At 38.8% G+C, this 68,304-nt stretch overlaps 1 protein-coding gene across 1 annotated transcript; it reads right to left on the reverse strand.

Annotated features, from left to right (window-relative positions):
• Nucleotides 1–45,651: 45,651 nt before the first annotated feature.
• LOC146323422 (uncharacterized) lies at nucleotides 45,652–48,254 on the reverse strand. Its single transcript, XM_084722105.1, has 2 exons — nucleotides 48,139–48,254; nucleotides 45,652–46,361 (listed from the first exon to the last, which is right to left on the reverse strand). The coding sequence occupies exons 1-2, from the start codon at nucleotides 48,209–48,211 to the stop codon at nucleotides 45,844–45,846; spliced, it is 591 nt and encodes a 196-aa protein (XP_084578231.1). The 5' UTR covers nucleotides 48,212–48,254; the 3' UTR covers nucleotides 45,652–45,843.
• Between the last annotated feature and the right edge of the window lie 20,050 nt (nucleotides 48,255–68,304).

A 68,304-nucleotide genomic window follows, 5' to 3' on the forward strand; every position in this document is an offset into this window, starting at 1 on the left:
TTTTGCCTTTATGTCATGTCTGTTATTTGGCAGGATGTGGGTTAAAGATTAGAATTGATATTACTGTATTAGTGGATATAAAAGTTAAAAATACTGCACTATTTCTGATTTCTGAGGGAAAAGAAAAATTATATTATATATTATATATATATTATATTATTGTTTCACCTGTTGCCCACCCAGTTAGTTCATTTTTTTACCCATTACACAACATTTCTGCAGGTTACCTGCCGAGTACCTGACCTGGTGCAGGACTCTAATGTCTAGAAACAAACAAAACTCTTATTTTGTCTTATAAATATGTAGTTCCTCCATTAACTGGTGCAACTGTGTAATTACATGCTAAGTAAGGTCATAATAAACCCCAATGGGGTATTGCAGGACCTATTTCATAATGATGGTCCATTTACTGTAAATTATCACACTTATTAAATGGTTACAAAATAAAACAATGCACTGACACAAAATATTGATTTAAATTGATTTAAAAATGATTTTATTGCTCCTCCAGAGTCTATGATTGGAACTGTGTCCATAGCAACAGTCTGCTATAAAGAAATGACAGACCTTGGAATAATGCAGCTGACCAATCAGAATCGAGTATTTAACAAAGGCATGTAATAGTGTATATTAGCATGAAGTATTTATTGACTTTATGTGCTGGACAGAAGCTGTCATGGTGGCTGAAAAGGTTTGTTTATTTTAATTTGCCGCCTCCCAAACCGCCCACAGTGTTTGTTCAAGTGGACACACAGGCAGAGCTGTGCACTCGGGGGGGGCGGAGGTGGGAATATGCATGCAGGCCATGAATCCTCCACCACAACAACCCCCTTCACTCTGTGCATTAGTCTGTGTGCCCACAGTGACTCCAGCCAGCAGATATGACAGCTGTCACTCATCACACACATCACTGAGTGTGTGTGTGTGTGTTCCTTTGTCTCTGTTTCCACAACACCCATCAAGCTCACCTCTCCATCACTTATTCATCTTCAAATTCCTCTCTTCTGTCCGTCCCCTCCCTTCTTTTACACTGCAGCCTTCTGAAATGAAAGAGAGGAGGTGCTGAAGCCAAAGCAGGCAGGTAATTACATCCCTGATGGATGGAGAAAGAGAGGGAAAGAGGGCAAATACTGTAGAGGAATGGAGAGAAGGCAGCGAGGAGTTAAATCTACAGAGAGGTGGGGGGGTGTTACAGGTAGAGGGACTGGAAGTGAGAAAGAATAAGAGAGAGAAATGGGGGATTTATTTTGGCTCACAAATAGCCAATTCATAACCTGGTAGCTCCTGTCCACACTGCATTACTCTGTGCTGGTTTACAGCCTGTAGTGAAGAGCTCGGTGCTGTTCAGGCCTCATTTACACTGCAAGCAAAGCTTACATGTACTATACAGCAAAGCGTAGGAATATACTCACTGGGTATTAAAGCCCAGAAATTAAATTGTATTTTCTTTTTGGTCTGCTACAGTTTACATCCTTTGGGGGGAAAAAATACTCACTAAAGCATCAAATGTGGATAAATCTCTGGCTGTGGTTTTAACAATTTCACTATTTATTCTTATTTGAGTAACATTTTATCAAACCTACTGTGCCCTGCAGCTGGTTTACGAAAAGAAACTGGACTTGGAAAGAAAGTATATATTTGTGATCCACATTTAAAGATTCATATTTTTCAGTAGGAAGCAATAGGCTTGGAGCTGAGAGACACAGACAGGGGAGAGAAGTGAGAATGCACTGAGAAACAGATTAACGCATTAGTCTTTTCATGGGATTTTTTCACAACAAGACAACTATAAAATAATGCTAGCTTACTGTTACATTATTGAAATATTACTCAATTATCAGTAAAAGTAACAGTGTAAGAAAAATACTGAAGTAAAAATACAAAGTCTCAAACAGTACTTAGAGTATTAGTTACTTTTTAACTGATGATGTATTATCTATAGCAGCATTCAATTAAAGGGGTTTTTGTTTCTTCACATCTTTGGTCTGAATCTCTCCCAACTCCTCTGTTCTGTTCAGTGCTCACCGTCACCTCTCCAAATGTTGTGCATTTTATAGTTCACAATCAATTAATCTTTAATAATGTATAATTTTTCTTTAATATTTATATAGTTTTTCTCATTTTCAAATTTTTCTGTTTTTCGGGTAATTTTTTTTGTCATCAAACCATAATATAATGGAAATTTTTATGTAGAAATTAAAAACTCTATTCAGAAAAGTATAAGTCCCCCCCCCCCCCCAAAAAAAAAAGAAAAGAAAAAAACTTAATTACAGTAACTGTAACAGTAACAGTATTTGTAATTAGTTACTTCCTACCCTGCGGTCACGTAAATACCATATTCCAGTTAGATATTCTGAATCAGACCTCATTCTTAATGGAGCTTGTTTTGATTTAGACGTGGGATATGCTGGTGTTATTCTTTGGACAAGTAAACAGATTCAAATTGAAAATATGCGTCTCAGTTGGGTTTTTACTGCAGTTTGTGACACAAATTCTCACCCATTCATGATCAGCTCTCAGCTGTAAACAAACCAACTAGCCAACAATTTGCAAGGCTGGAGATGCTGCACAAAAGAAAAGCCCACATTTGACTGACAGAGAAAAAACGGAAAAGTTGAGAAATCTCAAAATTTCCAGGCACCTTACTTCAATAGATTTTTGAGTTTTGAGCCCAACTCAAACCAGTATGATTTGAAAATGTCTTACTAACTTATAATATTTTGATGAGGAAATGTACTTTTATTCTTTGGATGAACTTGAATCTTTTAGAAACCCCCTAAAATTTCTAGGGGTACACCGGTTATACTGATATTGTCCTCATGTACTCATACTTGTAGTGATAAAATACTTCAATACAACACCCTACCATGTCATGAAATCGGCTCGACACAAGCAAACATCTAAAGAACCAACACGACGCAGAGTTCATCGCACTTGCTGATGCTTACCCTCTTTTCTCGGTCGCGTCGTCATTATCAGTGAGAGACTCACTGTCCTCAACATCATCCACTAATGACCGCAGAGACTTTGGAAACTGTCTGTATAATGCCATGTAAGTCCATGTAAAACTGAAATAAATTCACAGAGTGCACCTGTAGACCGCAGCCAGCCGCTGTCCAATAAGTCCCGGCGGGCGTAAACTAGTTGATGCTTTGACTAATTAATCCAAAGACAAAGGGGAAAAAAAACCCAGCTGCAACCAGTCTGAAACCATCTTTTCTTGGTAATAAGCTGCTACAACTGCTCTTCACTAAAATGACCTGATAGCACAGTACAACTTATGGCACTATTAATGGCATAATGGCATTATTAAGAACACATATTAGTACTCGGTATTGGTAAGTACCCAAATGTAAGTACTTGTACTCGGTGTGGGAAAAAAGTACTATCAGTGCATCCCTAAAAATTTGTATTTCAAAAACTCTGGCTAATGTGAGATTTTCTGTTTAATTTTTTAGAAACTAGATGATGAGAAATCAGGTTCATCAGGTATTTTTGAAACACAAAGTTTTAGGTGTTTCTAAATTTAAAAGATTCAGCAAGAAAGTAAATTATCTCAGCAAACGATTATAGGTCAGGAAAACTTTAAGTTTAAATTTAATTTGAATTTGATTGAAAATTCAAAAATCTAGTTGCTTTGAAATGATGTTTCTGTCAACTCTTTTTTACACTGCACTTATAAACATGATCAAAGATGCCGATATCAGCAGGTTTTTGTAGATGAACAAATGTCACAACATTAACGTTTTCAAGATGATTGAATGAATGAAAGAGGGAAGCTGTGTTTGAATAAAATTCTATTTTGACACAAAGAGGTGCATAATCTGAACAGCTGCATGTAAACTGGAATATTTGAGGAATATTCATTTTTATTAGCCATATAAAGCACAGGAATATTTTTCCAGAAAAAGGGCAAAAAAACAAAATATTGTGTTCATATAAACAGAGTCAGTGTCTCATTAATGTATTTCTGTCTTCAAAATGATGTTAGGGCAGGACTTTACAGAAGGATTAGAGTTAATGATTTGATTTAAAGGTGCAGTAAGTGATTCTAGAGAAAGTTGAGTCTCATCCTCAGGTTATCAAATACTGACACTTTGAGCTGAGAGCCACCAACTTTTTTACCGACCTGTGACTGGACAAAGTCTGCTGTCACTCGGTAGAGTCTAGTTTTCTCTCAGGCCACAGAGAGAATTACATTATATTTTGAGGTTATTATGGAACGTCTTCCAAAGGTGCTGAAAAACAAATTGCCAACCCAAGAAAGAAACAGAAAGGTTGTTATATTGAAATAAGTAACTTCACTTCACTCGCTTTATAATTATATTTACAACAAAGCAGCTTTCTCTGTGAACAAAAGAGAGCTGACAATGTGCGTTAAAAAAAATAGACTAATTGGTCTGGTCGTATTTGAAATTAGCTCTGACAAGATGCACTAATAATCACACGTACAAACATGGAATCAATCACATAAGCCCCTACCTGCTGTATTTGGAGGTGATAAAAAAAACTAAATTTCCCATCCCTGGTTTGGGGAATCGATGGGTCTCTAGAACCCCAAATTCTCTCAGCTGACTGTTAATGTTTGGAAACTTAACAGATGATGTGAAGCTGTGGTGAAAATCTGTGTGTGATGTGTGTTTGTGTTCAGGTGGGCTGTCACTCAGTGGAGAATCCACATCCACATCCACAAGAAAGCCTGGTGGAAACAGTACAGGCAGAAGGTAATTAAAGGGCCTTGATCTGCATCGGCTTATTTAAAAAAAAAATCATTTGCTATCTTGTGTTTTATACCAACAAATAACTTGTATTCAGTTGGATGTGTAAAAAAAACTATCAACAAACATTAGAAATATATAAATTCCAGTTTGCAGAGAAGTAGAGCTGCTTTTTCACAATTCTTAATCTGTCTGTATAAAAAGGACACAATACTTGCCTTTACTCTAAATAAATGTATTTTATAAAATTCTAAACATGCAAATTTAACATTAATAATAACAAAATTCCACAAAAACAATCTCAGCCTGTGGGAAAAGGCTGAAAATGAATTCAAAAATAAAACCAAAACAAGTTGGTAACATTGCTATTTTTGGATACAAAAAAAATTCCAAGTCACTGAACATCCCCTGAAGTTCAGTTAAATCCATCATTAAGAAACGGGAGGAATATGACGCATGTGTAAATGTGCCTGGAGCAGGACGTCCTCACAGACTGAGTGACTGTGCAAGAAGAAGACTAGTGAGGGAGACACCTGTGACAACTCTGAAGGAGTTCAAAGCTTCAGCAGCTGAGATGGGAGAGATTCTGCAAACAACAACTGTTGCTCGGGTTCTGCACCAGTCAAAGCTTTATGGGAGAGTGACAGAGAAAGACACTGCTGAAGAAAGCTCATTACATCTCATTAAAAAAGGCATGCAGGAGACGCCACGGTCAAGGGTCTTTGGTGTGATGAGACTAAAATGGAACTTTTTGTCCATCAGACTAGACCAGGGGTCTGCAACCAGTGGCTCCCTGTGATTTTGGAATAAAATTATATTGAAATGAATAATGGTTATTTTTAATTGCTATTTATAATTGCTGGCCTATGAAATAGTTGATATGACTCAAAATTTCAAGGCAACATACTGCAATACACTTTTGAGTCAACTCATACTCTCAAGTTTTGAAAAAGTTTTACCAACTACTTATCTTTAGTTGAGATAATTAATTTTTCTTCTTTAGATAAACTTAAATCTTTGAGTTTTAGAAACCCACTCAAAAGGTTCACAGCTCACTGTGACCATAATTTTTGAGTTTGTAAAACTCAAAGATTCAAGTGTATAAGGAAGAAAAGTAAATTATCTCAACTAAAGATTATAGGTTAGCGAAACTTTTTAAAGTTTGTTTCAAAGGATAAGAGTTTGAGTTGGCCTCAAAACTCAAAAATCTAAACACCAGCCTAAACACCAGATTTTTAAAAAGTATTAATATTTTGACAACTAAAATGTGCATCTATAGTTCAATGCCTTTTCCTCTAACTTCTGTTTGGTGGACACCAACCACTGTTAATCACCACAAACCATCACCATCACCATCCTCATTTTGAAGCATGGAGGGGGCAGCATCATGCTGTGGGGGGGGGCAGCAGACCCTGGAAGACTTGTACAGGTAGAGGGTAAAATGAATGCAGCAAAATATATGGAAATCCTGGAGGACAATCTGATTCAGTCTGCAAGAGAACTACGACTTGGGAGAGGATTTATTTTCCAGCAAGACAATGACCCAAAGCACACAGCGACAATTACACAGAAATGGTTTTAAAGACAACAAGGTGAATGTTCTGGAGCGGCTGAGTCAAAGCCCAGACCACAATCCAATAGAGAATTTGTGGCTGGACTTGAAGAGGGTTGTTCACACCTGATCCCTGTGCAACCTGACAGAGCTTGAGCAGTTTTGCAAAGAAGAACAGAATAAAGTTGCAGTGTCCAGATGTGCAAGCCTGACTGAGACCAGTCCACACAGACTCAGTGCTGCGATTGTGGCCAAAGGTGCATTTACTAAATACTGACTTGAAAGGGGTGAATATTTATGCAATCACTTATTTTACATGATATACATGATTTTTATTTAATTTATAGACAACTTTGTAGAAATCTGTTTTCAATTTAACATTAAAGATTTTTTTTGTCATTTCTTTTTGTCAAAAAAGCCAAATTATATTGACGATGATTCCATTAACAAAAAGCAATAAAATGGGGAAACATCCACAGTGGTGAATACTTTTTATAGACACTGTATCTGCTACCAAGCAGAATACATCCACTGCACCAAACTAAGCACACGAGGAAGCGAGTCAACAGAAATTTCAAGCTCAAGAAACCTTTGTAGTTGTGTTTGGAGCAGTTTGGGGGTGGATGGCTGCATGCATCACAAGTCCACGAGATTTAAAGACACCATTGAATATTTATAGTTTCCCCGCATGCATTTGATGCATATTTATGATCATGTTGCATGTTTTGCTTTGACGATTGACATGACAGAGAAACTGAGCATAGCCTATATCGACCTGTACGCTCACCCGCTTATAAATATTTATATGTCAGCAGACCAAGGAGACTTGTTGTATTATTGTTCAGACTAATCTGGGTCACATCTGCACATACCAAGTTGGATATTTTGGCCCTATAGCTAATAATTATGGCAACTTCATTATGTGTGAAAAGGTTGTTGATGGCTACGCTGAGTGATCACAGTCACGTTCTTGTCCTCGGTCAGGGTCATTCTTATACTGGCTTCATGTATAATGAACAGTGTTGAGCAGTGCAGAGCTGTATGCATATATTAGAGTCATGGCAGGCTCAGTGTAAAACATGGCTTTGTCAGGGACCAGCAGAGGTTTGTCTGGTCTACAGGTGGCTAGTTTACATGAATCACTGGCACATAGTCAGGGGAGAAAGTAGGCTGCAGTGTTTGCCGGTACCACGACTCAAATCTTCATCGCTTCATGAATTCAGTTTTTTACTGGCTGTACTGTGTGAAAAGAATATCATGAAGAGCAAATGAATTACTTAAATGGTGTGAGTGCGACATTCGTGAATAGTAATTTGAAAATCCTTCAAAATCACAACAATATGTTTTGGTTTAATTTAGAACAGTGTTATGACCCAGGTTGTGATGAGTGTTATTGTATGGCAATATGTTATGTCAGTGTTGTTTTCCCCCTCCTTGCCGGAGGGTGGTGTTGTGTTTTTATTTGTGCTCTTTCCTCAGCATGGGTGTCAGCTGATGATTGGCTCTGAGGCTGCCTACGATAAAATGCCACCTGCCGGCATCAGAGCTCCTCCTCTGTTTCCTGACTCCCAACCAGACCGTGCCACGCCGTCCGTTTGTGCCGTGCAGCCTTGAGAAGGCTGGCGTTGTGATTAATGTGTTGCCTTTTTCAAATGTAAATACTTAACAGAGAGCAGTCCTGGTAGCGGTAGGGGTGAGAAGCCCATTTATTTTATAACCCCTTTTTCTCCTGTTTATGTTAGGGAGTCAGGTAAAATACCTGTATTTCTGTTACTTTATTTTATGGGTAGGTAAGTTACTTAATTTAACTCCAGATCTTTTTGTTTGTTATTTTGGGCCATGCTCACCCTGACTTTTTCTTATGTGAGTGATGAATAAATCATTCTTTGTTGGACTGCACCTGCCGTGGCACTGGTCATCCTTGGGAGTGGGGAAAGAGGGGAGTCGCTTTTGTGTTGTGCTCAGGTTTCCCCCCAACCCGGGCATAACAACAGGCATGTCCAAACTATTCCATGAAGGGCTGTGTGTGTTTCTACCAAGCCAGAGCAGAGGCTCGACTCATTTAATCAGCTGATTTCAGTCTTCAAACAGCTGATTAGTCAAATCAAGTGTGCTGTTGATTGGTTGGAATGAAAACTTGCAGCCTCTCAGCCCTTTGTGAAATGGTTCAGACATGCCTGATTTAGAACAAAAGTCTAACAGTTCATGAGAATTTTCAGAACATTGGCAGATCATTGAAGGAAGAGCTGATGATGAGGAAAATATCTCAAAATGTCTCTTATGTGCACAATAAAATGACGGAGCTTCAGACTCCGCTGACAAATACACAAATGACTTAATGGGAGTAGCTGGTTTCTGCTGCCTCCATCAGTTTGTATGTGACTTTGGTGTTTGGATCTGAACTACCTCTCAGTCCAAGTCAGTCCCCACTGATAAGTCCAGGGGCCTCATTTATAAACATGGCGTACGCACAAAAGAAAGCATACACCACTTTTTAAGCAAAATTTGGGATTTATAAAGAAACTTGGCGTGAGAACGTGCAGAACAAGTGAAACTCTGATGGCAGAAGGATTAAATGCAAGAAAGCATATTAAATTACTACACTGTGTCAAAATATTGTCTCACACATATCATACATGAAGAAATCGTTTACAAAAACTGATTACCATCATTCTTACAATGAAACAAACAGCTGCTACCTGCTTGATTGATTTTCTCTGGAGGGAACCCATGCATGATTTAGGATAATAAATACAAACTGGTATCTGTTGTAGGAAAATTAAAAAAAAAAAAACTCAAATATGTTCTGTAATTCTTAAACAATACTTTACTTTTTTGGAATATATTCTCATAAATAATAAGGTTAAGAAAAAGAGCTCAAATGACATTTACACTGATATGGCTCTCAGTTGGTTTTACCTGTGAGTTGATTGTTTCTGTTAGGACACGGCTGCTGCTGCAGGGCTGAGAAGCACAGCTGAGGGGCAGAGGTGCAGGGGACGCACAGCTGTAACCTCTGACCCGCTGGAACACACAGAAACTGTTTTAATGAATGAAGCCCTGGTTGTTTTTGTGCATGAATTAGTTTGTGCTTTTAGTGTTCTCTCATCTCAAACAAGGGAATACAGATGACTCAGGCTACCTGAATCATCTGGCACACTCTGTCACACTCCGTCTCCAACACTCCTCTCAGGAGGGATTCCCTGATAATCAGTCAGTTTCTCATCAAAAGAGCGAAGTGTCCTCTTTCCCTGCCCATGGCACAAACAGTCTTTGTGCTTTTTGCCTTCTATTTTTCTGTCGGATCACTTGTTTTTTTTATTTTGGTGAGGGACCGACCTTGTGAGGCGGCAGAATTCACAGTGTGCGCCACACGTACCACTCTGATGCCTTTTTGGCGTCTGTAATGTCCACCAAACATCTTTTTTCTTGTCTCAACCACAACAAAAACATCGATTCCACACTGTGTGAAATGTCTTTATTAGCTTTTCTGTCAGCATTTGCAAGAATCCTCTTCATGCATTCAGTATGATTGAATAATACATTTGCATATTTCACTGACCATTTATAGGATGTTACTTGACGTCTGCAAAAGGTGCACTGCATTTCAAGATGATTGTGCTTTATAAAGGGAAGCCAGTGTCAGCCCTGTTATATATATCAGAATATTTTTGTGCATAGGAATTTTCTGTGTTCATCTATACATTATCTTTTAAGGTGAATCCTACACACAGTTTTATAAATGAGGCTGCAGGGCTGAATTTCTCTCTGTCCTCCCTACTTTGTAATAAGGTCTGCGCCCTTGCAAATGACACTGCTTTACTATCTAATCTTTGTCTAATTCTGGCATAATTTTAGAAGAATATAGCTATTTAATAATTCTCTCTTAAATGAGAATTTTCCTGCTCAACCCAAACAAACAGCTCTCAAAACCAGAAAGAATTTGACAATCACAAGTTGTTTTCATTTGGAGAAACACAATTTTATCTGTGATTTGATACCAAATATGCATGATTTGTAGCTTTTAAAACCAAGTTAGATTCAACGTATTTGTATAAAACACCAGACAGAAGTAGCACTGAAACTACTGTAAATAGCTGTGATGGAATGAATCTCAGTCTGAATAAAAGAAGAGAAAGTAACTTCAGGTCAATTTTATAACAAAAATGATCCACAACATTTCTCTCTGTTTGCTTCCTGAGTCAACATTCAGAGCCTGACAACAACAGATCATTATTGGATAACACTGGGCTTTCAAAATAAAACACAAATGTCCCACACTTTACCCACACAGCCCTGTTTTAAGACAAACAGTCAACAGACAAACAGTATTGTGGTATTAGGTTGTGTTTTTCGCAAATTATATGAGAAAATTGCTGAATTTATGTATTAAAAAGTTGTGACCCAGACAGTCCTTCATACAGACAGCTCCCCCAGGAAAACAGCCTGCATCTCCGGCAGTGAGAGCCGAGTAGGTCCCTCTGTTTACTGATGGTGATTATGCAATGTGATTCAGAGCAAAAACTCACAATGTCTTTTCCATGATGGTGTTGAAGGTCGTGTTTTTGGCAAATCACTGACTTTATATGTGGAAAAGTGTCTACCTGGTCAGTTGTCTGTACTGATTCTCTGTCACACTTCCCCCGAAATAACAGTGTCAGCCTAATGCAGTGAGGAAAAAGCAGGGAAAAAAATCACAGATCTCAATGATATGATGCATTTGTACAGTTATTATGACAACTTAAAGTTTCTACATCACAAATCTCAGGACTTTTTTGTCACATTTCAATGCACTGGTAATGATTTTAACAGGACAGACATTCCCAGGCGCTACAGTGAAATATAGAATGGGCGTTCAGGGGCATGATGGGATCTATAGGAGAACTCGAGGCCATATTGTGATGTGATCACACCAGCCACAACATCCGTCAACATATTGACAATCAGAGCCATGAGTATTTAGTACTCAATAGTACATTATTACAGAACACAATCATCTTTAAAGTCAGCCTTCATTTTGATCTCAGCTCAAAGTTTCCTGACTTCATGTTGAAGAGTTCTGTCCACAGACAGACATAAACACCTGGCCGAGTACTCAAAACTGCTTCTGTTGAAGTAGTAGATGAGATGAACACATCTTTAGAGGTTGTTAAACTCTTGTATCAGCATATTTCTTCAACCAATGGGTTTGGGTCCTGTCAGCCTTATTTCTCACATATTTCATTATTATTCGTTTTTTTTTTTTTTTTCATTTTTCAAATTCCAATTCCAGTTCCCCACATGTATTGTCCCTGTCACTGCCAGCTCCGACTGTTTGGTCTCATTATTATTATTTTGTATGGTGTGCGTTCACTGTAAGCTCTGACGTCTCAGTCAGGTCTGTTGCAGACTTACAGGGCACTATAGTCTATTTAGCCTTTAGTATTTAGACTAGGTGTATTTTATTTGATTGTGACAGTGAGAGTGAGAGTGTGTAACTGTTCTGTCCTCAGACAGAACATTAAAAATGTCAGAATAACTTATGTTCTTGCCCAATAACCCAACCTATCTATATGATTTCATAAGAGGATCTCATGATCATCAGGTCTGGGCTGAATTATTCTAATGAGAGTTAGGTTCAGGTCGGTTTCAGTCATAATTTTGTTGGGCTCAACCTCTCAGGCCTGATTAAAGCCCTAGCTTGTAGCAGCCACTGCTGCAGTTTAAGTCTTGACTAAAACCTGGATGCGGTTTAGGGCTCCAAAATGCTAAAAGTCTGAATTTGAGACGTGGAGAAAACAGCACGAGCTGGAAATGTTTGAACCTGCTTCCTAGAATGTCTAAATGACCTTTTAAAGAGCATTGTAGCATTCTTATGAAATTCTCTCAAGTAGACTTGAGACTTCCAAAGAAGACCAGCAGTAAGAGACAGGGTACCAAAAATCAACAATCTACACTCTCAAACTTTGAGAAAGAAGAAACAACTTTGTCCTTGAGTTCATCTTCATTTCATTCCTCTCTGCTACAACTACACTAAAGGAATACACTCCTACCATTCTGCATGTTTCCCTCTCTTCTTCTTTCTGTCCTGAGCAGCATTACTCTTATGTGGCACACACAAATGAACATGCCACCGCCGCGCTCCTCTCTCTTTGATTTAAGCCCTCCATCTTCTCCTTTTCTCCCTTTCTCTTTCATTTCCTCCTCATCGCTCTCTTACCACTCTGTTATTTGTTTCCTAGTCTGTCAGGTCTTTCTCCATACTGCCACGCCTTGATGAAAAGACTTGGCGATATGGAGCAGCCTCAGTGATTGAGTCATGGTGTGTATGTATGTTCAGTGTATGTATAATGACTTGTTTATTCTCTCTCATTCAGATGTAGTGGCACTTCCAGTCATACACATACATACACACCAGTTTTTTTCTATTATGGAGTTTCTAACGTGATCATCATAGTAATGAAGGCATCATATTGTATATGCTTGGTGTTGGGCTTTGCATATTGTGCAATCAAACAGCTCAGATGGCTGTGTGTGGGTGGTGTCTCATCGAAGAATCTCCTTGGGGTTCAAGGACTCCTCGAGAGGTTTCCAGGAGCAAAATGAGGGATAATTGAAAATGGCTTTAATTGAAAAGATGAGAAAATATATAACAAGTGGAGAATGTATGACTGTATTCTTACTACCCATGCAATTACTTGCCCACGTTAACCAGCCTTAGGGCCCTATTTTACACTGATCTAAATCACAAGTGGAAAGTGCGAGGCGCAATGGATTTAATTTATTTAAGGTGTGTCCAAATCCACCTTTGCCATCTTGTGTCAGGGGCGGGAGTGATATTTTGCCCTGCCCCGCCCTTTGCGCCACCAGCGCAAAGCAGGATACACCTATCAGACGTGCCCATGTGCCCTCATTAATTCATATGTGAGTTTAGGCCGAACATGCAATAAACCAATCAGAAAGTCAGCTCTCATCACCTTTAAGAGGCAGGTGAGCCAGCAGCACAAGCAGAGGCAGCATGACGGTGGATTTACCAGGAAGAAACAAAGAGAAAAGATTTTCAAAGTGAGGAGACAGATCTCCTGTTTCGAGGAGTGAAAACGCAATATATGGAGACAGCAGGACGTCTCCAAAACAACTTCATGTGTAAACTGTTTATTTTACATTAATGCCTGCAAAAAACAATACAGTAAATGAACCGCAAATGTCATGCAGATATGTAACTGCTTATATTTTAACCTGAAGCACCTTGAAATTGTGTTGTATTTCATAATTAATTATTACAATGATCATCATTATTATGAGCCAGGTGGAGGAGAAGATACACGGCTGTCTGTGATCCTTCTTCTTCTCCTCTCCCACCTAATCCTCATCTCTCTCCTCCCATCCTCGCTCCTCTGACCCGCTGCGAAACAATCAGAGACAGTTTCTGAAGTTTGAAGTGCACAAAATTACACACAGATATATCCAAGCATCTCTGACAGAAGCACACAGAACTTTTTCTCTCCAGGTTGGGCCGTCTTGTCTTGTATATTTTATACATACATTGTTGCATTAACATTGTTTTTCTGGATCATAACAAACACACAGACATAAACACTACAGCTGCTCCAGCTGTGATCGCAGCCCGTGTGCACATTGCAGGTCTATTTAGGCTTTTTAATTAAAAAATAATTTCTTCTTCCTTATTAGTGAGTTTATCTTTAAAGACACACACGCACATGACTGTTTAACATTAATGAAAAGTGATCTGTGATTGTGGAGATGCGTGTGCGCCGAGCGAGACACACACGAACGCTTTTAACTTCAATATTTACACTTTATTGCTGATAGAAAACATGTTCAAATAACACTTTACTAATCCACACTCCCGTGTGAGGAAGAGAATGACCAAGCCCGCCATGTGCTATCTTGTCCTGAAAGACCACAGACTTTGCACTTCAACCAGGTTTTAGCTGGTCTAAAGCACAAGCTGTTTTCACTCCAGTACACTGAGCACAAGATAGCAAACACGCCAACCACGCCTTCGTTTTGCCTTCATGTTCAGACCTCCCGCCCACAGCGGCACAGACCCAGCGCAAGTGCATTTGTTATCTTACAGACATGGCAAAAATGGCACTTGCACTGGTGTAAGACAGCAAAACCACTTGCGCTGGCGGCGCAACAGCTTTACACTGGGCGTAAGATAGGGCCCTTAGACTCCAACCTCTACCACTGCATGACGTTTGGTTAATCTGTTTAAGTACATGAAGGGAGCAGTTTGAATGCACTAAAGACTGGCTCCAAAAATGAGTCAGTTTCCATAGACTCTCATTTTAAAATGCCCAGCTTAACAGCAGAAATAAACTTGATCTTTATAGCTAATTTCTTAGCTGGTGAAGCAGCTGGATTTGCAAGATCACTTGAGAATCCATCTTGGAAGCAACTCGTCTCAAACAAATAATGGCAGCTCCTGAAGAGGTTAGCATAAATACCGTGATAGCATCAGTTATATCAGAACTAGAGAGTATGTCCTCATTGAAAGAAGACCAAAGAGAAGTCTTTTCATGACTTTGACTCCTAATTTTATACACTTTGTGATTTTTTTAATGACTCAAATTCGGCTGAGTGGTTAGTAACACATGTTCCTGTGGTGTGACAAACTCAGAACTAGTGCTGGTGCCTCTATATATGCAAACCAGGCAACTGCAATAATTTGCTGAGGAATGTGTCAATCACCTGCACCTGCAACCGCCTCCCTCCCCACACTCCTACCCCCAGCTGGTTGTCTAGCTCACTGACCACATGACAAAAAACATACAATGTGAGGAAAAATAAATAATGCAGCATTTCTAAAAGACAGAAATGATCTGACTGCGAATACAAAAAGCAGAGGCAATTGAAGGAGCAAGCACTCAAAAAGATAGAGGGATTCATTGTTAAAATCTATTGATCCCAGGAGCGTTAGCAAGGACGATGCCCCTTCAAGACCACCATGGACAGAGAGACTGCAGGGTTTTGCCTTGTGTGTGTGGTATATTGCAGTTTGTGTGCTGTTGCTGGTATGGTACATTTTTAGGGGAGGGGCACCATAATTGTTTTTAATCTAGAGTGGCAGAAGTGCATGTGCCAGTCCTGCTCAGAACACACATTTATTACTGCTTCACAAGATCTTTAAGTGTACTAATATGTTAAATGTATTTATTTTCTTTAACAAGAACAAACAATACAAAAAGAAGTTTGCAGGCATTTTACTAAGACGTGAGGCTGCTGTTAATGAGGAGAACAACTTGTAGGTCTCTCTCCCTCCCCCTTTTTGTATTTCTTTTTTCTTTTATTTTTATTATTCTTTTTTCTTTTTTATTTAATTGACTTTTATTTATTTATTTTTTCCCTTCTTCTATTTTTTCTCCATTCCTTTTTCCCCACCTTTTTCTATTTTGTTGATGTATGACTTCCATGGTGACCAATAGGCTTGCACCTTGACAAAGAACTATCTTCCCACTCGACTGTAACACAACACCTGTAACCTGACCTGTACTGATCAGTTTTAACTCTTTTTGCCATGTAAAGTAAAGGCATTTAAATTTTGTACAAACCTTACAGTTGTTTTTGAATGAGACTTGCATTTTTGATTTTTTTTTACTGTGACTGTTTACTGTGACCCATTCAAAGAGCCCTTCACCTGACGAATACGCACAAAAAAGTATCCAGTGAGCGCCTGTATGTGACCAACAGACAGACCCAGCAGTGCTGCCACTCTGTTATGTTCACACATAGGCGTGCAGTATATGATGTCAGGAATGTGCAGTACTTCTTTGAACACACTGTTGTAATAATGGATCTCTCTCTGTAGTCTAACATAGTGTTGAGTCTGACGTCAGCGTTGGTGGGAATCAGTCCTGTCAGTCTGAGCTGAGGGCTGAGATGTATCAGTGTTTCTTTGAGCTCTGATCTTCAGATCTTTTGCTCTGACAGTCACTCTTTTTCTGACTGATAAACCCTGAAAAACTCACAAACTGGAAAGCATGTTGCGTTACTATGACAACCAGTCATAACTGCATATTAAACAGTTTTTAAAATGGTGAAATGGACATTTAGTTTTCATACATTTGTATCATAAAACATAGTTAATATAAATGTTGCTTATTTCTTTAATGTGATGAAATGTTAATAAAAATGAACTAACAATGATATAATCATGCTTGGGGGGGTAGCAGATTAGATGTAATGGGGTTATGTAATCTGGATATAAAAAGTAGATAACTGCATTTCATTACAGTTAGAGATGACAGTTTTATAAAATAATATTTTTCTTGAATGAACATTGTCTGGTTTCTTTCCTCCTCTCTGACAGTAAACTGAATATCTTTGAGTTGTGGACAAAACAAGACATTTGAGGCCGTCATCTTGAGCTTTGATCAACATTTTTCAACATTTCCTGACATGTTATGGACCAAAAACCTAATTGATTAATTGAGAAAATAATTGCTCATTGCAGTCCTAAAAACTCCATATTAAGCTTAACAAGTTCACCATATTTAATTTAAGGTAATCCAAAAGTAACAAAGTATTCAAATTCTATTACTTTAATATTGTAATACTTGAATTATGTTACTGACTACATTTTTAAACATGTAATTACTAACTGCATCTGAATATATTTTTAAAGAAACTCCCAACTGTGGATATAATAAATCTTGCTGAACCCTTGGCCATCCTCAAGGCACCACAGGGTGCTGCAGCACCCACTTTGAGTTTGGTTTAAACCATATTCCAACCCCTGTACTGACTGGAGACCAGGCATAGTTTCAGTATCACCTCACTCTCTCTTTACTCTTCTGTATGTTGACATTTGCAGAGCAGAGGACCTGGTACCCCCTACATGCTGAATAAATCTGCAAATCAATGAATATGCAGAGTGAATCCTTTTATTGGATCTCACTGTAGCATCTGAACACTGTTCATCAATACTGAACACAGTGAAGCTGTTCTCCTCTGTGAGATGGAGGACAGAGAGAGTGTCTAAGGTTTTGGATTGCACCACGAGACTCCAGCAACACGCGTTTCCCACGGACCAAAACCCTCAGGGGACGCAAGACACACATCAAACAAACACCCCGTACCCTTCTTCTTTTTCCTGACTCAGCTCAAAGTGACTGCTGAGCATCCGACAGCCACGCTGTCCGTGTTCATGCATGTGTGTGTGTTTGGAGGGATCAATGCGTGTCCAGGGTGGGAGTGTGTGTGAATAAACAGTGGGAGGAATCCTTTGCATGTGCACACAGGTCATCACTCACTACAGCAGAATCATCAACCCAGTGGACAATCATTGGATACTCAGCAAGCGGGGTTCCCCGGGGACAGCCAATCACACTGACTGCGTGGAGACACAGCCTGCTGCTGCAGTCTCCTATTAATTGTATTAGTAACAGTGTGGTTGTTTTTTATGTCTAAAACATTTATCCTCTCAATAAAATATAAAAAAATCTGTTCTTTTATGCCATTTGGCAACCTCTCATTTGATATCCTGAGATGTCACTGAGCAGAGCGTAACTTACGTCTTTGTTGCTGCCAAGTAGGATCCTTTGGGTGGTGGATATGAGCGGGTTGATATTTTTAATTTTGTTTTTCTTCTTACTTTACTTTTAGTTCTTTTCCTTCTCTGTCTTTCTTTCTTTCTTTCTTTCTTTTTTCCCACAGCCCCTCGTGCCAGTCTTTAAAGTAAATTATATCTATATAAGTTTTGTATATTTTTTTTATTGATTATCTTTAGATTACATTTGTATTTGTATATCAATAATCCCTGTCTTTAATCTATTCATAAATGGGGCATACTGGATTCTATTCTCAATAATAATGATGTTTGAAATACATAAAATGGGCAATAAAATGTAATCATATGATCAATACAACAACAACAATGACAAATTTTAGTTAACTGATATTAAAGTAAAAATAATCTGTTAATCCCCAGCCTGTTGACGATGAACAGGACAATATTCTGTGTGGAAGCTCCTGCGCTCCAGAGGAAATATATATAGTGTGAACAGAAAGAGGACTGAGCCAAACAGAACTGAACAGAGTCAAATGAACTCTTTTTTTGATGGTCCATTTTTTGGTCCGCTGAAAGGTTTAGTTTTTTAGTCCACAAAACACTGCTGGAGTTTCACAGGAAAACTGTGTTGCAGAATCTCCCAAACAATTGAACTGAATGATGACCAGTATTCAAATGGAAAAAACTACAGACTAAAAACATAAAACGTCTCCATTCTGCTCGCCTGGTGTAATCCAAGCCTCCTAAAGCCCCAACATGCTGTTTGCACACTGTCACAACACACACATGAATGTGGCTCCAAGCTAAAGATCTACAGTGAAGATTCAGTATAAAAACATGGTGTAAATAACATTTTTTGGAGACTCGGATTACACCAGACGAGCAGTATGGAAACGTCTTTATATGTTTTTATAGTGTTGTTCACCATTCACTTCCGCTGTTTTTGAGACTCTAGAACACTGTTTTCTGTGAACTATCCCTTTAAAGAGGACTGAGTTTGGCTGGTTTATAAAGGACTACATGAAAACACCCTGAATCCCTGTGAGCTGTGCCCTCTGTTGGTTCTCTTCTCTCCAGTGTTCAGTCTTGGGCCCCTCGTGCCAGATCCTCAGTTTGAAGCACATTTCTTGTCAGAAACCAAATCAGTTCACTACAAAGTGTCGCAGAATGACCACAAAGAAATGCAAAACAATCTTTGCATCAATCGCTCATCTCGCTCTTACGTACGAGGGCCTTTTACATGTTTGTGCCCAGGAGCCCATTGTTTCATAATCTGCCCGTGCTCCCTGCTGTCTTCAGCTCTGTCCCTCTCCCTCCACACGGTCTCTACTCCTCTCTCTCCTCCTCTCTTCCTCCTGTGGGATGGCAGACGTACACTATGTGGGGATCAGCAATCTGGGCATGCATTAATTTCACCGCTGAATAAATTAGTGGCATTTTATTGAGCGGCGAGACATAGTGAGGAGACTGTGTTGGCATTGTTACTGTATTGGCATCTTAAAAAGATTAATTGTGCCCAAGGTGGTTTCCAATTGGTAAACAATTATTATAATTCTGCAAGCTTCATGTATAATTAATGAGCGGATTAAAGAGCTGATGCAAGGCCTCTGGTTCTGTCGCTGGGTGAGGCAGCGATATATGAACCTGGTGCAGGTTACAGCAGGTAAACTGCTCCACGTCCAATTCATCTCAGCAGTAGTTTGAATGTCAAGTGGCACAACACAGTTTACACAAACTGTACACTCTGGAAGCAATAAGAGCAGGGGTGAGGGTTAAGAAAAATAAATAATGCAGTAAACTGTACGACTGTATACGAAGACAGCTTTTAAAGGACCAGTGTGTAGAAATAAGTGGAATGTAGTGAAGAATCTGGTGGTTAGCTTGCAAAATACATCCGTCACTCTCCCCTTACAAACATGTAGGACAGGGGTCTGCAACCTTTACGATCAAAACAGACATTTTTTGCCAAAAAAAAAAAAGTCTGGAGCTGCAACTATTAAAGGAGAAGTGTGTGATTTCCAGTGGCATCTAGCGTTCAAACCTTAGACTGCAACGAAGAGGATTTACCCTGACACCGCCCCTCTCTCACCAAGAGTACGGTGGCCGTCAGCGGACAAAATGGCGAGCGAAAGTTATCTCACAACAAACTACAGTTATGTGTGTAGGATGAATTACCTGTCCAGCAGAAAACAGGCAACCTCGGCGTCACTGTGAAAACGTTTGTCCTCCATCAGCGATTTCCATCGTGTAAACGCTATGCTGATGTTGATTCGTGTTTTTGCCATTTCCTGTCATGCTTGCGTTTACTTTCTTCGCGTCTCTGCCTCTTGGATGACGGGGATTCACTGTCCGCTGCTTTTTGTTCTGGTACAGTGTATGTATGATCCTCCATTTGTCAAAACTGTGCCAGTCAAGGTTCACAACGCTAAATGGTCTGCCAGCAATCACCCGCGTCTATCTATATGTTTACGCTGCGGCGTCTACGTAAGGTCGCCATGGGCTTCCCAAGAGTCACTGTTAGTGCAGTTTGTCCACTCTGCGCTGCCGTAGACGGCGCAGGATGATGATCTCCGTAAGTCGACCCAACAGTATGTAACTATAAATGGCTATTTCTAAAGTAACATACATATAGATTATGAGTTTACATTGATTGATAATAATAAATAACATACTTATATATAATATATAATATATCTCATTTATGTACATAAATTCCTGTAATTATTACACACTGGTCCTTTAAATGATATCTTTTCCCTGAAGACTTTCTTTTTACATTTTACATCCATAACTAGCTTATGGAAACTCAAGACAATAAGCCACCATCGAAATTTAGAGGAAATGGAACTGAGCCATAGACGAAGGTTATGACACATTAAAATGACAAAATATATATATTTTTAAATTAATTTGGTGCATAGCGTACATACTTTTACAGCTGGCAAATGTAAGAATCACTTTACAGTGTAATATGCAATAGATTTGAGTTTCAAAATAAACTTTTAAAAGTTTTGCTGACCTTACATTCAGATCTCTCAGTTTTAGAAACTGGATTTAAACATCATTCACTTTCACTTGAATCACTTGTATTTTTTAAATACAATTTATCAGGGGTTCTAAAACTAAAAGATTTAATTTAACCTAGAGAAGAACAGTGAATTATCAACAAAATCAACAAAAGTTTAGTAGTGGGTAAAACTTTTTCAAAACTCAAAAGTTTGAGGTGGGCTCAAAATTCAATCTATTGCAGTATGATGCCTTCAAACTTAGGTGTCTCAACTTTTTCACAGACAATGATAAATGAAAATTAAAATGTAAAAAATAACTGTTGTGTCAGTTCCATATAATCTTTTGCCAAAGTCACAGGGAGACATTGGAGAGGTTAAAGAGCTACATGTGGCTGTGGAGCTGCAGGGTGCAGACCCATGATCTGGACTTTTAACTCTCTTAGATTTTCAGCTTGTTAATTTTTATACAAGGCCTTGTTTTTATGATAATTTAAACTAGTTTTACTGCATTTTACTATCTTAATTATTTGTAATAAAATATGTAACTTTCTTTAATGAGTCTGTCTCCTCTGTGGGTGAAATCCACTGCTCAACAAATTTAGTCCTATGCTCCCTCCTAGGTGGTGTTGACACAACAAAACATTATAATGAACCTTATCTGGTCAAAAATACAGTACCCACTAATCTGTAATGAAGACAGCTATAAAAAGTAACACTCCCAACACTGTACACTAATCCAAGGTCTCCCAGTCTTTTTCACCCTGAGACCCAAAATAGAACTTCTGTCTCCCCAGGACACAAAGTTACAAAAATACATCATGAATTGTCATTACATTTACATTTATAAACTGATAGAACAATATAAACCATGAATTTAAATTCGCATGATTTTTGTTTTACTGGAAAAGTATTCCACAACAATAATAAAAGTTTGCTGAGTCTGTATTAACAGAAGCTTCATATCTGGGAGTTGAACCCACAGCCAGTGCAGAGAACTCACAGTTTCAGTACATGGAGCGACACTCTCTGAACGACCAGGCCAACAACAGCAGGAACTAAAACAGAGCAAACACGAATGGATCAAAACAAAGCTTCCTACTAAAATATTGTAGTGGCGGCCCACATTTCCCATCATGCCTGGACTCAGTAGTCTGACATGTTTGCTGTTTTGTGTTCCAAAATGCAAATATTGCTTTTTGTTAGTGTTTACACCATGTTCTGTTCAGAAGATGATAGTTTATGTTGTCATGTCTGTTCCCTGATGAATGTTTCTAAAGGTTTGACATTGCTAAAAGTTGCTACTGTCTCTCATTCCACTTTGCTTGTCACAATTTGAGGAAGTAGGTATGCAGTTTACTTTGGCAAATGGTGACCTGCTTTGAATCCCAACCCTAAGTTTGAGAAACGCTGAAACGTTGAAATAATAATCTCTTGTAATGTGTCCCAAATTACTCTTTCATAAAGTCTAACAAGGGCCTAACAGTGGGAAATAATACTCTTTAGTTAACAGTTCAGTTCTGTTGTAAAGTGTTACTAACCACCCTCTAGTGAAGTCTAATAAGGGTCCAAATATTTTGACATAATACACTTCAGTTTAATGTGTCCCTTATTACTCTCTAATGAAGTTGAAAAGGGGTCTAATAACAGGTCTTACACCGTCTATTAAAAACATTATCTCTAGTTTCAAATAAAGTGCAACCACGTTTTTATGAATGTTATATTCCATTTCTGCAATATTCTGCTAATAGTTATATCCCTGAAAATCTTACAGACTGGACCTTTAAAAGAGAACAAAGTGAGGATGCTGCTGTCACTGAAAACCAAACAAATGTATACAATATCATACTATATAGCACAAAATGTATTAAAGGAGCTGTGTTTTATGGTTTTAGCTCTTTGTCACACATTAAACACACATCCTGATCCAGGATCTGTGGTGTCACATTGTTTTAAGTGAATTTAATGGAGGAGACTGGTGAAATAGATCACGTTACTTTACAGCTGCCTTGCATTTTTTTTTGAGTGTTTTTTGAAGTCACTAAGAATTCCTACTTTTTGATGGGTTTGTACTTTGAGAGTGTTTTAAATGTTCAAATGAAGAGACTTTATAGTCCACTGGTGGAAAGAGAACAGAAAATGACGGGCTGTTTGAGAATATATCTGGGTGTTTGATGAAAAGCCAAAACGTAGGTGGTGAACAGTGGTGCTTTTTAAATGACAACAGCTGCCTGCTCAGGCCGGGCGCCAGCATGAAGTGACTGAGGGGGCTGCTCACAATTGCGAGGGGGGCAAAAACCATGCAATAGTTTCAGAGAGGCTGCATAACAACATCATCATCACCGAGGCAGACCACTGTTTCTAAATCAAAGAATACATTCATTAATGAGAGCACTCACATAAGAACACAACACTGGCAGGGTGCTAAAAAAAAAACTGTTTTATTCTCTTTCAAACTCAGCTCTTCACTGCCTGTAGCTCTCGTTCTCTCTCACTGACTGTCCCGTCTATGGAAGACCACAAAAAAAAATATCCACATGGGAAATCAGAATTATGAGATAAAAAGTTATTATTAACTTTATTCTTAATTATGATGATATAAAAGAGTCAAAATTATTATTATATAAATTATGACTTTTCTCACAATTTCCACTTTTAATCTCATGATTTTGACTTTTATCTCATAATTGTGACTTTTTTCCTAAGAATTTAAATTTTTTATTCCAATTTTGACTTTTGTCCAATAATTTCAACTTTAAATTTCAGAATTATGACTTTTTATTATGAGATAAAAAATCATAATTATGAAATGAAAAGTTGAAATTATCTCATACCTAAGAGCTTTTATGTCATAATTATGACTTTTTATCTCATACTTTAGAGTTTTTATCCCATAATCATCACTTGATATCTCATATTTGTGGCTTTTTTAATCTCATAATGTTGACTTGATATTGTAGTTTTTGACTTTTTTGTCATACTTTCAAGTTTTAGCTCATAATTATGACTTATTTCCTAAGAGTTTCCACTTTTATCACATAATCACTGCTTTTTATCTCATATTTTAGAATTTTTATCTCATAATGATATAACTTTTTATCGTAGTTTTTGATTTTTTGTCATACTTTCGAGTTTTATCTTATAATTATCTCATAATTTCAACTTTTTTTTAAATCTTGTAATTATGTCTTTTACAAGTAAATCAGAAAATATTCACATTTAAGGTGCTTTGGAACTTTTTTTCATTACCATAGTTTGTCCAGCTGTTGCTTCCTTTTCTGGTCACAATTGATTGATTGATTGATTGATTGATTGATTGATTCATTCATTCATTCATTCATTCATTCATTCATTCATTCATTCATTCATTTTAAGACAAAAATGATTAAATTTACACCCAGTGAAACATTTTTCCACTAGAGGCTAGAGGCCATGATAATAGCTCATTATTTTAAAACTATAATCCCATGAATAATAATCCACATTTTTACAAAATTTTGTCTGTAACTGTAATGGAATACAGTTATATTTTTTGTATCCAGATTATATTACATGTAATCCATTATTCTCCAATCTGATTTAGATCTGAGGGGGAGTTTCCATTTGAGCAGCATTGCCCTTTAACAGAAACCAGTGTTGACAGTTGGACAGTTACATCTCAGATACAGTGACCTCTAGTGACACTGAGGTGATTACTGCAGGACACAGAAACTGGACGTGGACTAAACCTCAGATTGAGTCTGAACTGCAGCTTTTGGGGACACAGCAATGAGGTTTCTAGAGTTCATTTGATTTAGTTAGACACAACACAGATGTAAGCTGTTGATCAATCCCAACAATTCAATAAAACATGGCATTTCTGGCTCTGAAAACTCAATTTCCAAACCCTTTTTCACTTACATAAATCTCCCCATCCTTTGAAAGGTTCAACAAACCCACTTACTGCTGGTTAACTTACATAACCCACCTAAAGAGCAAACAAGTGTTATTCCCTGGCTCTCTCCAGATGAATCTGTCCAATTCTCGTACATGTTTCATTCTTTCAGTCACATCAGCCTGTGATTGTCTGTGCTAATTACCAGTGAAAGCTGTCTGACTCTGAAAGGCCAACGATGACAGGAAAATTGGCCCCGTCTACACCTTGAATCAGCGCTGTCCTAAATTAAAACACTGGCTTTGTGGGAGATATGAATGGGAGATATTTGTAGGGGAAGAGAGAACAATTGAGGGCAGGAATGAAAGTCACAGAGAGAAAGAGGAACCTCTTGACTTTTTCAAAAAACAATGTCATTCTGATCTGTGAGCAGAAATTGTATACTGTCATTTCAAGGGCTGGATGACAAGAAAATGAGAGAGGAAGAGCAGACTGTCAATGAGAGGATACAAAATGTGTCAGTCTTATGATGGAATATTTATAGACTTCATAAAGACGTGCACAGATGACAGTTACCTCAGAAACATGAACTTTGACTTGGGTTACACTGGTTGTAACTTCAGGTTAGTCTACTCTTATATTGTGAGGCAGCTGGATTTGTGAATCCCATGAGAATTCATCTTGACAGGCTTCAAGGTATCCATTTTTGTCTGCACCAACCAATCGGCATCCAAGGAGGGATTACTGGCAGCTGTGGGCGTGGCTTTAGGTGTGACAAGAGTGAGCAGCGTCCATGGAAGCATTGATCTGATTGGTTGAAGTTAGCTCGTGTTAGACATAATAGACAGATGGTTCATCCAATCACATGTAAACTGTTTTATTGAAAGTGCCTGCCCTTTTCCAAATAGTATCTAAGAACGACTTCCCAGATGGTTCTGTGTGGCGTGTCAGATCAAGTCTTACTTGAGGTCTAGGCTCTGACACAAAGACGCACAAAGCTCAGCACAGCAGGGAGTGGGGTGTAACGGTACTAACTACCCCCCTGGAGGAACAGCCTGCAGTGTGGATGTTAGTGTGGGGGTGGGAATTATGATTATACAAATGAAAAACACAGGACACAGGAAAAACACAGGACTTTCACCCAGGAGGCTAGGGCTTGTGTCAAGTGAATAATCACAAGTCAATGTTTTTTTTTAAAGTTTGAAGTGATGTAATGTTACAGTATCATGTCACTTACTTCACTTTAGTCACATCACATGACTTACATAAAGTAATATTGTTATTTTAACCCAAACCTTGCTCTTTTCCTAAACCTAAACAAGTAGTTTTGGGGCCTAAACCTGACTAAACATTTTGAAACACTTAACGTGTTTATGACAATGACGACTGCTGACCTCGTCCATGCTTAATAACAGCCCTCTATAGTAGTTTGAAAACGCAGTTTTGTAGACTGCCTACCCTGGTCCAGCTCACCAGATCTAGCCTGTGAGTATAACCCTGCCATTGGATGCCTGTCATTTCCACTGTCTGTTTTCAAAGTTCCCCTTTGCTAAGGTAAACAACAAAATGGCAAATTAGCACCTAGGTTGCTCATGGTGCAAGCTAGTAGCTGTCTCCTTTTCCTTTGCAGTGATATACATATTTTAATGCCAGGGCTCCTCACTGTGTCCTGGGCGCCGCCCAAGACGATTGGGATTGGTTCGAAGAAATACAAACAAGCCGGAGTGTTTCCCCTCCTGAAAAAGTCAGACCTTTCTCCAGCACTGAGAGCAGTGGAGAGAGATTTAGCTATGCTAGTCACCAACTTGATGACTTTAGACTGAGCAGAATTAAAAAGATATGCAGCTCAACTTGGATTTTAACACCAATCATTCATCACTTGAGTCAGACTTGAGCTTTTTGACTTGATACCTTCCCCAAAGCTCAAAGATTTAAAAAGTCTGTTATTTCAAAAATGTGAATCTGCCAATCAATTTATTTCCATTAATTCTTTGAATCAACTAACATTAATATTATTCATTCTCAGCAAGTCACCACTTAATTCCCCAGATCGAAATTGTCTGAAACAATCTGACAGTATACAATCAAGTGGCAGGAGAGAACAATGAAGAACTGATATTACATTACTGAGCTCTAGCTGGAAAAAATGAGACAATATATTTTGTTGAAACACAAAAACTATGAAGTGGTCAACAAAAAAAAAAAAAAAAAAAAATGAACTGCATTATGCACAACTTGCTGGTTGAAAATGACAAAAGGAGATGCAACAACTTCCAGCTTCAGTCGGTATTTGAAGTTGCACAAAGAATGGTAAGTGTACACTGTGTTGTTAAAATGGCATTACATTTGTGAAAAGCTCATTATGAGTTGTTTAGAAGTCAAAACTCAAAGTGTAGAACTTGGGATTTGTCCGTAATGACTTAGGACCATACTTGCCAGCCTTCCCAGTTTTCCTGTTTTGTGTTGCCCTCTCCCAGTTTCTTACTGGAATCACATTTCTCCTGCATTTCTCAAGATTTTCACCCCCTTTTTTTCCGTACTGAAAGTTGTAAGGGGAAGGGGCACATTTTCAGTTTAAAATTAAGATACCCTCAGAAAAACATTTGTAAAATATTCTTTTTCTGTCTAATGTAATCAAATTTTAAATTGGACTCTTAGGCTCAGTGCTGTGGACCCATTGTGTATTCTGCAGACAATATGTATGTTACTTATTATTATGTTATTTTAATTCTTTTTAAAAAAATCTCCCCTGCTTTGGTTTTAAAATCCTGCATATTTTTGAGGTCTCAAGGTTTGTAAGTATGTTTGGGACTTTTGGAGACACTTTTCTTTGTGAACAATGACTTGGTCCCACCTCTGGTATTCTCAGCTGTGTTTGTTTCCGTTTTATTTCTACTGCACTCACTTTCAGTTTTACCTCTAAAAATTAGCAATTTAAAAATGGATGAAAATCCTGTCTCTGCTGACCTTCAGTGGTTTAACTTCTTGGAGCCAACCAACCAAACACAGTCAGCTGTGATGCTGGCTGTACCCAGAGGTGAAACACACAGCTGGAGAGGATGGTGACACACTGCTTAACTGCTTGAAAACTTCAGTTGCATGCAGATTTACAACACTAACAGCAGCAGTGAGGCAAAGAGGAGAACAGGACTTTGTTGAAAAAAGAGAGTTTCTATTTACCCCCAAAAAATGCCAAACAATATAAACCAAGAACTTAATAACTAGGCCTATAAAAGAGGTCAACAGTATATAACTATACTCAAAAAATGACAGCAAAAAAACTGTGTTAACTGAACAAACTGACCTAACAAAATGAAACATGAGGGAACATATATACTGGCTTGGCCAAACCAACTAACACAAAAGGGGAAAAACAAAATGGGTATCTACTAAAACTAATACACAGAAAAAACTAACTAAACCCAAAACCCCCCTCTGAGATGGCTGGAGATGGTATGGCCTGATGAGCTGGCCACAGGATTTAACAGGTTGCACCCCTTGGCCACACCTTCTGCCTGTCCAGGAGGAAACCACCCCCACCAGCCTGGTAACTCAAAAGAAGACAAAGAAAAATGATTAATACAACAGAAAATTACTAAATCTAACCTTACAGTGTGAAAATGTGTGCACTCCATTTAAACAGTGTAAAGCTAAAGGAAAATAAAGAAATTATAACTCAAATAAACTGTAGTGTGGACCTGAATTGTTTGGGGTGTGGTTGACTGCAAATTAAACTAATCTGTGCATTGAACAAAGAAGTGAGGTGAGTGTGTGCATGGTTTTACCCTCAACTGTCCATTTGTGTGACCTTGGCCATCACACACACCCACACACAAAACCTATGCAAATTACAAATTAGGCAAGGCAAGGCAATTTTATTTATATAGCACCATTCATACACAAGGCAATTCAAGGTGCTTTACAGAACTTGAAAATGCATTAAATTAGAAACAATAAAAGAGCATTAAAATTGCATTTGAGATAATTAAAAACAAAGCTAAAAGCAGGACAATAAATAGTTTAAAACATTACAGAAATGCATATAAAGAGAGAAGCAAACATAAAACAAAAGCGGCAGCAGACAAATATAAAAACAATAGCTACAGATTATCCTAAATATGTAACGTATCCACTTCACTGGTAGGCTGCAGTAAACAGTAATGTTTTAAGACCTGATTTAAATAAACTGACAGTTTCAGCTGACCTCAGGTGTTCTGGAAGTTTGTTCCACAGGTGGGGAGCACAGAAACTAAAGGCTGCTTCACCTTGTTTGGTTCTGATCCTGGGAACACTGAGTAAACCTGTTCCAGATGATCTGAGGGGTCTGGGTGCTTCATAACGTATAAGCAAATCAGAGATATATTTAGGCCCGAGACCATTTAGTGCTTTGTAAACTAGTAACAAGATTTTAAAGTCTATCCTTTGACACACGGGAAGCCAGTGCAGTGATTTAAGCACTGGTGTAATGTGCTCCACTCTCTTGGTGTTGGTGAGGATTCTGGCAGCAGCGTTCTGGACGAGCTGCAGTTGTCTGATTGATTTTTTACTCAGACCTGTGAAGACACCGTTACAATAGTCCAGCCTGCTGAAAATGAAAGCATGAACAAGTTTTTCTGTATCTTCCCCAGACAGAAATCCTTTAATTCTTGCTATGTTTTTAAGGTGGTAGTAGGCTGATTTAGTAATTGTCTTTATGTGACTGGTGAAATTTAAGTCTGAGTCCAGAATGACACCAAGATTTCTGGCTTGATTTTTAGGTTTTAGTGTCATGGATTCAAGGTGAGCACTCACTTTTGATCTTTGTTCTTTATTAGTACCTCAAATGACCAGTTTGGCACTCATCTGTTTCCTCAGTTTAGTCATTTGTACTATCAAATTACTGATGTATAAATGTGAGCCCTACAGTGCGTCTCCAGCATGTGATAGAGATGGTTTATTTTCTTTGTCTGAGTTTTTGTTGATGACTTTCTTCAGCACGCCTCTCATGCCAAACCATCAGCTACAATCAGATGTCAGATCTTTGCTTGCAGTCTCCGAGCATCATGTCTTTCTGTCTGACTCAGTCTTCTCTTTCTGTCGCTCTCTGCAGACAGGTTCAGACGATGGGCGGTAGAGGCTATCTTTCAGTGTGATCCACCTGCTGGCAGCTACAGTAAATCACCAGGGATTACTGCTGGCACTGAGACACACCTTTGAATCTGCCTGGAGGACACATGCACACATAGTTTATTTCAGCTTTCCCAGTTGAGATTTAATGTAAAAACAGAAGATGCTTTTCCGTGGGCCACGGATCATAAAGGTGTGTCAGTTTTGAGAAAAGAGAACACACGTGGGTCTTTATAGGTCTGCTTCTTCTGAACATTACCTCTCTGCAGAGAACATCATTTTGACTCGCCTACAGCAGCCCCCACCTTCATTTATTTCTGCATCTTAACAGAAAGCAGAACTACAGTAAAATACAAACTGGCATATTAAGTGAAGCTATGATATAATTCAAGTTCAGCATCAGACAATGCCAGCTTCTACTAATGCTCAGGGGTCAGCATAAATTGAAGTTCTTGCTGGTATTATAACCCCAGCCTTCTTCTTCTTCACACTGTTCTCCTTCCGTGCCCAGCTTCATAAATCCCTGAACACACACATTTAATTCTTTAACGCCCGTGTGGTGTGGAATGAACATCATGTATAGCAAATTTTTTATTAAGTGCCACGCGGCAATTAGTCAACAATTAGTCAATGATCATAACACTTTCAAAATCTGTAATTTTTTTAAATTAGAAGAGAATTACAAAGCAAATTGTCCACAGTTGTACAGTCTTTGAATTTTCACATTTTTTGGGCAAATAAATGAAAGAAAATCTGATGATGAGTGAAATGGAGGTTGGACATGATGGACGTGCTGTCCTTCACTTGAGAAGGAGCTGTATTTACTGGATCTTGTGAAAATCCATCTTGCCAGGCTACAAGTTATCCGTTTGTGTCCGCACCAAAAGTGGTGCAGCCAATCAGCATCCAAGGAGGGACTACTAGCAGCTACGGGCGTGGCTTTTAGGTGTGATGACAGTGAGAAGCGTCCATGGAAGTGACTCGTCTTGAACAAACAATGGCGGCTAGTGCAGCTTGGCGTAGATACTGTGATAGCATCAGTTATATCAGAAATGGAGAGTATTTCCTCACTGAAAGAAGAGCAAAGAATGACACTGAAGGCTTTTCTCTGTGAAAAAGATGTTTTCACTCTTCTCCAGACTGGCTTCAGCAAGAGTTTGATCTGATTGGTTGAAGTTAGCCTGTATTATACGTGATAGACAGATGGTTCATCCAATCACCTGCCCAATGTTGTTTGAAGGTGCCTGTCCTTTTCCAGACTGTAGATTCTGTGGTGCTGTTTTCCTGTGAAACCACTATTTTATGAACCAAAAATCTCAACCCAACCTTCAGTCGATGTGACGGTGAGTCGACAATGACTGAATTTTCATTTTGGGGTGAATTATCCTTTTAATCTGTATGGGAGCACTGTTAAGGTCAGTATGCTTTAGATAACAAGCTTGTATGAATATGTATACATCCAAAAACCCTGGTGGACTCGACAAAACATTAAAGATTACCCTCGAGGGTGCCCTTCTAGTGGAAAAACATGGTCAAGTCCCCTCTGGAGGGCCTTTGCAGTGGAGAAAAGGTGAGAAAACACAACACAGTGCCACGTAGGCTGCCCCACATGCAAGAAAATGAGTTTGCCCCTGTATGCCTGGAAATGTTAAATAGTTAAGAGTTCCCTGAGTGTTTTTATTACAGAAATGTAGTAGTTGTTGTACTGAAAGTCACATTATAAAATCATTTGAATATAACCAAGGATTGAAAGTGTTTCAAGATAAAGGCATCTCGACTTTCTACATCCTGGTGCCCTACCACATTCAGCTGGTGCCCTTTTTATTATTTTCACCCCTGCCCCTGAGTCACTCACTCTCCAAAAGTGTTTAATAATGTTGTTAGCCAATTTGACAACCACTTCTTTTGAAGCATACTGAGCCCTTTGAAATCCCTTTTCTTGCCAATGGCTTTTCTCCACTTTAATACAACTGCAGACAAGACAAAATCCAGAGAGAACAACGCCACTCTGTTTTATCCCATCCATCCAGAGGTGAAGCTGACAGACCTTCTGATATTTGCATAGTGACGGCACTGAAGGTCTCTGACAGATGATGGCATGTGGGAGGTGGTCATGTACAATGGCAAAGAAGTGCAAAGCTTTTACAGTACGTGCACCAAATGTACTACTATCACTAATAAACTCACACTCCAATTCATGTAGCAGCTATAAATACATTAATATACTATTTAAGAGTGCAAGAGTTCATGGTGGATAATGGTGTCTTTATCTAGGTGTTCAGGCTCAGGGCATGAGTACAGTCAGCATTAACAGCTAAGGATGAATATATATATGTATGTTTTCACCCAATAGACATAAATGCAAAGGCAACATTGATAAAAGAGCAAAGAAATGTAGTTAATATTTATTCAGCTAACTTGAGTTTTTTTTTTTTTTTTATCTTTTTGAAACCACTTTTCAAACAGCGGTAAAGTGTGTGTGCATGTAGCAGCACGCATGTGTGTGAGCGCCTGTCAAATGTCAGACAGAATAAAAGAGAAGTAAAATTATACTTTATAATCATTTCTGAGCACAAAAGAGTGGAGGAAGTCAGCTGCTTGTAGCTCCTGTTCCACAGAGCCTTCAGCTTTGAAAGGTTGCTCTGACTGGCTACATCTGAGCAGACATCTTAAGTGTGGAAACATCAACTAAACATGCTGCCTTCGCCTCTCAGCTGCAGAACACAGAAACTCCGACAGGGAAACTGATAATGGTGTTTTCAATTGTCTCCAGTTGCACTGGAGTTGTCAGCTCAGCTAGTGTTCTCTGGGGGAATGGAACAACTCAAGTGTGAATGGAGAACAAAATGACAAACCTGGAAGTGAAATTTATCTTGGTTTGGAACCTTAAAGGTTGTTTTAGGATATTTTATGTCAAATCATATTGTTGTACTACATTAAAACCTTAGTAGAGATTAATGAACTTCTAAAAATAGATTTTAATATTCAACATCAAACAGCCTGCACACTTGAAATAAAGCACCTGTTTACCTGAGCTAAATACAAGTTTTAAAATGTTCGTGTTTTAGTGTTAGAATTCTGTTGTATCTGTGGTTAAACCTAATTCTAAGCCTAATCCTGTTTAAAGTGATGAATGCTGTCCTGTATCTGAACATGTAGAACACAATAACAACAAAGTTGAGAAAACTCCAAATTTCAAGGCAGCCGACTGCAGAAGATTTTTGAATTTTCGAACTCACATTCTTAAGTTTTGAAAAGGTTTTACCAACTAGTGATCTTTTGTTGAGATCATTTATTTTTCTTTTTTTAGATGAACATAAACCTTTGAATCTTAGAGGGTCAAAACACTGGGCCTCCTTCATTGACGTGTGTGTAGAACTGTTCTTAATGTGCGCATACAAGTTCTCACACAGTCACTGTCTGATTCATGAAACGTGCACCAGCCAAGTTTGTTCTTACCACTGTGTGTATGTTAGTGAAGCAAAATCATTCTAAAGCCACAGGCTCGTACCTGCTGCCTGCAATCTGTATATTGACACACCCCCTTTTCTCTATATAAGGAAATACACTGCCTGGCCAAAAAAAAAAAGATACACCCACTAATATTTCGTTGGACTGCCTTTAGCTTTAACATCACACCAATAAGCTTATGCAATGTCACAACATTTATTTCTGTCCAGAGCTGCATTAATTTTTCACCAGGATCTTGTATTGATGATGGGAGAGTCAGACCACTGTGTAAAGTCTTCTCCAGCACATCCCAAAGATTCTCAGTGGGGTTCAGGTCTGGACTCTGTGGTGGACAATCCATGGGTTAAAATGATGACTCATGCTTCCTGAACCACTCTTTCACAATCTGAGCCCAATGAATCCTGGAATTTTCATCTTGGAATATGTCCGTGTCATCAGGGAAGAAAAAATCCACTGATGTAAAAACCTGTTCATTCAGTATATTCAGGTAGTGAACTGACCTCAGTTTTTGGACACATAACATTGATGAACCTCGACCTGAGCAACTGAAGCGACCCCAGATCATAACACTGCCCCCACAGGCTTGTACAGTAGGCTCTAGGCATGATGGGAGCATTACTTCATCCTCCTCTCTTCTTACCCTGATGCCCCCATCACTCTGGAACAGGGTAAATCTGGACTCATCAGACCACATGACCTTTTTCCATTGATCCACAGTCTAATCTTTATGCTCCCTAACAAACTGAAGCCTTTTTTTCTGATTATCCTCACTGATAAGTGGTTTTCTTAAGGCTTCACAGCTGTTTAGTCTCAATCCCTTGACTTCTCTTCACATTGTGTGTGGAAATGTTCTTTCTTTCACTATTAAACACAGCCGTGAGTTCTACTGTTGATTTTTTACAATTTGATTCCACCAATCATTTAAGTGACTATTTAAGTGATTATTTAAGTGATTATTTTTTCCGACCACATTTCTTCCTTGAAGATGATGGTTCTCCACTATCCTTCCAGGTTTTAATAATGTGTTGGACAGTTCTTAAACCAGTTTTAGTAGTTTCATCAGTCTCTTTAGTTGTTTTCTTTGCTTGATGCAGGACAATAATTTGACTCTTCTCAAACAGAGTAACATCTTTTCCTTGACCACAGGATATGTCTTCTGACATGGTTGTTTAAGAAATGAGAAGCTGCTCACTGCATCAGTTAGAGTTCAATAACGTGTTACCAGCTCAAACATATTAATCACTGCAATAATTATCCAATGGAAGGATGTGTAGGCAGTGTATTTTTGCATAGGAAAGTATCATCAGAGGAAGCGGTGAAGTCGTTGTAAATTCACATATAATCCAAATCAGCAGTGTTTGTGAATGCTTATTTGTGTATAGAGTTTAACCACTGTGAAACAATCAGGAGATAATGTTTTATTTCTCTGATTCACCTGCTTTCTACCAGCACTGAGCGGCGCCTCCTCCTGTTCAGCCTGTACCTCAGACACACCACTGCACCGCCCGTGTCCGAGAACAAAGACAGAAAAGATTCTTTTGTGACTCATAATAATAACTCCTTGGTCTGCAATAACTGAAGCAGTGCATGTTGTGTTGTGTCCCCAGAGAAACAGACTGTGTCTCAGATGAAAAGAAATGGTTTGACATTAAGTTGATGAATTAAAAAGAAAAACAGACCGGGAGAAAAATATGGAAACAGTTGGAGCCCAAGATAAGAGAGACACCAGAATGATCGGAAATATCTATAAGTGGGATAAAAGAGAGAGAGAGAGAGAGAGAGAGAGAGAGAGAGAGCAAGGAAATGCAACAAAAGTGCTTAACAAAAAAGTTAATCATGACATTTATGATTAATTCTTAAAAACAAGGAAAATAAAATCAAATAAATCAATCATTAAAACACTACCAAGATGTCTATTAAGTTAAGTTTTTCTTAATGACTTTGGTTTTGATATACTTTTAAATTTAGTTAAAATGTGACAGCTGGCCTGTCATTATTTGCACATACTCATGGTCTGAGTTTGGTTTTAAATTTCTTTCCAGAGTACAAACAAATTCAGGTAAGAAAATATTGATGAATCCCAGATTTGTGCCTAAAACTTTCGAATGCACGTTCGTACACTTGTTTGTTTTTGAATGAGGCCCATTGTTTTGAAAAACATAAAATTTTAATATTTTCAATTAAAACTATCAATTGTTCAGGCACTAAAAAAGAAATCAGGTTCACAGCTCACTGTGACCTATTATTATTATTATTATTATTATTATTATTATTATTATTATTATTATTATCATTATTATTATTATTATTATTATTATTTATTTATTTTATTTTTTTTTTTTTTAGCTTCTATAACACAACGATTCAAGTTTCTCTAATGAAAAAAAGTAAAATATCTCAACTAGAGATTACTGGTTAGCAAAACCTTTAAAACTTTACGTCAAAATTTAGGAGTTTGAGTTGGGCTCAAAACTTTTTTCGTTGAGGTATCTTAAATTGATCCTGTAGCTGCTGTATTCCAAGATTCTGAACATTTCATTCCAGAGAAAGTTGCCTGTCGCCGTGGTCTGACACAGTCTGGTTTTGTTCCTGGAGGTTTAGGACAGGAACATGATGAACTTTCCTCTGGTGCCAGCCTGAGGCCGGACATTTTTTCCGCAACTAGTGGTAAAGATTTTGGAGTAACAGAGCAGTCTCTCCTTTCTTCATCAATACAACAAGTTTGTTCTAGTTGTCAACAAAGATCACAGCCTCATGAACTGCTAGTGAGGCATCTGTTCTTACCTGAACCAACTAATTCCTCTTTCTTCTTGACTTTGTAGAACTTATGGAGCCTCTGTAGGAATGTAATCATGGTAAGTCACTTTTTTTAAGTCCATAAACTGAAGCCTGTGTGGGGGAACTTATTCAGACAAATCAAAGCTGAGCACAGCAATGAATTCAGCCTGGGTCCAGGGTCACTGCTTTCATGACGTTGGTGTGGCAATAATCAGTTTGATGGCTTGGGAAATAAAAGCTTTAATACTGGTGGTGGCAGCAGGTCCACAGGTCACTTAATTTAAGAGGTGAACTACTCCTGAACTTTGAAATGCATGTGTGTGAGTGTGTGTTAAATTTAGCATGACGGGGTAAAAGTTTTCTATTTGAATTTTAACATGCCAATAGTTTAGAGTCTAACACAGATGATCTACAGTTATCTAAGATAGATTTGTTGCAACAAAGAAAGAAAAATGTCTGAATGTTCCATAATGGTTTTACATAAAGAGCCATAATGCTCATGCTATATTTTGCAGCTGGTGCAGGAGAGGGAGTAGTGTCACCACTGGAGAACAGCTGTGAGATGTCCCAGTTGTCTCTCAGGCTGCATCAGTGATGGATTTGAAAACTTATTTTGCAACTGAATCCTTAATTAATGAGCATCATGAGCGTGACGGATGCTCACTCCCACTCCTCACACTGTGTCCTCCAGTAAATAAATTCTCCCCCATTTCATCATTTATTAGGAAGGGAATTGTGTTGCCTGCTTTATTATGTCTGACAGTGCACAGGCAGAAACTGAATAGACAAGACAATCATATTCTATAGACTGATTTGACATGAGAGGATCCCAAAGTGGGTGCAAAACCTGAAGAGGCCATGAGGACATGCTCAAGATTTAATAATGTCCATGTTTTATTGTTCATTTTTAGGAATGCCTCATGACATTTACAAAAAGATTAAGGGCTCTATCTTCCGTCCAGTGCAAAGTAGCGCACAGTGCAGTTGTCATTGCTATTTTCTGACTGGCGCAGTTGTCATTTTCTTATCGAGCGCTCATGTAATGTGGGTAGCAAAGGTTCTTGCACCCATATGTGCGCCCATGGGTGTGTTGGCCTTAAAAATAGGGTGTTGTCAGGCGTGTTGCTGGTGTATTGCTATGCTGGGGCAGTAGAAAGTGACTGCAGCATTGACCAACAAATACAAAACCTGGTTCAAAGTGCACTGTGCAGTATTTTCCTGCTATTTGAAGGACGTATTATTCAGACAGTAATGGGCCCAGTGGGTTCCAGTGGTGAACAGTAACAAAGTACATTTACTTCAGTACTATACTTGAGTACATTTTTTGAGTCTCTGTACTTTTGTACTGACTTTCACTCTACTACATTTCAAAAACAAATATTGTACTTTTGACTCCACTACATTTCTAGGAAGGTTGTTGTTATTTGTTACTAGAGATGCACCGATCGACGGCCAGAGACCGGAACCGGCCAGTTTTCACGTGATCAGCCCTGACCGGTGACCGGCCGGTCAGCGTCACATATCCGATTCTGTGCCCGTCATTGTCACACACGTGTTCTGCACGATGGTCACATCATGCGCGCAGCAGACAAACTGACCGTGACGTCAACACAGCGCTGATAACAGCTACACACTCTGATACATGTCTGCTTGAAGCTGGTGTCAGAGACAGATTCCAAGAACAAGATAAAGAGAAGACAGACAGTCTACAACAAGACAGAGCAGCTGACAATGTCGCAAAACAGCCGTAAACTTTGTAGCTCTTCAGGCTAATGTTAGCCAGCAGCAGACTGCTGTTCACAGAGGGACAGTTAAAATCTCACCTCCTGTTCTGGATGAAGAATAAACAACCTGTGTTGATGTGTCTCCTCAAACATTTTCTCATCCAGACTCCTTTAACTTCTGCAGCTGTTTTTCTCACGGCAAAGTTTTACGACAGCAAACTGTTGCATCGCGTCCATCTTCGGTTTGTTTACATCTGCTTCCACAGGAGATCACGTGAAATCGCGTCTCACGAAATCCCGTGACATTCGGTCTCGCAAGATCACATTCAGCTGATTCATAATCTTAATATAAACCTATAATAAGCCCTGGCTGTAACCTGGAGGACTTTGGAGAAAATGTAAATAGTATTTAATGAATATTTAATAGTCAGTGTCTTATTATGAACATCTAATCTAATTTTTACTAGAAAAGTTGCAAAAATGTTTGTGAATGCTGTCAATTCTAGTTCTTAGAGAGACTGAAAATCGGAATCGGTCAAAATCGGAATCGGCAGGTCAGACCCTTATAAAAACCGGAAATCGTAATCGGCTAAGAAAATTGCAATCGGTGCATCTCTACTCTCTACTTACTTTTAGTCTAAGCAGAGCTTTGAAGTCAGCTGTTGCTGATTTTTCTTTTCTAAAATACAACTGGTCACATGCTGTGTTCTTCACAGAAGGAAACCAATCACAGTCAATCACACTGGGATTGATGTAAAAGAGGAAAAACGTCATCCAGGCACATTCTGTAACAAGAACAAGCAAGCTCTCCCTCTTTCATTCAAACAAAACTCGGTAATGGTGACAGTAGGAGAAAGACAGAATTAAATCTCAAGACGCTGTTATGATTAGAAAAAGAGAAATAATTCCAGGTAGGCTTTTAATGTTATTATTTTTATTAATTATTTTTATTGAGGTGAAAAATACCACATAATTCATGTATATACTGACAGAAAGAAATCTCAGTTATTTAACAGACCCTGGAGAACTCCTTACAGTTATCTTCAATCTAATTTTATGCAATGATTTTAATACAGTTACATCAGAAATTGACAACAGCTGTTCTTTTTGTTTTTGATTGTATTTCTATGCTTAAGTTTTTATAGGTGTGTCTATAGGCTTTGTATAGCAGAGTGGTTCTACAAACAATCAGTGCATCATCAGGTGGTTTCAGAGAGTTACGAGGTTCTGTAAATGCATTGTGAAAACAACAATGTATTATTAGAAAATGTACTCTGTAATTTGTACTTTTGAATACTTCAATATTTTTTAAAACAAGTACTCTAGTACTTTAACTCAAGTAAAATTTTGACTGAGCAACTTTCACTTGTAGTTGAGTAATATTTGACCAGGAGTATCTATATTTTGACTCAAGTACTGGGGTTGAGTACTTTGTGTACATAAGAGAGAAGTAAGAAATACAATCTTTTTGCACCTTGTATCCAGATTACACACTGTATAAATAGCAAAGCAGAGTCTGACACACCCTAAATGTCCTCGCACTGTGCATGTTAAACCTTGCGAGATAGATCACCTAATAAGGGCCCTTAAAGGCCTGCAAGTGGCTAATGACAGCATGAAGATCACCTGTGTTTGTTGTCTTTGCCTGAACAAGAGGAGAAAAAAGACAAAATATAAGATAACATTACTGCCTAAAGAGGCAATATGGAGCAATTGCACATCAAAATGAGTACTGCCGTCCAGTGGCTGGACCTCACAGTGTATTAAATTGGTTGAAATACTATTTCATATATGATTCATGGTTGAAGCAAGTTGTTTCCCCCTGCCCCCCCCCCCCCTCCCAAGACTCGAGGAAACTCAGGCAGGCTGCAGGAACGCTGCAGGCATGCAAGACATGCACAGCATTATAATTTGACAACTAGAAAAGCAATTTCTGAAGAAATTGCAGGTGTGAATGCCGCAAGCTGAAGCCAAACTGCAATGCTGCCTTGAATAAAATGAAGTCTGAAAGATGTTTGAATGTTTGTTGAAAGGCTGACGGCACACTGAATAGCTGCCTGAATAATATAAGAAGGTTTGAATTATGTGAAATGTTTGAATCTTTGTAGAAAGGCTCACACCACTCTGAATAGCTGCGCTGAGAATAAATCAATATTTGAATTATGTAGAATATTTGAATTTTAGTGAAAAAGCCAAAGCCACACTGCCCAGATAGCACGCATACGTCGCGCCGACGTCGGCCTCAGATCGTGTGTCTGCATTCTCCTCCTGACGTCTGTGAATGCATTGGAGAAGCATCGGCCCATAGCAGGGACATGGTTTGCCAGAGGGCGGGATTATGCGCGCCATTTCAAAGTCGGCGATAGGTCGGCTGTGGAGCGATACATTGCACATTATTCAACTGGTGCCAATGGAACTGAGAACAGGCATTGGAGACGAGAGGCTACTTCATGTCAGCCAGGACTGGTCTTCAGGTAAGCTCACTTAAAGTAAATATATAAAAAATAGCTGTTTTATAAATATGACATACAGGGTTAGCAAGATAAGTCGGGATTTAGCAACATAAGTTGTTAAACCCTGACTGGGTATGTTAGCACAGGTGAAGAGCCCAGATGCCGACTCCTAACAGGCTAGCTAGCTAGCTTAGCAAACATTAGTTGTTTAGACCTGACCAGCAAATGTATCAACTAACTTAATTTAGCCATTGCTAGGTAGCCTTAAGTCTTTCCAGCAGATGAACAATCTCCATCTGGACAACAAATTAGTGTTGAATTTGGGAAAGGGTCAGGTAACGTTAGTTAGCGTTAGCTGTTAGCTAGTAGCTGGTGGGCTTCGGTGGTTTTACAGCTGCAGAGTTAACTTTAGGGGCTGTCAGACCGCACCGCAAAATAATACACAAACTTTTTGTGGTTCATATTTTCAAGTCATGCTTTCTGCTGGTGCTTCATACAGTGTCGCCTGTGACACTGTATTAAACATGGGTTATTTGGAGGTCTTATTGTGATGCTTTTTAACTAGTTTAATAGTTAAAGAGCATAGGGCTAATACTATTAGCTACAGGTCTCTTATCAACCTCGGTGGCTCTGTAAGGTCAGACAGCGGCGGGGAAAAAAGGCAGAGCGACGTTTTCTTTCCCTGATGTGTCTATTTGTATGTGTTTATTTGTGAAGTATAGTATAGTATTGTATAGTATAAGTTAATTGAATAACATGGGCTCATGTGTTTTGTCTTTTTCTCCCCTTTGCAGGCTCATAAGTCTGCCAGTATTTCCAGACTGTGCTGTCCGTGTGCGTCTCCCGACCGGCCACCTGTATATTATTTATTTATTAAGAAGGTTTGAATTATGTGAAATGTTTGAATCTTTGTAGAAAGGCTGACGCCACACTGAATAGCTGCCATGAAAATAAATTAATATTTGAATTTAGTAAAATATTTGAATTTTTGTTAAAATGCTGAAACCACTCTGAATAGCTGCGCTGACAATAAATCAATATTTGAATTATGTAGAATATTTGAATATTAGTTAAAAAGCCAAAGCTTTTTAATAATAAAAATAATAAAAATAAAGAATTTTGGTAGTAGAAGAACGTAGGGTTTGAATGCTTGCAGCATTCACACCCAATTATTTTAGCATACACTTTAGTGTGTATTGCCTTAAAGCAGGGGTGTCACAGAAGGGGCCAAAATTTAAAACACAGTCTAAGTCGCGGGCCAAACAGGATTAACATTCATTAAACAGTCTAAAACTGACTATGTTTTATTCAGAAATATGAATTTGAACAGCCAGACTGCAACAACTTTTTCCTCAATAAAATAAATAGGATTTAAAATAAGTTTTTTTCTTCAACAATAACAAAGGAAAACGAGAATATTTCAGCTCAGAATATTTAAGCTCACATATCCAGGTGGGGGTTACATTTGAAAATGCTTGCTTTTTGTCTAGACACAAGATATCACACACTTTAATCATGCAAACCCTCAATCGCACTGCATTTGACATAAAATATATGCTCATATAATAATATTACAAACCCATCAGTCCATCAGGTACAGATGAACATATTGACCTGCTCAATTTAACATTAAGGCCAAAACACACTGAGAACTTCAATAGAAAAGTCAACTGTAGCTTCTCTGGTTCACTGCAGGCTTCAGATTTTAAATTTAACACCACAGAACCAGCAGTAATTTAGGAAAAGGTTAAACTGCACACTGACACACACTTTGGAGATGAAGAGGAGAGACAGAGTCTGGACTCTTCATCATGACTTACAATAATGCAGCAATTAAGTATTTAAAAGTACACAAATCAGACTTGGAGTAAAAAAAATCATGCACCACAGAAGTTTACATTAATATTATGATTCATGATCATAAAAAGTTTTTTATATCAAGTCGACACATCTGTCCATATTCACTCTCTCTCTCTCTCTCTCTCTCTCTCTCTCTTACTCTCTCTCAGAGAGCTCCATCAGCACTTCTACTTGTGTTTCTTTGCACTGAGTCAGTTGTCTAAACAGACAAACCTGTTTACATTGTCGTTTGACAGAAACTCACGTCTTCGCGACTGCAAGCTGAATTATTTCTCGAGTTGCACGGCAGCTGTTGCAGTGCATTGTGGGAGTGCTGTTTACCGACCGAACATTCATAATAGACACATGAAATTATCGCGCGGGCCGTATATAATTGAATCGCGGGCCAAATGGGCCTTGAGTTTGACACATGTGCCTTAAAGCAACACCATACCATAATAATAAAAAATTCAAAAACGGTTATTGTTTAAAATCTGAATGAACTTCATGAAAATACTAATGGAAAAAATTAATTGTCTCACTCAGTTCTAATTTTCTAGTTTTCACACATTTGTTTGTTTGGACATTACCCTGAAAAAACATTGCACCATTGTGGAACAGCCAATAGGAATGACTGTGTGTAAGTGTGTCAGCATATTTCAGCAAAAATTACATCAACAATGAAAACCCTCCTGAAAACATGTCAGTAAGTCACATTTCAGTGTTTGATTATTTGTGTTACATTCAAATGATTGTTTTCAGTTCCCTGGTGTGTCTCTTCAGTTCACTGCTTAAAATAAAATAAAATAGTTCTCAATTCATTTACACCCTGTTTTGGTTTAACAGTATGTAAACTCAAATACATAACACCAAAAATATCATGGTGGAAATCCATAATGAGATGGTGTATTGGGGGTAAACTCAGTTTATCCACCTCTCTGAATTGAGGCTGAGTTTAATCATCTATTTTCATATCAAATGTATTCATTTATGAACGGAAACAAGATTATTAAACTACAGATTTTCCATAGTTTATCACATCTGTGTTTATCACGACACCCTGGGGTACTTCAAGGCAAAAATTACATTTTAACAGTTTTCCACTATTTAATTATCAAATAAAGTACATGAAACGTAACTCATCTATTTGGACCTTTTTTGTGGAGATGAACCATGTAAGAGACTGTAGAAATCAGATTCAAATTAACCTCCAGGGACATTTGTGACAAATTCAAACACTGCTTTTAGTTTCCTGAGGGTCTTGTGTGAGTGGAAAGGTCCAAAACTGGGTGTGTTACAGAGAGGCAACACCAAATTTACTAAATGATTCAAAATCCCAAAGTTTAAAGTTACACTTACAGTAACATATTACAATAACAGTAAATGAAAACCAAAACACACTGAATCACATTTGACACAATATTTATTTGATTTAACATGTCAAACAACAGAAGTATATGCACATTACATATTCAGAGGATAATCAATAAATGCACTGTACAGATTACTGAATGTGACAAACTAAATACCAGAGGTGGGAAGTAACTAAGCACTAAATTTTGTTAGTGTACTAAAGAGTTTTTTTTAGGTATCTGTACTTTACTTGAGTATTTATTTTTATAAAAACTTTTGATTTTACATTTTCAAAACAGGCTCATTAGTTTTATGCATTTGATGGGAATCATTGATTATTTAATTTAATTTAATTTAATTTATTAGTAATAAAGCAATATCTCCATATTATATTGATAATATGATTTTGATCTTTTACTTTTTGGATATTAATGATGACTATTTATCAAAATTGTGTTAATATTTTGTGAAAGCACCAACAGTTATCCCTACAGTCTTCCCGCAATATTAATATCAAGGTATTTGGTAAAAACAAATATTATGATATTTGATTTTGTCCACATTAATTAGTCCTGCTATCAGTGTTTTATTGTCATATCTGAAGTTTATGGATTAATATTTCTGCTGTATTAAAGTGGACGATGCATTTTACTGCTGTAGATGTTTAAGGTTGTGCTAATTTTAGTTTAAACTACAACAATGCATCACGTTCTAAAAGTTTGTCACGTTTGAGTTATTTGAAAATTAGTTATTTTAGAGAGAACATCTGGATTGAGATATATATTGTGTATCACAGAATAGACAAAAAATGTTGAGATATTATTTAAAAATCATATCGTGCAGCCCTAATTAGACCTTAAGTGTGTTCTTGAGTTGGTTATAATTTTTCACATTCTGTTGCTGACATTGAAAACTGATTTGTACTTTGGAGAAAAGTTGATGTTTATTATTTTCAGAATTTTTTTTTTCATTTTCATTTTAATTTAAGTTAGAATGGTTTAAGTTTAATAAAGTCTGAAATATATTAATATTGACATGCGGTTCAGTTAGTTTACACTTTTAAGTACATTTCAGAGCCTATACTTTTAACTTTTACTTGAGTAAAAAGTTGAATCAGTACTTCTACTTTTACCAAAGACTTTTTTGCACAAGCGTCTGTACCCCTACTTTTTCTTTCCCACCTCTGCTAAATACATATTCAGCATTTTCTTCTTCGGCCTGAACTGTCTGTGTCTTTCGTGACTGACTCCTCATCGTCTCGGCTGCTGGGTGAAGAGGGCGGTGTGAGGGGTGGAGGGGCAGAGGCAGGGGGCTCGTAGTTCTACACACTGAGACTTTAGACGGTGCTTTGGCGACTGGAAGCAGGTAGGGCTGTTGATGACTGGCTGGTTTACATCCACGCTCAGCTGCTCCAGGGGCACATAAAGTACGGAGGAGTCGGCCCTGTCCTGTGAGACGGGAAAACAAGTGATGAGTACTTTTGAATTGTTGGCATCCATATTGTTGAATTTGTAGAAATATCATGAACAACAGAATAATATTAGAGAAGGTTTGTATAATGCATATAATCCCCAAATGTAAAGTCAAAACTTTTTGTCACTGTTGGTGCTTGGTGCAGGGATTACTCACTCATTATGCTGAAAAAAAAAGGTGACCACCGCCCTCCAGCTGCTCCCGCTGTCATCCATCCATCTCATCTAGTCTTCATCTTCTCGGTCGTCATGGGAATCCTGGATGCAGAGACTCGCTTCTTGTGGGGATGTTGATGCAGGGTGTATTAAGCTAGACAGAGAAACAGAGAGAGTAAAATAAATCAACTTTGACTTTGACTGCTGATTGAGCTTAAGACTTGCAGGAGCATTACTCACCTTTGTCTGATAACCATGAACACCTTCAAGAAAAATAAGTCACAGTATGACAGTAAGATTAAAAAAAGATTTTGGTTTCTGTTTTATTTTGTAGTGAATCCTCCCTTGTGTTTTTGTTGACTTTATTTCCTGTCCTTGTCTTGTTTCCCTCCCTTTTTTAAGACTGATTGGTTCCACCTGTTCTTGCTTTGAATCTTTGTGCTTTTAGTTTGTGTGTTTCCATCTTTTCTTTGTCCTCGTTCTTGGAGTGAAAGGTTCCAGCTTTTGTCCCCGTGTTTGTTTTTGTTTGCTTCCGTGTTGTATTGCACCTGTTCCTTTGAATTTACACATACTATGACAGCCTGACTCTACTGACAGGGTTTCTGCAGCTCCTGAACAATTCTTAAATTGCTGTCCTATTGGTCTTAAAAATCTTTAAATGTAACTTGTTGAAACTTTAACGTCCACTGTGTTGGTTAGGCCGAATTAGAAAGTGTCCATGAGTGCAATTCACTGAGGCTTCAGTTTTCCAGTTCTCCTCCAAACAGGTCGTCGGTCCTAATCCTCCTCGCTGTCCTCCTCACTGGTCCGCCTCTGCCTCTTCATACCTACCTGGTCGTCGTCGTCCTCTTCTCGGGTCCTCTTCGTGGACAAGCCGAGGCCGGAGGATGAGGGAGCAGAGCCTGAGGGGAGATCTTCTGGAGGAGGGGGCGGAGGAGGAGGAGCAGGAGGGTCCTGGTGTCGCCATCCATGCCAGAAGTCATCTGGTGGGAACCGCTGGATGAGAGGGTCCTCGGGGTCATCCTCAGGGTCCACTTCGTCCTCAGATGAGGACTGGTCCCCGGAATCCTCGCTTCTTCCTCGTCCTCTTCGGGGTCCTCTTCATCCTCGGACGTGGACTGGTCCCCGGAATCCTCGCTGTCTTCATCCTCCTCCTCATCCGTCTCCTCGTCTTCCGTGTCTTCTTCCTCATCAGAGGAGTGTGGGTCGAGGAATGGAGACAAAAACGCGAACAACCCAACTGGAATACCTACCCATCCGCATTCCTCATCCTCACGCTCCTCATCAGGGATGCCAACGTCTGGGAGGACGCCGCCAAGACGTTCGAAGATGAAACGCATTCCACCTGAGGGGAACACAGTTAAAAGAAATGTCAAATTTTAATTTTTTGTCAAAACATTAAACATTTTAGATTAAATCAAAGTATAAGGGTAATTTATTATCAACACAGGGCTTCACAATGAAAAAGTTCAGTTCCTTCATGCCAAACACATATCTTATATACAGACAATTAGAGACAGAATAGAACAGGAAAAATATTTAATAAAATAAGACAAATTAATATTTACACATACACATATATACATACAATACAATACAATACACATTAAGTTTCCTTCAACAAATGCCTTGGCCAGACATAACAATGTCAAATTAGGCACAATCGCTGCCTTTCCTATACAACTGATTAACACATTTTAACATTTTTGAAAGTGATAAATCATCAGATCAATCATTCACATCCCTAATTAACACAATGAGATATTTGATAATCATCAGTAGTGACTAAGCAGATAAAGAGAAATAACAGAACAGATAAGTACGTTCAGAATACAGCCTTTAAAAACACAAGAAAAGTCAACACTTATTTCATATCATGATATAACAATATCCAAAATCTATCACGATCTATTTCCATATATAATATCAATATATTGCACAGCCCTGATCAAAACTCATGTGGATCTGAGGATTTCAGGATAGATAATGAGGAATCTACCTAAATTCTGCACATGAAAATATATAAATGAAATAATATTTAAAGTGTATGATAATGCTGTAAAACTTTTACTACCAAAATATATAATGCACCCAGCACATTGTATCAATTAATGAGATACACAGCACTTAGGTAATAAAAAATAAAAACCCCAAATATGTGTGCAGTAATTACAGTTACAATAATAATAAATTCTGTAGGGCTTCGACCTAAAACATTTCCAATCTTAAGGTGCAGGTGAACCAAGTTATATACCCGCTGACCAGGAGCCACACGCTTTTACACACTGCGCTGTCCACTTTTGGGAGTTTGAGAAATGCAAACAACAGAAAAATGGACAAGAGGAGAAATAAAAAAAACAAAACATCACACAGCAACTAGCAAGACCGTTTCTCCAAAGTAACACACCTGACTAGTAGTTTAACACATTATTGTCGCAGTTTATGAGTTTATGCTCTGTGTGATTACTAAACACAACAACAACAGTGAGGCATCATGGTTCACTTCACCGTTCACAATCACAACAACACAGAAGAACACAGCAGAGCTTCAAGTTCTCTGCCCCGAGGCCTGATTTCACGCACAGAGCAGTTTTAAGTACATATAACCTTAATTCAACACTTTGGACAAATTTCCACGAGAGACACATTTTGTTCTTTTTTTTTTTCAAGTCCCTGAGAGCGCGCCCTGCTTTGATTCCACCCACGTGTCCGGACATTCAGAACTAAAAGTTCCATCATCTCCATGGAGCGCAAGTAAAACAAATTTTAATATTTTATAAAAATCGATCCAGTCGCCATCTTTATTTCTCTAATTTCGATGCAAACGATTGACAATTTTGTGCCTTCAAACCAAAATAATCAGGTTTTCAAACAACCATAGTAATTATTACCACACTCTACACCTGTCCCGGGATACTTCGGACATTCCATCCATAAATCATCATTTTACACCGAGAAATCGTCGACGGAAAGTCTGTTTTCACCAAATTCAACAGGCCTAATAACATAACATTTTACCTTAAAATTCAACAAATCACTGATAAACCTTGCAGTGGTTTTAAATGTCTGCATCAATGAAGAAGTTAGAAGTAAAACAATCAAATAAAATCTGTCTTAGCTACCTTCAACGTCTTGTGCGTCCTCCCAGCACAGCAGGTGTCCCTCGTCATCCAATGGTGGTCCTCCAGGGGCCATCTTCAGGCTCTGCAGTTGTCCACAATAATCCAATAAATCCAAGAGTTGGGTTGCAGGCCTTTATATACCTGTCCATCATTCTGTTTCCATGACTACTGCTGGCGCACGTGCGTGCGTGTGTGCATGTGTTGGCAATTTACATTTTATTTGGAAATTTCAACAAGTATTTAGAGTATTACAATAATCTGTTTACTGCACCCTCCCAAAAGTCAAATGAACTGATCTTTTCTAATATCTGTCATTATTTATTTATTCATTCATTTATTTATTGAAGGTTTGTTATTCCGTTTTGTTTTATTGTTAGCATTTTAGAATAATTATTTCTCTCATTACATTAATTTATTGCTTTCACCTCTTATTTTTTAATATATATTTATATTATTTTTGTGGTTGTTTCATGCTCTATTTATTATATACTTTGTTACATTCCAAACATAATATGTGCATTTTTGTTGAATTAAGTAGAAAAGAGAGATTATATTTAATTTAATAATTTAAAAAGAATGCATGTATTATGTTTTCCATTTATTAAAGTAGAGCTGCTGTGTACCAACATGGAAACCAAGTTTCTTTTTTTCTTACATTAGGAATCATAATTACATTGAGACCCCTAGATTTATCCTTAACACTCATAAAAATGCATAATTTTAATGTGTTATTATTTATTTATGCATTTGTAGAATTTGCCTTGTGAGGAACACAAAGGGACAAGCCATTGGTGGCTATCTGAGGAGCAGGAGCAAAAATATAAGAAGGGCACCAGCTGTATGCAGTGGGGCACCACCATGTCAAAAACCATGTTGCATTTATTTATGCATTTTACAGTTCCAAACCCTCATTTAAATAGTTTTATTATGTGACCTAAAGTACAACTACACACTCTAAAATGTGACAAGTTGAGCTTACTTAAAAGAATCTGGGAAAACCGATTGCACTAAAAAAGGTAAGTAAATATAACTAATAGTCTTAAGTTAAGCTTACTTCATATCTACTTGTTAAGTGTACTTTAAATCTAATTGTATTTACTTGGGGTGGCACTGTGGTGCAGTGGTCAGCACTGCCGCCTCACAGCAAGAAGGTCCTGAGTTTGATCCCCCAGCTCCCCAGCTGGGTCAGGGCCTTTCTGTGCGGAGTTTGCATGTTCTCCCTGTGTCTGCGTGGGTTCTCTCCCGGTTCTCTTGTCCAAAGACTTGCATTCTAGGTTAATTGGTGACTCTAAATTGCCCGTAGATATGAATGTGAGTGTGAGTGGTTGTCTGTCTATGTGTCAGCCCTGTGATGAACTGGCGACTTGTCCAGGGTGAACCCCGCCTCTCGCCCAATGACAGCTGGGATAGACTCCAGCAGCCCGACCCTTACGGACTAAGCGGTTACAGAAAATGAATGAATGTATTTACATAATTTTGTGAAGTTATTTAAACTTAAAAATAGCAAGTATAATGAACTTGATCTTTCTAAGTGTTACCAACTCAAGTAAGCCAAGTTAGTCTGACTTAATTGAACAGTTGTGTTTACTCAGTAGAATCTAGGAAACCGATTGCACTAAAAAAATCAAGTAAGCCGAACAAAGAATAATAACTTTGCAGGCTTTTATTTGAACAAAATATAATTCTGTGCATCTTAAGCCAAGGCCACTGTTTGTGGAAACAAATGAAATTTCACCATACAAACAAATATGTAAATAATCTTTTATAAGCAAATCTTTCTAAACAAATGTAGTTTTTTACTTAATTGTACATTACAATTTATATATTGCCACAAGCCATGGCACATTGACGCACTTTCGCTGCTTTTCTCGTGCTCTTGTCTTCTCACTCCTTTGGAGGAGAGAAGAGAGTGTGTGAGACAGGAGAGGAGAGACTGGGCTGGCTCAGCCGCTCCGCTTTCACCCGCGGGGTGTTTGCAGCTCTGCCAGTCAAGAAGAGATCGGTCGGTCAGCCAGCCTGCCTGTCTGGTCTTCACGTCTCGAGAAATACAGTGTCATGCTACTGCCGCAGAATAACCATAACCTCTTTTATTTTGTAATTTTGCTTCAAATTAGCATTTGCATCATGATCACATCATTTATGTGCTATAGCTAACTATAAATTATCATGTGAATGACATGATAATGGCGGTTTTAGTTAGCTGCCTTGGCTAATGTTAGCTAACAATAGCATTAGCCTAGTTATCTCCAGAGATGTTTGTAATCCCTATGTTCAGAAAAAAATGTCCTGCCAAAAATGTAGTTGTAAGTAATGAAATTATAGCTGACAATTGAAAGACTTTGAACAACTTACCAAGAGACCCAGAAAATGTTTTCTTCCCAAGTTTTTGTCCACGGGTTTCTGGAAACCTCTCTTGTACTGCTCTACTGCACAAGTGCTCTGCTGAGCCTCTGTGTTCATTCCAGGAACAGAATGTTACAAGTCCAGTTTACTGAAATGAACTTAGTTTCACTTAAGGAAAAATGAGTACATACTTACATTCCATGAGTTAAATCAACAGGATAGGGACAGATAAGTAAAGTACACTATTATGATTTAAGTAAGCATACCTATTACATTTTAGAGTGTAGCGTACAGGGCAGCCTACATGGCACTGCACCAAGCTTTCTACACTGGAAGGGCACCATAGAGGGCACTTGATCATGTCATGTCTACCACAGGTTAATATTTTAGAACATATATTAAAAATATTCCGTTTTTTTAAACTTTACTTTCCTTGTGTCAGACAACAATGCTAGATAACAATGCTCCCCACCACTCATAAAACTTCTTCTGACCTCAGATAAATTAGAGGAAATTGTGGATGCAAACAAAAATAAGAGAATTTATTCCTAAGACGCTTTTTGTATGAGGCCGAATATCTCATATAAGGCTATAAAATACCAATAAAACAAACGCTTGAATAATAAAAATAACTAGAAAAGCATTTGAAAAAGGGTGAAATTTTGAGATTTTTGAAGATTCCGGAATTCATTTTCAATGGGAAAACTGTCTGGAAAAAACCTGGAATATCTGGGAATGTATGAATGTTACGCCTTTGAAAAGACATAGCCGGCGTGTCCTAATTCAGCTGAATGTTTTGACTTGGAATGGTTTGAATCGGTTGAAGTTTGTGGAACTAGTTAGGTGCCAAAGTTTTTTTTTGAATGGGATTTAATAGGAATGGGAATTTTAAAGTTGAATATTTCAGAAAGTATGAATGTTATGGAAAATCTGAAAGTTTCCGATAATGTCCTAATGAATCTGAATAAGTTGAATTTTGTTTGAATGCTTGCAGCATTCACACCCAATAAGAGACAGCGAGCCCTACACTGTAACCTGATCAGCTTTTCATAACTGTCACTTGTAATGTCAATATAAAGCTAAGCCTGTTATCCTACTGCTCTGAAAATACACATTCTAGACACTGCCTGCATTCTGCCTGCCAGACTCCATTAACATATTGCTCAATTTAACCGTTATGAACATCTACTCCTTCTAAAAGATTATGAATGATTTCTTACAATTCATAAACAAACAATTCCTCATTTGGCCAAAATTCTGCATTAATGTGAACTCCAATTAATGTGAAACAGGCATACAAAAACAGTCAGTCTGGCCCATAATGGAAATTTCAAAAGGCTATAGCATTGTTGTCAGAGTACTGAGTATTTCAACTTCTTTTGATTTCTGATGACCTATCATGGATGTTTTATGATTTATTACAGTAAATATGTTACAGATTTCTGCTTTAAAGAGAATGAGACCAGAGATGAGGAATACAGTACATTGATGCAAGAGATGAGACGCACTGATGAGGAGAAGCATCACCTCCCACTTGTGTAGTAACAAACATGTACAGTCAGTGTGCTCGCTATGTGTACAGTCTTCTACATAACAAATTTTGGCAGCCTGCAGACAATCACATAAGGGTCCAGGCAGACCCTCGCAAACATAGGCAGATGACAATGTTTCCATCACATGGACTTTTTTCAAAGGTTGACAAACACTTGCTGTGATTGGCTGTGAGCAAAACCATACAAATAGTAATTTTTTCTAGCTCTGGGTACCAAGAGGATTGAATGCAGGTACAGATTGGCTGGAAAAGTTTTACTACTACTTGGTGCGTATTTCAATCAGTAGGTCTTTGGTACAGGCATTTATGGTTCTAAGAGTATGGATTTTAAAACCCTATAACCTTTCATCTAGCTCCACCTCCAGGTCAGTTCTTTAGTTCTTGACCAAATATCAGCAAATCTAATGACATTCCCATCAGCCTCAGCTGTTGAGCTGGGTATTGGTACTCAAGACATTACCCAGTGATTCATCCAAATCAGCTGTTACAATAAAAAATGTCCAGACATCACCAATCTACCTACATAGGTTGCTGCGGTAACAATGTGGACATTGGTAAATATGTACACTGGTGATGCAGCTTTCCAAGCATGAGGAATGTAGATCCATCAGCAGCTGCTCAGCCACTCTGATGCACATTTGTCACTCTTGATTTGACATTGTTGTTGTGTGTCGCACCAGAAGTGACACAAAATACACCTTGAAATCTGACTTGAGCAGTCAGAGGACACTGAGAAATGCATTAGAAAACTGTCTGAGAAGATCCTGAGAGTCATCCTCTTGGGACTGTGAATGTTTGCATAAAAACTGAATGGCAAACCATTCAACAGCTGGTGAGATATTTCAGTCTGGACTCACATAGTGGTCAGACTGACTGCCAGACTTATTACCATCCCTAAAGCCACCATGCTGCGAGCATAGCTAAAACCAAAGCATATGTTATCTATTTTATTTTACATTTAAGCCTGTAGACCTGAGCAGAATTCTAGACTGTTACTTCAGTTCACTGAGAATCCTCACATTAAATGCTCAACCCAAAAAACAACTTTATCTCAATATCAGAAAGAATTTGGCAAACAGAAGTTGTTTTTATTTGAAAAAATGCAATTTCTTCTTTAATTTGATACCAAATATGTGACATTTGAAGCTTTTGTAGACAAAGTTTATTCAATATGTTTCTATAAAACATCAGACAAAACAACTGCTGCTGTAAACAGCTGTGATGGAATGAATCTCAATCTAACTGAAAGAAGAGAAAGTAACTTCAGGTCAGTTTTATAACAAATATGATCCGCAACATTCAGAGTCTGACAACAGCAGATCATCACTGGATGATGCTGGGCTTTCAAAATAAAACAACAGTAATGTGGCAGTAGGTCATGATTTTGGCAACTTATATGAGAAAAATCACTGAATTTATGTGTGGAAAAGTCACAACTTGGTCAGTCATCCACTCATTGCAATTCAGCTCGAAAAACAGCCTCCGCCTCTGGCAGGGAGAGGCGAGATGGTCCCGCTGTTTGCTGATGGTGATTATATGATGTTATGTTCAAACAAAAACCTCACAATGCCTTTCTCGTTTTCCATGATGGTGCTGTAGGTCATGTTTTTGACAACTTATATGAGAAAAATCTTTTTTTTACCCTTGATTTAACTACGTTAGTCCCACTGAGAGCAAGGATCTCTTTTATGAGGAAGACGAGGCCAAGATGGCAGCAAGACAGTTACAGTAAAAGTCATTAACAAACAAACACACAGATTAACAGCATTAAAACTTGCTCACATAAAGCACTGCAGGTTTTGAAGCTGAAGATCGGTCTATAAATTATCCCATGCATTAAGTGCCAAAAAACTTAAAAGCTTTCTCTCCTAATTCAGTTCAGAGTTTGGGACCAACAAAACTTGAACATAGAACAAAGATCATGACTTCCATGTTTCCAGTTTAAAAGAGAAGCTGAGTAAGCAGGAATTATCCCCAGAATGGTTTTTGTACATAAACAGATGCTGATGACTGAGGTGAAGAACACAAAAGGAAGACCAAGTCACTTTTCAGTAAAGTGCACAGTGATGAGTAAGCCACAGTTTGTAATGAATCTCAGTGCCCCATTATACACGCTTCCCAGCATGCAAAGACACTGAGCAGAGGCATTCATGTACAGCACATCTCCAGAGTCAGCAAGAGGTAAAAGGATAGATTCAACCAGTTTCCATTTCACACAAAAAAAGCAAGACTTCAGTGAATTCAGTGGAAACATCACGATCTGGTCAATTGTCCATACTGACAGGAGCCGGGGACATCCCACTTTTTAACAGCGGAAAAAAAATCACAGATCTCAACATTATGATAAATATATATCCAGTTCTTATTATTGATGACTTAAAGTATTTATAACACAAAGCTCAGAACTTGCATACCATATTTTAATACACTGGAGATAATTTTAGAATGATGGACATTCCCAGGCACTATAGACGAATCCAAGGACTGCTTTGTGTTCCACCATCTTGCAGCACCGCCATTGCTGCAATGGCACATCGTGTCCAACACTCTCTGTGTCTGCTGGGTGCATCTAGAGAGGAAAACCATATATGATGATTTTTCATAGTTTCAGTCAAAATGTTCACTCTCACTAGACCTTGCAGGTCTGGGGTTCCCTTCTAGTGTCTGCTGGTGTTATAGATGAATAATTGGAATGACGATGTTAAACAGCAGCCTTCAGTAACTGATGAAGCTTCCTTTTAGGATGGTGATATTAATGTTCTTAAAAATGTACATAGTAGTCAGACGTTGGTTGTGACAACAGCCAGAAATGGATAATGGAGAAGAGAAAAAAACAGACCACCTCCACCACGTTAAAGTGATGAAATACTGTATAATATATGTTTAAAAATCTATATGAATTCACATTTTTCAACAGGTATTTTTCAAGAACAAAGTTCCTTTCTGTTAATATTTTTGATCTCAATCTCTGTAGAGTCTCTGTTCTCAGACAGCAGCTCTCTTCATCAAGTAAAGCTTTGTGTATCTTGCATCTTGTTTTTTTTTCCAAAGTTGAAGTTTCAGTCAACTGTTGGAGCAGCTGAACTGCACAGGTTCTTAATGACTTCCTAGACATTGTTGTCAAAAGTAATGTTACTTAAAAAGTGTTGAAGTAGAGAATTGAAAGTTTCTTATGACGTCTCGCATCCATTCACACTCATATTGTAGGAAGATACCACTGCAGCGGTGTGAGCTTGTTGAACTTACGGTACTTCACTGGATTCGTCTGTAGGGAAATATCCTGTAGAAGAGGCACTGTGAGGCACACTGGGGTTGAGAGCATTCAACATTATTTTACATTCAAACATAAAAGTGTAAAGAATATGAAAAAAAGTAGCAAAATTGCCAGAGTCTATTAAATCTTATGAGGGGATGTGGTTTATAACGCTTTGGGAACCACAGTGTTTCATGATTTATTAAAGAGACTTTTCTTTGTGAATAAGAAATGATAACTAAATAAAAAAAAGAAAGATTTGTTGTGATTCCTTTCTTAACATTTACGTAACTCTTTGGCAACTCTTATGTAATGAGATGAATGGCTGGAATTTCCTTAAGTGAGGCCAGTATGTTCATCTCGCCCTCTGAGTGACTGCTAAAAATTGTTTTTGAAACATCAGATGAATCGAATGAAAACTAATAAAAGAAAACACGTAGGATGCGAGGTCTGACAGATAATGCGGTGGCAGAAAGATTCTTTATCCAAATAGAGAGATTTGTGTATATTACACTTCAGCATCAGAAATGTGCCTTTCAGTGAATTTGAAAAGCTTCCCTGAAAGAAAAACAACTTCAAGGGGATCAGTCAGATTTCCAGTCATCCGCTCTTCTTAAAATGAACAGATCAGCCTGATAGCATTAAACAAAAGCAGGGAGTGAGAATGCTCACTGACATATAGCAGTTTTTACTGACTAAGACGCTTTCTTTGGAGCAGTTTAATTGGTGCTGCTGGGAGAATCGGCCTTGATTATTTCATGTCTTTCTCAAAGTAAGCACTTCTTCTTCACCCTCTCCGCCGCATCTCCTCTCCCTTTTTCCCCACCGCTCATTTCTACTTTCCCTCCGCATCTTCCCCCCTCCGTCTGCTCTATTTGTGTCGTTCCCACTCTCCTCCCTCCCTTCCTATCTCCTCCTGTCCTCTGGCCCCTGACAGCACCTCCTTATCACCTCCTGCTGAATGAATATGCTGCCAGCTCATTTGCGAACAATCAGTGTCGTCAGTACACAAAAGAGCGCACAAAGCTCCTCTACTCCTCTCCAGAAAGTTTTCGGATGAGGCAATTACTGGAGAGGAGATTGGAGCCGGGCCAAGATGTAAAGCCACAGTGAGAGAGAGAGAGAGAGGGGTAGAGAGGAAAAAAAGGGGCGGGGGGGGGGGTCAGAGAAGCTGACTGAAGAGGGGAGGAGGGTGAGGAGGGTGAGGAAGTATCAGCGGAGGGAGAGGAGGCAGGTGAAGTGAAGCTCTCCTGATTTCATGAATATTTTTTCCTGAACAATAGAGGGAATCAAATATTCATGGCCCAGGTAGAGGCCCGGTGCGCCGCTTCCCTCCCACCTCTCTCTGCAATCAGCTGGCTGACAGTTTTTATTTACATAAACACACCTCTGCAGTCATTACAGCCATCTCCTGTTTGTACTAAGATCACATCCTCATCCTGTTGTGGCTGCTGACAACGCCAGCATCACACCGGCGCCGCCGCACACTCGCACTGACTGAAGAGCTGATGATATGAGCAGGGTTGGGAGGGTTACTTCAAATGTATTCTGATACAGTTACTAATTACCTGTGAAAAAATGTCGGCAGTAACTTAGTCCAAACGATGTTCACACTTAAAAAGAGCTGGCCAGTTCTCAGAGATTAAAGTGAGCTAGCTCATGTTCATACTTCACATTTTTAAATTTTGAACCAACTTCACAGTCCCAAAAATAAAAGTAACCCACTTTATGTTCTTTTCTTCCATTTTTTCATTTAATTTGACATAGAACTTCCTCCTATCAAGGGCACTGGACTCTACATAATGACTAGAGATGTTCCTGGTAACTAATTTCCCTGTTGATTAACTTAAATTTAATTCAGGCTAGATGACTAGTCTAACAGCAAGAAAACACTCAGAAAGCAGTTATAATTGAGCACAATTTATTAATTTATTATGTTAAACACTGTCCAGAAAAATACTGTGTACTAAGAGCCATTTGAAGCCATTAATCACAGTCTAAAATCACCAAATCATATTTTAAAAGCTGCTAAAATGTGTGGCACTTTGCACCATGCAATACAAACATTACACATCAACATACAAAACATGACAACACCTTCACCTTTTCAGACTGAAGAGGATCACAGTGTCTGCAGGTAAACAACCTGGAGCTGATGTTAGCTGCCAGCCTGACTACACAGTGTGGCTAACGTTAGCATTGCTAGCAGCAGCAGCTGCTCTGCTTGCAGGTTAATATCCGTGTCTGTGCTGAATGTGGTCACATGTTGCTACCCTCCAGTGATTAAATACCAGTTTATTCAGTCACAGTCTACATTCAACATTATTTCCATTTTTCCACACTGCTAAACTATGCTGGTTTTACGAGCTGTTATATGTCCAACTTTGCTGATAAAAACATCCAGGTGTGCGTGGGCCATCGGGGTATATACACTTACAATGTACAGTGCAAGGGGTTGCTGTCTGATGAGGCTGGAGTCCCAACTAGTGGCTGGCAACTGCATAACACCTTAGAGGCAGCATTGTGCATGACTAAAATATTGCTAAATACTTTAACCGACTAGTATTTGTGGTGCCGCCTAGCGAGGGTGACAACATTTAACACTACATTGTTAACTAATCGTGCACATCCCTAATTATGATGTTCATAACAACAACAATATTCATGTTTTTGTATTTATTTCATCTGTAAATATAAAATTACTTTTAAATCAATTAAAATTATTAAAATCTAAGAATAGTAGCCTGAAAACCTAAGTAACATTATTATATACTACAGCAGTAATGTGATTACTTTGCAGTGTGCTTCTATTTGAGATACAGTGGGATTAATATTTTTTCAGTGTTCCAACTGCCCCAAACCGACCCCCACTAAGGGGACAGCTGTAACACTCTAACTTCTTGCATGTATTTCAGTATTACAGTCTTGTCTTTATTGGTGAAAATATATCAACTGTAATATTAATTAGTGCACATATATGTGTCTCATATCAAAAGATGACTCGTGTTTTTGAAGTAGCCTGTGAGTTGTGCAGGAAAAAAATGTTGTCCTTATCTCAAAATACTAAGTTAATATCTCAAAATAATGACTTCGTACATAAGTCATTTTGAGAGTTTCTCATTATTTTGAGATATATCATTGTTTTAAAATACCAAATCATTATTTTGAGATTCGAAGACAAATTGTGTCATTATAATGACTTACAGGATCATATTGTCAGATGTCATTGATTCCATAGATACATGTTTGGAGATGAGTGTATCGGCGTGTTTCTCACTGTTAATAGACTCCATCCTATAATGTAGTTCATGGACTTCACTGATACACTACAGATATATTATATATTATATCATAGACAAACCTGAGGCTTCATGACCAAACACACTTTTTATATCACGTTGACCCTCCTGTCTACAAACTGTATTTTCACACACTCGCTCTCTCTCTCTGCTCACGTTCGTTGATTGCAAACAGAATAGGCTTATACACACCCAACCTGACCAAAAGATTCATAATGATTCATTACCACAGTGATGAGAGCTGTGGACAACTCAGTAGCCTGCTATTTTTGACACAGAACAAAAAAAGAAAAAATCCTTTAAAATGCAGGACATTTGTATACAGACTTTTGTATAAATGGAATTTTAGTTACTATGTGTAAATCTAATTTTGCCACCCTTCTTCAGGCCCCAGTTTGGGAACCACTGGTTTACAAAGACCACTCGTGTGTGTTATTTGTGTGCATGTTATTATCATATTGTGAAGGCAATTTGGGATCTTTGTTCACTCTTCAACTCCTCAGCAGTAAATGTGTTGTAAATGAGCCGAATCACCAACAGCAGGATTTAGCAGCAGGTCTGCAAACTGTAGCAGAGCTACAAAGATTAAGTTATTATTAATTAAACTGGACTAAATTAGACTCATTTAAAATAGAGTAAGGGAGACAAGGGACAGATTTAACACTTTAACACTTTTTGTCTCAGCACCTATAACTCCCTGAATTTTTGTGTTAAAGCTCTCAGATGTTGAAACAAAGTTCCCTCACTTATTACAAACAGCAAAGTTTCCAACTTTTTTGGTTTTGCTTTTGTACTTGTTTCCAGCCTTTTCCCGTAGGTGATTATTTTTTGTAATAGTTCTAGGTGGAAATTCGTTTATTATTGATGTCAAAATAGCATGTTTATAATCTTATGAAATACATTTAACTGTTTCTCTCTCTGAGTAATTGTAGATGAATCTAAACTTTGACTCAGATCACTGATGGTTATTATCCTACAGAAAAATATTGCTGTCAATATAAGCAATTATTACAGTTTACTACACGTGATGGCTGCATTTTGATAAATATGTAAATAAACATTATTTCATAAAAAAAAAACATAAACATAAAAAACATAAACTAACAGGATAAATGCATGAATCTCTTAGTGTGGTATTTATCATGAGAGATAAATGAGAATTTGGGAGTCAAAGGTTGAAATGACGCTCTAGCAGTTCTGGAATTCTAGTGTTAATGACGCCACCTTGTGCTGTTGGATATTGTGATGGGCATTTGTCATATTTTTTAATAGAACAAACAATTAATTGAAGCACTAAACTGCAGCAGTATGTACTTAGACCTGAAGTGAAGATGCTGGCAGAATATTAAGAGGATAAATGACAGTTAAAAGGGGCTCTGGTGCCTGAGTTTGAATCTGAACTCCAGTTTGCTCATCTCATGTCATATGTGAGCTGTCTGCTGCCACCTTCAGGCTCAGCCTCTTCAGGAGAATTTATTTGCATGAGCAAATGTTCTGTGTGATGGAGATCAACAAAGCATCCCACAGGTCCTGCCTGAGAAAACAAACACATTCTCTCTGTTCTGAAAAATAAATGGTGCCATGTGCCTGGTGGCAGCAAATAGGCCGGAGAGCATCTCTCTGCTGAGCAGCGCACAGCCATCAGAGAGTCACATTCAGCCTGTATGCTCCACTAGAACAACATGATGGGAACATATTAGGACGCTCGTATGATGGAGAGGGAGAAGTGGTCCCAGCTCTTCTGTCCTCTCGTCCAGACTCATTACCACATCAAGGTTAAACTCTGTCTGTCTTTCTTTGTCCGTCCCTTTGTGGTGAGGCGTAACATCTTCAATGGGGCCCTCCAGGATTACACCATCAATAAGACATTAGCATCCTTATGTTTCATCTCTCTCTCTCTCTCTCTCTCTCTCTCTCCCTCTCACTCTCTCTCTCTCTCTCTCTCTCTCACACACACACACACACACACACACACACAGTTTGATGAAGGCTCCTTTTGATGAGACACAATTAGTAAATGAGTGCAAAACATCATTATTAACACTACCTATCCATTCTGTAAACACGAGGAGGAGGAGAGCCAAGCTGCTGCAGTAGTGAAGGACAGATGGAGACAGCAGTATGGAATTATGTTATTGTTATTAGCAGGGGTTAAAGGGACAGTTCACCCACTCAGAAATACATATTTTCCTCTACCTGTAGTGCTGTTTATCCATCTAGGTTGTTTTGGTGTGAGTTGCAGAGTTTTAGAGATGAGCTGTCTGCCTTCACTCCAGTATACAGCCTCAATTCCAAAAAACAGAATACAATGATTTGCTCACCATTTCCTACTTGTATTCAATTGAATACAGTACAATAGCACATTATTTAATGTTCAAACTGATTAACTTTTTTTTTTGTAAATGTACACTCACTCTTAATTTGGTGCCTACAACACGTTCCAAAAAAAGTTGGGACAGGAGCAACTAGAGACTGTGAAAGTTGTGGAATGTTCCAAATTGGAAGATTCCAAATGGTAAAAAAAAGTGTCATGATTAAAGGGGCATCATTGAAAGGCTCAGTCATTGACATGCATGGATGAAGGTTCAACAATTTGTGAATTGTAAGAATGTTTCTCAACACAAAACTGCAGGAATTAATATCATTAAAAGATTCAGAGAATCCAGAGAAATTTCTGCACATAAGGGTCAAGGCTGAAAACCAACACTGAATGTGACCTTTGACTCCTCAGGCAGCACTGCATTAAAAACTGCATTAAGAACCCACATCATTGTATAAAGGATACTACATAAACTATAAACACAGTTTGTCTCTGCATCTACAAATGCAAGTTAAGACTCTATCATGCAAAGAGAAAGACATATATCAACAACATCCAGAAACACTGCAGACTTCTCTGGACCTGAGCTCATGTGAGATGGACTGACGCAAAGTGGAAAAGTGTGCTGTGGACGAGTCCACATTTCAGATTGTTTTCACTAATCATGGACGTCATGTCCTCCGGACTAAAGAGGAAAAGGACCATCCAGATTGTCACCAGCGCTAACTTCAAAAGACTGCAGCTGTGATGGTATGGGGGTGTGTTAGTGCCCATGGCATCATGGGTAACTGTCACATCTGTGAAGGCCCCATTAATGCTGAAAGGAACATACAGGTTTTGGAGTAACATATTCTGCCATCCAGATGTCTTTCGCAGAGACACCCTGCTTATTTCAGCAAGACGACACCAAGACACATTGTGCACGTGTTCCAGCAGTGTGTCTTTGTAGTAAAATAGTTCAGGTACTAGATTGACCTGCCTGCAGTCCAGACCTGTCTCCCACTGAAAATGTGTGCTGCATTATGAAGCACAAAATACAAGAACACAGACCCCGGACTGTTGAGCAGCTGAGAGAAAGAGAAAAAATGTCACTTTCAAATCTTAAACAATGTGGCAGCAGACTAAAGCTACATCCACACTACTATGTACTAAGTTTTGCCACATTTCCACCCATGGTCCACACTACCCCAGCACTTTATGATATCTGCAACAGAGACATTTGGAAATACTGGGCCCCGTTTCAGTTTTAAAACTCCAGGGTTGCATTTACAGGACACTTTTGGAAACGATGATGCAGACACCCATGTGCGCTTCCTGATTGAATTGCATTCCCTGATTTTGACAGAGTCATCCTCAGTTCTCCTGAGGCTGAATCTTGAATCTGGTTACATCCTGACCTTAAAGCAAAATCTAAAGCATATTCATGCTTCCCTTGATGAACCCTTTCTGTTGTGGACACTTGAAAGATGCACCCTTTTGATTTTGATGACCTCATGCCCCACCCTGAGGACAAGCTTTACATTTAGCTCCTCTATTGATAAAGCTGTAAAAATTGTAAAAGGAACTTCATCCTCTGGGTTTTACACCTTTAGTCTTGAAGATAAAAGCAGAGTATTGGTCTGATATATTGCTCTAGACATCCAGTTTCCACTGGTATCACATTTTCATTCAGGACTCCTCTCACAGCATGGAACTACAGGAATACTCTGAAGAAAAACAAGAAAAAAGCCCTGGAGGAACCATCATGTTGTGTGCTTTACAGCAAACAGGCAAACGGCAAAATTAGAGGCAGACTTCGCATCAGTTAGAGATCATCTGGAGCTGAAGCACTGAGCCAATGACAGGTCAATTCATCTGCTGCCTCTCCACTTTCATCAGCAGCCGTGCTGCTTCCTGAGAGCGCTGACCTTTTCACACTTCTCCGTCGGAGCTGAGGAGCAGAGCGAGTGGAAAAATAGAAAAAGATTGTTTGTGTGAGGAAGAGAAAATGTGGAGAAAAACTGATCTGGTGTGTGTCTGTTTACAGATTCAGGTGGAACAGTAGAGCACTTCATGTGTGTGTAGAGGCACGGAGAAAAGATGTGTCTGTTTGCGTGTGTGTGTGTGTATGTGTGTGTGTGTCACCACTCACACTGAATGCTAATGAATGACTCATCATGAAAGCAAACACACACCAGACCCAGAAATCCTATCGCTCTTGGGCTGACAGCACAAAGCGCCTCACATGTGCACACACACACCCACACCCACACACACACACACACACACACTCGCTCTGTGTCACTTCAGTCTTCCTTTAACCTCCTCGTCTGGGGTCTTGGTAGACTTTATCAGGTTGACGGTCCCGTCTTCTGATGCTGCAGTCAGCCTCTTGCATCAGCTCACTGCTTCTAACAACAGAAGTGCATTCTGGGAAGGACGTCAAGGGTGTAACCTTGAGTGTTTGGGAGAAGAAAAGCTGCATTTGATCATTCAAATCCCTGATTTAGGTCACATTCTATGCAGAAACACAAAGGAGGTCAAATTTGTATTGTGGAGCTTGTGCCTGCTCTGTACCTGACTGACAGAACAGTGTGTCTGTATCTACTGACTAAATCATTACAAGTTGTTCTGGTTGGTCTGATGACAGCCTGTCATGGAAACAACAAGTACTGTTTAATTCAACACATTCTCACTCCCAGCTTGTCAAATACAGCAGCAAGTCCAGACAGATATGATCAAAAGTCCAATCAGTCATTTAATTTATTAGTTTTTGGTCCATAAAATGTTAGAAAGTGGGGAAAAATCTCAAAATCCAAGATGAATTCCTCAAATGTCTTGTTTTGTCCACAACTCAAAAACATTTCATTTCACCTGTTGGGAGTGAGAAAAGGCTGCTGGGTTTACAGCTATATGAAGTAATCAAAGCTACAACTAACAAAAATAATCTGTTGATTATTTTCTCAATTAATCAGTTAATTAATCCTGTCACAATCTTGGTGTACATCCTTTTGGATCCTCCTTGAGGAGTTGTTTGGGCCATAAAATGTCAGAAGATGGTGAAAAAGTTGATCAGTGTTTCTGAAGTCCAAATGTCTTGTTTTGTCCACAACTCAAAGATATTCAGTTTACTGTCAGAGAGGAGTAAATAAAGCAGAAAATATTCACATTTAAGAAGCTGAAATCTGAGAAATTTTAACTTTTTCTTCTTAAAAAAAAAGAAAATGATGAATTAATCATCAAAATAGATTCAGATTAATAATAGATTGATCATTGCAGCTCTGTGTTTTATGTTTGTTGTCAGGTTTATTAGTTTGTCCAGCTGTTCCTTCAATTTATTTATTGATTGATTGATTTAAAGACATAAAATGTTGAAATTTCCACCCCGTGTTTCACTAGAGTCCATGATAATGAATTGGCAGCAGTGTGTGAACTGTGCATGGTAGGAGATTGGTCTTTATTTTAAAATTGTAATCCCACAAATAATCCACATTTTTACTGAATATATCTGTTATCTGTTTAGTCTTGTTTATGAACCTTTTTGTATCCAGATTATGTAATCCCATTACATATAATCTGTTACTCTCCAAGTCTGGTTACTGTACATAATATCACTTAGGTAAGTTATTACACACTGCGCCTCATGTGGCAACATTCTCTTAAATTGTCGCCTATATTTTCTCTTAATTTTCTGTTAAGAGAAAAAATAAGAGAAGTCAACTCCAGATGCACTGTGACAATACTGCTACAGAGTATTTATCTCCCAGTCTGTTCTCTAGTAACTCATCAAGATCTGATATATAGTCTGTGATTCACAGTTATTCAGGAATTACTCAACAATTCATCAGTTATCAGGTCATTCCTGATTGGTTCTGGTGTACCATATTGTAAATTGTTTCCAAAAATACCACATAAATGTGTTTATCATTATAATTAACCCTTGTAAGCTGTTGTTCTCCTTTCTTCAAGCACAGATCCCCTCTGGATTTAAGTCATTGAAATCACACAGTGAGCGGCTTAAGGTCCTATAACCTGCAGTAAATACCCAGCCAACGTTTAAGCTTGCACAGCATGTGCTGCATTCACCCGCCACAGCCAGCTTATGTAAATAGACATCTGGTTAGCTTTGCGTTCGCAGCGTCACCTCGAGGGTGGAAAAGCATCCCTTTCTGCACCCTTCATCTCGTCCTTTTGAAATGCATCGCTCCCGACAGAAATTAATGTCACATACATGAAGCTGCGGCCTCCGCTCCCGAGGAGGAAAAAACAAGGAAATCTGCATTTTGTTTCTAATTAATTTTGGCCCGTCGAAGCTGCGGACTTGAAAGCGGGATCCGCTGATGAACGGAGAGGGGTGTGTTGTGTTTCTCCCCTGAGCGCTGAGCTTATCGTGGAGAACATGCCAGAACAACAGAGTTTATGTATGCACACACGCACAGGCACGATATAAAAGAAAAGTGTAAAAGTGAAGAGAATTGAAGGGTGAAGCGAAAGCCCTCGTCCTATCATTACTATGGTAAAACATGTAAATAACCTTAGCTGCTAGCAGCCTTTGATGTGCTCCGTATTGAGTAAACACGCAGCTTAGCAAGACGTCGATAGTGTTTCTCACCTGTTTAAGGGCTCATAAGTAGCTGGAAGCCCTCGGTGCCATGCAGCCATTTTTCTTCATTTGAGACATCGATCTGCAGTCATTTGCTAACATCTTTCTCCTTGTCCCCTGCTCCATCTCTGTCTCCCTGTGAAGGAGGGTCCACTATCTGCTCCTGTGTCACAGGCTGATCTGTCAGCTTCTTTCAAAGCGGCAATGAAACTGTAAAATAACAAACAGCCCGTCGATGGAGAAGAGGGAAAATAAAGCGCCGTAAGAAACAGTGAGAAAAATATGAGTGCGTCCTAATTAAGTTCTCATCCATGTTAATTCATCTGGGCCTCGTTAGAGGGACCCAGACAGTCAGACAGACAGACAGACAGACACACAGACAATACCCCCCTCTGTCCTGGGAGAAAGCTGGCAGCTGCTACCACAGGAAATCCATTAATTGATTTAGGAGCTGCAGCTTTGTTGTGACAATGCTTCACCGTTTGAGGACAGGTGTGTTGAGGAGTTATTGTTGGCATTCCCCTAATGAAGCGACAATTAAACCAAAAAAGAAGGATCAACACAAGCTGGAAATGAAACCTGTTCCAGCACGAGCAGGTGTGTAGCCTGTACTGTATTTGTTGGATTCAAAATGGCCCGAGGATTCAGCTGGATGAGAAACAACAGCTCGGGTTTACAGATGAGGGTATTCTATGTGCACATGCAGACTAACAGGCTTTACTAAAACACGGGTTAAAAAAAAAGCTGTACTCCTCATGCTCCTCCTTCTCTTTTCCAGTCTTGGAGGTCAGTGTTCATGACGTTCTCTTGAAGTCTGGATTTCCTGGAAACTGTATTATTATACCAAGTCAAAATGAATGTATTACAAGGTACAAGGCAGATTTATTTCTCTTTTACCACACAGGGTTTTAAAATGAGATTAAAGCTGTGGTAGGCAACATATTTTTGGCATCACTGCGCAATAATTCCATAATAACCTTTCTGCATATTTTAAAAGTGGTCTGAGAGATAACTACACTTCTGCACCCCCTCTTGGTTCTGTTTTCAGGCTTTAGGAGATCTGGCCTGTGACGGGACATGATCACAGGTCATCTCAGAGACAGGAAGGTCCTATTGGCTGTTTAACTAGTGCAGCTTCCTGTGCACGTCCCCTGTGGAAAGCCTGAATTAATCAATGTTGGAAAAAGTCACTATTCCAGCATTGGCAACTACCGCATAAACTACAAAGTAACTCAAAAAAGGAAGACAGAATTATCTGAAAGAGAATCTTAAAGACTGTGGAGCTAATGAGCAACACGCTCAGCCCAGGAGTGTGTCGACTCACCAGCTTACTTTTGACTTTACCTTCAGTTGCGTCAATTTGCGTCTCTTGTGGGGTTTTTGCTGAGTGCTGTGTGGAGAGGACCAGGCAGAGGTGAGGAACAGAGAGGACAGACAGCTGCTGAGAGCTGGGGAGCTTTAGGGGAGAGACCTGGGGACAGACCTGAGCCTCTGGAGCAAGAAACACTGGAGTCACACTGAATTTGCTCTCATGTTGACTCCATTACTGGCAGCAGGAGAGCTCAAAGTTAATGTTTCAAACAAAAAGCGGATTTATCTGCACTCCTGCTTCTTGACCTGTCTGCAGCAGTGACCCATGGAGGATCTGACCTCACTCAACTGATTACTGCACGCCAATTATTCTCTCTGTGTGTGTGTTGACTGCTGATCAGAGGAGTAATGTATTTTAAAGGGACTCTATGAACATACAGAGAGGAGAGGTGAAAGAAGAGAGACAGGATGAACAAAACAGAAAGAACTAGCTTCTCTGGTGGGTGCACACGCACACACAGCTAGGGTTCCCTTGCTGCGATTGCCTCGGGAAACTGTTACATGCATGCATGAAGCGCTTGTCTGACAGGAGGGGCTTAGGACAGAGCGCCTCCTACCCAAAATGTTGGTATCTCACATCCTGAAGATGAGATTCAACAATTAACTGCTTTTCTAGGCTTTCTGCAGCTTTAAGTTGTGGTTCCCCTTTTGCCTCCTCACAAAAGTTATGAAGAGTGAGACTACTTCAACAGTCTGAGGGGAGAAGCTGCTCTTCAGTCTGGTGGTACAGCAGCAGATACTTCTGTATCTCCTGGCAGCAGGGTGAACAGGCTGTGGCTAGGTTGGGTGCTGTTTTTCAGTATCCTCTAAGCACTGTGCAGGCACTTCACAGGTTGTAGATGTAGATAGGTGTGTGCATTTTTTCCTCCTTTTTCCAAAAATAAACAATCAGCTCCTTGGTTTTGCTGAGGTTGAGCAGTAGGTCATTTTCTTTGGACCACTCTGCAAGATTGTTCATTTCATCCTGATATGAAGTTTCATGATTGTTTGAAATCTGGCTGATGATGGTGGTGTCATCTGTGAACTGTGAACTCTTCATGCTGGGGGCTGCAGTTGTGGGTGTACAGTATGAACAGGAGGGGGGGCAAGCACACAGCCCTGTGGGACTCCAATGTTGAGCACTAGAGTGGAGGAGGTGAGGCTGTCAATCCACACTGAAGGAAGTCCAATATCCAGCTGCAGAGTCTGGTACACAAGGAGTGTTCAGTTTGGCAGTTAGCTTCATGGGGGAGATTGTGCTGAATGCTGAGCTGAAATTAATTAAACATAAAATGTCAAAAATCATGCTGGTTATACACTGTTTCTTGTGAAAGCTCTACTGATGAAATCATCAGTTTGCAACATCTCTCAGTTTGTTACTCAGTGGTGTCAATGAGCTGAACATCCTGTCAGTATGCAGGGCTCTATTTCAATACAAGGTCAGCAGGTATTAAAAACTTTACAGTA

The sequence above is a fragment of the Lutjanus erythropterus genome, chromosome 7, assembly GCF_056507025.1.
Source record: "Lutjanus erythropterus isolate fLutEry1 chromosome 7, fLutEry1.hap2, whole genome shotgun sequence".
NCBI lineage: Eukaryota > Metazoa > Chordata > Actinopteri > Lutjaniformes > Lutjanidae > Lutjanus > Lutjanus erythropterus.

Bases quoted from the DNA above. Each gene is read 5' to 3' on its own strand.
- LOC146323422 (XM_084722105.1), bottom strand. From the start codon at position 48,211: ATGGCCCCTGGAGGACCACCATTGGATGACGAGGGACACCTGCTGTGC. The intron at 46,362-48,138 runs GTAGCTAAGACA...TGTTCCCCTCAG, and splicing joins GGACGCACAAGACGTTGAAG to GTGGAATGCGTTTCATCTTC.